At 41.0% G+C, this 71,735-nt stretch overlaps 2 protein-coding genes and 1 long non-coding RNA gene across 5 annotated transcripts; 2 read left to right on the top strand and 1 right to left on the bottom strand.

The window, feature by feature from the left end:
* Positions 1–26,820: 26,820 nt before the first annotated feature.
* Positions 26,821–51,834, top strand: AMN1 (antagonist of mitotic exit network 1 homolog). The gene is made up of 7 exons (XM_032986107.2): positions 26,821–26,977; positions 34,230–34,362; positions 37,998–38,142; positions 40,188–40,405; positions 43,982–44,038; positions 47,866–47,977; positions 48,633–51,834. The coding sequence occupies exons 1-7, from the start codon at positions 26,916–26,918 to the stop codon at positions 48,704–48,706; spliced, it is 801 nt and encodes a 266-aa protein (XP_032841998.2). The 5' UTR covers positions 26,821–26,915; the 3' UTR covers positions 48,707–51,834.
* Positions 51,785–60,758, bottom strand: ETFBKMT (electron transfer flavoprotein subunit beta lysine methyltransferase). 3 transcript variants are annotated; one of them, XM_032986105.2, is made up of 5 exons: positions 60,505–60,758; positions 57,355–57,783; positions 54,025–54,155; positions 52,962–53,372; positions 51,785–52,132 (listed from the first exon to the last, which is right to left on the bottom strand). In XM_032986105.2, exons 2-4 carry the CDS (start codon positions 57,672–57,674, stop codon positions 53,008–53,010), a joined length of 816 nt encoding a protein of 271 aa, XP_032841996.1. In that variant the 5' UTR covers positions 57,675–57,783; positions 60,505–60,758; the 3' UTR covers positions 51,785–52,132; positions 52,962–53,007. The 3 variants fall into 3 exon arrangements, with proteins under 3 accessions (XP_032841996.1, XP_032841995.1, XP_032841994.1); XM_032986104.2 differs by lacking the exon at positions 51,785–52,132 and adding an exon at positions 58,866–59,030 and having other exon boundaries at positions 52,445–53,372; positions 60,505–60,757; XM_032986103.2 differs by lacking the exon at positions 51,785–52,132 and having other exon boundaries at positions 52,445–53,372; positions 60,505–60,757.
* A 487-nt stretch (positions 60,759–61,245) lies between these two features.
* Positions 61,246–71,324, top strand: LOC122153701. The gene is made up of 3 exons (XR_006165567.1): positions 61,246–61,442; positions 65,732–65,838; positions 71,232–71,324. It is a non-coding gene; the product is annotated as an uncharacterized LOC122153701 (long non-coding RNA).
* The last annotated feature ends 411 nt before the right edge of the window (positions 71,325–71,735 follow it).

Here is a 71,735-nt window from a genome sequence, read left to right as displayed (position 1 = left end):
ATAAACCAATTTCCACATGCTCAGAAGAAATACTGTTTATTCAAGGCTGGGTGCTTGGCGGAATTTTCCACAAATCAAGCACTCCAACAGCAGGTTTTGTGCTTTTATACACAAATGTCAGAGGTTAGTACTTTTCCAAACTCACCTAATTAGATACTGATTGGTTAGTGATTAACATGAAATTATAATATGGCTTACATAATGCTTCTACTACTAGGCATGCTCAGGGGAAGGGTCTTAACCTGGGCAGAGGTTTTTCTGACCTGTGGGTGTGTTTTTTAGTATTATAATGAAGGTAATTCACTTTCAGGACTCTTAAAAGTTAGTATTGCCAACTTAATTGAATAGTCACCTTGACAGGTTGTCAAAGAACTCATCCTTAACACAATCAGTCTGGGATCTTCTCATTATGGTCCAGGACATTCTACTTACTTTCTGGGGTTTGGAGATCAAAGTCTCTTCTTTATGAATTTCTTATTGCTAATCAAGGTCATCTTGGCCACACTTCAAAGTCTCATTTGACCAGGCTTCAAAACCTCATTAAGTGCAGTAACTATAGATACTAGCGCAATTATTCTACTAGCAAATGTGAACCATACTGTATCAGTAGCAGGCCATTTTTCTCATGCAGAGCATTTAGTCAGATCACGTGTAACAGAGAAGCAGCCCAAAAATTTAAATGTAGGTTAACTAGCCAATTATTCCATGTTAAACTGCGTTTACCTGTCTATCCATCCATCTAAAGCTTTTTCACCCTGTTAACCAAATGTCATACATTGCCAGAATGCTTGGCACATATGCTAAAATGTATATATAGAGACAGTATTCTCACAGTCCTTTACTATCTCACTTAACTAATAAGCAAAATTACTGGCAGCTGGACAGTCATATTCTCTACACCAAATGAAGAATCTATCCCAAAGGTGCATTACATGTTCTTACAGCAATCTAAGCACTGAACAAAAGGCAGATGAATAGAACTTCCTTTCTGAAGGCTAAACTTTCAAAACATCGAAAAGCTGTGATATGTTTCAAGAGTAAAATCTATGGATCTATATGGGTTCATGCCTTTAGATAAGTAGTAACAGCAAGCCCAGCAATTTATATCTAATTTTGAAAAAAAAAAAAAAAAAAAAAAAAGTGCCATCAATTTCTGTCAGGTGTTTTATCATCTGCCTTTTCAACTCTGATGATGTTGCCTGGTTGGTTTGCCAGAGTTACACTGGCTTGGATTACCTGTTTTAGGTAGATCATACATTTGACTTGTCTTGAACACTCTGGGTTGAATATATACTGATGTCTCCTCTCCTGTAGAGAAACATGTTCAGGTCCTGCTTGCTATTCTCCATGGGAAATGCAAGTAAGACTTCAGTGGAAGCCAGTAAAACATTTTCTGTTAAGAACCTTCCCTTGATTATGTGTAGTGGTAGAAGCATTATGTAAGCTCTATTGTAATTGCATTTTAATCACTAACCAATCAGTATCTAATAGGCGTGTTTGGAAAAGTACTAACCTCTGATTTTTGTGTATAAAAGCATTGAAACTTCCTATTGGTGTGCTTGATTTGTGTAAAAGTTCACTGAGCACTCAGGCCTGAATAAATACAATATCTCTCCTAAGCGTGTTAACATCGGTTTACTGCAGGCAGTATTACACTGGTAACACAAGCACATCTCTGGAAAGCTGTGATTACCTACCTGAACACCACTTCATAATCTTTGGTGACAATCTCTGCTTGGGATTGTGCCTGGGTTTTCCCATGACATGTGGTTAGCCTTTTTCTTTAGGATGATATGAACATACATCATGTCATGTGTTGATCCCATTCAATCATTTTCAAATTTCTGACTGAAAACATTGTGTGAGCACACTCATGTCTGGAGCTGTCATCGATCAGCAAGTGACCAAAACACTGGAGAGTCCTTGTTGTTTGTAGCCCTCTGACACCAGGTGAGATTGCTGCAGCATTGGAGAACTTCAAGGATCTTGTCAGGATGAGACACAAGCAGAGAATGAAGCCCCCACATGTACAGGAAAGGGGATTTCCTTCCTTGAGGATGGAGAGTGGGTCCAAACCCACCTAAATTTTAGAAATCTTATTAAAATTTTCCTCTGTAGTTCTGCCTTAACACATTGGAAAACAGGAAAAAAATGCTATTGCCATACTGAGGACCTTGTAACTTCTCTTAGAGTAGCCCATACAAATGTTTCTCATCAAGCACAAGAACCACTAATCACTGGCTCTATCATGTAAGCCTGATATGATGTAGGCCTTGCTAACTATGCTATTGAAGAGGAGGTCAGAGACTGATAAGAGGTAAACATCCCAGAAGGAGCCAGAGGCTGAATGATTGATGCCTAAGAAGCACAAAGTCAGCAAAAAAATAATCTGTGGTAACTGGGAGAACTTGTCCCCCACACCTGTAAGGATCATGCATGCTAATTTACACAGCAAGCGAGCCTAATTCAAATATAGCTAACCAATAGCAGATGGAATGGTAATTGCTGACCGATGAGTGTAAACTTAGATAGGTTTTTACTAATCCTGTAACAAGATAAATAGGCTGTAGTTTCTTTGTGTGTTGTGCTAGCTTTGTGGAATTACCCCCTAGCACTCATTGTGTCATTTAAGGTGATGAATTAATTTGGTAAGAGATCAATCCTCTTGCATTCTAATTGGTCATCAGAGGAGCTAGTGGCAGCTGGACTTATCTCTTAACAGGCATGCCAATTATTGCCATGACTACAGGCCTGACCCAGCCCCTGCGATGTAGGTCCCATGGCATTCAAGAGAAGCAGTCATGTGCACGAATAGTACAGTTTATTCTTACGCAACATCTACAGATTCTTTGATATTGCCTATGATAAATCCACAAACAGCAGTTTGGCTAGATACAGGCCTGGGTGCTTGGTGATCTTTCTACAGATCAAGCACACCAATAGCAAGTTTCAATGCTTCTTTTATACACAAAAATCAGAGTTTAGTGCTTTTCTACACACATCTATTAAATACCAATTGGTTAGTATTTTACATACAATTGTAATACTGCTGATAATACTTTTGCTGCTGTGCATGCTCAGGGGAAGGGTCTTGACCTGGGCAGGGGTCTTTCTGAACTGTGGGTGTGTTTTTTAGTATTATAATTAAGATAGTTCACTTTCAGGACACACCAAGAGTTAGCTTTATTGCCAAGTTAATTAATTGAATAGTCACTTTGCCAGGTTGTCAAATAACTCATCCTTAACACAATCAATCATGGATATTCTCATTATGATCCAGGATTTCCTGCCTATTTTCCAGGGTTTGAAGATCAAAGTCTATCCTTTATGAATTCCTAATAGCTAATCAAGGTCATCCTGACCACACTTCAAAGTCTTGTGCTTGACCAAGTTTCAAAGCCTCATAATTGTCCTCATATGTGCAGTAACCATGGCTACCAGCAAATGTGAATATACTATATCACTACGTTCCCTGATATATTGTTCCTCCCCATTTTTTCTGTAGGCCCCCTTTAAGTACTGGAAAGCCGATATAAGGTCTCCCTAGAGCCTTCTCCAGGCTGAACAACCCCAACTCTCCCAGCCTATCCTCATAAAGAAGGTGCTCCAGCCTCCGATCATCTTGTGTGGAACTGAAGGAGTCAATACCTCAAACATTAATCAATGTAGAAAGCCTCAAGGAAAAGTTGTGGCCTTTGCAGTTACCCTACAGAATGAACTGTCTGCTCAAGGAAACACAGAGTGTATCAAAGTGTGCACAGATCCACTCCCTTGCGGCTGTTTTGCCAAATTCCCTAGATACGCCTCAAAGCGGGAAGACATAGACGGAGTGAAACCATGTGCTGGGCTAATGCCTACGATTACACCCTTGAAGAAGGGATAAAAGACTGGTAAGAGAGTTAAACACCCGGCACCAGATGGAACTAGAGGCTGGATAATTGCACAGAACCCATGCTCTACCTTTTCATCGTCTCTCATGGAAAAGAGTTTGTGGAATACCTGGTTCTCTTTGCCTAGTATGCAAATCAGCTGATACAATGAACTTAAAAAGCAACAGGAAACTTTGCTCAGTGTGCACCCACCACCCATGAGTACCAGACCTGAGACAACGCTGGAACCTGGAGTGGTGATCCAGATTCTTTGACTTTCTCTCTCCTTTCCTTTATTTTCTTTCTTATATATTTATCAATAAGATACCACATTTCTTACTATCCTTTTCCAAGTCTAAGTTGTTCCTACCACAGGAAAAACATTTAAACTTGTCATTTGGTGTTGTTTCACCTTAATTTAACCTAAGGGGATCACAAAACCTTTACCACTCCCTGGGCTCCCAATCCAGATGACAGCAACAACTAACTTAGGATCCAAAGCTTGGAACGATGGCTCAAAGCATGCAATCAGTCACCTATGAGCGCTGTGATGTAACACATCTTCATGGCTCTCCTTTGGCCTCACTCCAACAGGCCCAGTCCTTCTTATGTTGAGGGCCCCAGAGCTGGACACAGTACTCCAGGTGGGGGCCTCACAATGTTGTAAAAGAATAAAAGAGCAAAAATATAGCAAAAGACAAAAAAAAAAATCAATGTTTCTCATATGTTCTACAGCTCAGAATCTAAGTTTTCTTTTGTAACCAGGATCACTATTACTATAAACAAATTTATGATTGCTTAGTTCTAGGATAGAACTATTGTATTGTTAAGATTTATGACCAACAGAACAGCAATCTGAAACCATGCTGTAGAAAGTACCTATCTTTGTGTCCTTTAGGTGAACTTAGCTCATTATAATATGAAAATCACACCTCTATAGCTTAAGTTACCCATGTCTTCATGAAACCCCTCACCTTTTGAGCACGCTTACATTAATAGGTAGATACCATAACTTTAAATGAAAGCGGGGAATAAAATTAGCCAATAGATGATATTGTGGTAAAACACTAAACAATAGTTATGTAGAGAGGCATGCGTTTGTGTGTTCAGAACCAAATACATATGGTGTGTGTTTGTAACTCAGTGTGTTGGCCACTTTGGATGCCTAGCACCCTTTTCCGCACAGAACTATAATAAATACAAATATCCCCACTCTGTGTGTTAATCGGCTCTTTGCACACTGGGTGAAGAACCCAGGTTTTGGGACAACAACAAGAGTGAAATAAAGGGGGAGAATCATCCACACCCTGGTGCCTGGATTCTGGGCAGACTCCTTGGACACCACACGCACTCTGGGCCATGTAGGGGGGAACGAAAGTAGATTTGTTTCTGTTTGTCTTAAAGTCACCTCCTATAAGGTCTCACAAGGGTATTTTCTACATAGTTCATACAGCATTGCACCAGTAGTTCCTGTGACCAAGACCTCTTGAAGTCAATCCAATCTTTTAACTGTCTTCAATTTCACTGACTTCAGTAGAGCCTTTTTCCATCCAGATGAGACAGCCATTATTCCTATAAATGAAGTTTTATATTTCCCTCGCCAATGTTAGTTTTAGCATATTTCCTGTGTCATCATTGTGCTTTCTCCATCATTATCTCGCAACTTTAAGGTAAAACATTAAGGGAAAACAACTGAAATAAATTAGGGAAGACACTGAAACCCTTTATACTGGACAAAGAAACAATAAAAGAGTACCAAGACTCTTTTTATTTAATTTTTTGGAATATAGGTCATCTTTAACACATTATGCAAAATGTTAATATTAGAGCAGCCATACCACTTTGCTATGACTTACCATGTTTCTTAAGTCTTTGTAAGATCAAACACCTAATTGTCCCTCTCTGTTATTTTTCACTGAAATCCCATTGCAAGCTGATCTCTTATCAGGGACTCTTAGTCCTCATGGTATTCAAGATATCAACATATCAACATTAAATTTTTAAGTCTTATTAAGAGATTGAAACAATCTAGGAAAACATGTTACTGTGCTGTACCATACCTGTGTGCCAGAGTGACATTTCAAAAATATACCTATGTTGATTTCTGTTGTGGATGAAAAAGTAATAGTATACCAGGTCTGTAGAATGTTTGTAGCAGTTCTAAATGTTCACATCCATACTTCTGATTTGCTCCTTAGATCACTATCTTAACCCAGTTTTTTATTACCTTAAATATCTTTGAATGTGTTATCCTTTGCTGTATTTATGCTAAAGCACACAGGAACTGTAATCTCAATTTTTTCCCGTCTGTGCTGAAATACTGTGCTAATAGAACTGACCTGCTCTCAGGCTTGCACTGCATCTTAACTCCTATCATACAGAGCTGTGACCTGAATATTGATTTGCAGTACCTACTAAGGGAGGAAAACTGCAGACCACAGACCAAATACATATCTTTTTATTGCCAGGTCTGTAACAATAAAATAGAAAAGTATATAAATATTTCTGGAGTGCAAAAGAAGAAGAAAGTGTTTGCCAGTTGAAATAATACAATGAAAGTGCCTCTATTTTGTCAGTGAGAGATGTCTGTGGCTTCTGTCACAGCCTTCATGCTCCATTCAACAGCTTTTGTTACCATTCTCTTAAGAGGCTGATACATGGTCATTTGTTTCACTATATATTATAACTGTAATTGATAAATTAATTGAAATAGAGCATTTTAAACAAAGCATCTCTACCCTGGAGATCAGCTCACACCCGAGATGATTTTTCTCAAACTGAAAAATTTGTTAGCCCCAGAACAGTCAGAAAAAGGCTGTGTGCGTAGCATCCAGTAAAAAACAAATAAATAAACAAACCAAATAGTTTTTTATGACTTCATTAGGTCTAGTACATTCTGTATTTTTCTTCATTTACCTGATGAAGATAAAACATTAACATTTGTATCTCAGTTATTAAACAGTTATTTTTCCATTACCTCAATCTCTCTTGGTTGCTAGCTCACTCTAAAGAATGGCAAAGAACCAGAACTAGGAAAAAATACATCAAGCCTAGGCTGCAGGAAGAAAGAGCACATGCACTCAGAGTGGAGGTGAAAAAATGTCAGGCCGTAACTTAAGTAAAAGAGACAATCTCATCAGCACTTCAAAAGTGGCTGCCAAAGGAAGATTTTTATAATTTATTCTTGCCAGTTCCAGAAAGAGATTATGAGCATGCTTACTAAACGTGTGTTTGGTTCGGTGTCGGTATTTTGCTTGGCAAAGTGCTGTCCAGGAATTTCTCACAGTTCATTATAAATGAGAACAGACTAGGCAGTAGAGTGGTTTAATCACCTGGAACTGGCTTTTACATCAGCACAGATTGTTAAATTTTGCTATTATTAATTGGGGGTTTTTTGCAAGGAAATGTGGAGAACTGAACCTTTAAAAGATTTCAGCCTCCTGTTCACAAGAAAGGAAGATACTAGAGTTGCTGCAGAGGCACGTGTTTGACCTGTTCACACCATTAAAAGGCTAGATTTGACCACCATTCTTGGAATTCTGTTTTATGTCAATAGAAGAAATACGCTCTGTCAAATATGTGTTTGAGATCTTTGAAGAAGGCGATTCAGGAGAGCAATTAAAAACATGTTTCATAGGAGCATATAAGCATTATAAGTATGAATAGCTAGGACATTAGCTTGCCTAGTCTACATTAGGCTATTAAAACCAGGCTTGCCAGCAAGCAATACAGGACTAATCCTCTAATGTCCACCCTGTTTGCTTCACTATAGTGACTGGGAAGCTATCTTACATCCATATAAAGCAGAAGGCTCAAAACCAGAAGTATTTAATGGGTTAACAGCAAAACAAAACAAAAACACATTTACAATACAATAGTAAATCCCAGCTACTCAGTAGTAAATGTTTGGTATGGCTACTTGGGAAACAGAAGGGCTATGAGAAAGAACTGGTGTAGTGTTTCAACATAAGACATAGGCATGAGTTTTGGGTTTGTTTTTTGCTGTGTTCACAAGTATGTTTCAATTCTTTTGAGAGATTAGCTGTGAGGTGGAGATGTTGAAGGTTAAATTTTCAGAACAACGTAGCAAGTGCTTAGGTCAAGAAAGATGTCCTTTGCGTATGTGAAAGCCAAAGGCATCCCTAATCAAAAGAACAAGTAGATATCCTTCTTTGAGCAAGGACATCCCAGAGCAGTTAGACCTTGAAGAGGGTACATTGCCAACTTGGCAAGCAAACTCAAGGTCCATATATCCTTAGCTGAACTGCCTCATTATAATACAAAAAAAAAAAAAAAAATAATCACACCTACAGGTCAAGACAACCCTTACCCAGGCAGAGACCCTTCCCCTGAGCATGCGTAGTAGAAGTGTTGCATCAGTAGTAGAATAATTGTATGCAAATTACTAACCCATCATTGTAGAGAAGATGGACGTTGAAAATTACTAACTCCGCAAGTTTTGTGTATAAATATAGTGCAGAAAGTCCCATTGGTGTGCTTGATTCGTAGGATACAACCAAGCATCCAGGCTTGCACAACCCTGCAATAAATTATCAATGTCTCTGAGTATGTGGCAATTGACTTCTTGAACACCGGGCAATGAATCAGCTTTTTGGACAACAAAGACATCTGGAAAAAAGAGGATCTTGTTCTGAATTTCTCATTAAGAATAAAAAAGATGTTCAAACCATATCATTATTAGAATTCTATCAGTTCAGATGGAAATGTTGTTTTACAGTAGTTTTTCATACTATAATGTTTCCTTAATACTTCCGTACCTAAACACTTGATAATACATATTGAGTACTCTGAACAAATACATAAAAGACAGATTTTCCTTGTCTTTTAGATATTTTTTTCTTAGTGTTTAAAAAACACACCCCAAAAGACAGCTGACATTTCCTTTTTATGAATAAGATAGACATTCCCAAAGAAGAATGCCTCCATTTAGGTGACGAATTTCTTGACCTACCACTTTATGTACCCAAAGGCCTCCTTCTGACAGAAGACAACCTGAAGTTGAAAGATAAAAGGAGGTGTGCCTGGTAGGTGCCTCAAGTTACATCAAACAGCGGTAATTGGTGTATTATATATTATTACACTCATTTACTGATTCCCCCAAACTGAACAAGACATTGGCCAAATGCTCCTCTTTTCAATGAGAGATGAAGAATTTTGATGGACGCTTCTGCCACACTGTTAGGGAGATCCTCTTCTCTTACAATTATTAGTGTCCTGATACCTACATGCTAACGTCTGTATTCAAATATACAGTTATTACATGTTCAGTGCTAAAGTTGTCCCAAAACCAGAGATTCTTCACACAGTGTGCAAAGAGCCAATTAACGCACAGAGCTGAAATATTTGTATTTATTACCAATATCATTTATTTATTACAAATATTGGTACAGGCACACATTGGTGCCTGTCCCAAGACACCACACTGTGGTCCCCAAAACTACGATTATACACACAATTTATGTATCAGTGTGTTAAATGTGCATATTTAAGTGATTGGTCATAATCTCTCTATTTAGCATGTAAATTAGCACACATGCCTAGTTTGCCCTCTCTACCTTCTTTTTTTGAGCCTGGGGTGTAGAGTCAGTGGTCATGGTCTCCCCCTGCTGGAATTACCTTTTAACTAGTTTCCTCCTAATTTGGCAGTTGTAGGTAGTTTGTTGCAGTTTGCTGTCCTTACTTCCCATTAAATCTACCTAGGCTTCTGCTTTGTCAGGTATACACAATAATGGATTGTTTCAAGGTTAATCATCTGTTTCTACCATTGTTCTAACAGTTAATCATTTGGTTACTGTAAAGGACTGTGTCTAAAAGATGTTTATACCAATGAATGTCTGTCTCAACATTGCTGGACTGCTTCGAAAACACCAGCGGATGTCTGCCTCAGCACCGGTGGAGCACCCCACCTCCTACTGAGTTTCTAATGCTTTAGCAAACAGTCACAGAAACCACTACACCCCCATAAGCCCAGACATCCATGTAACACTACAAAGAACAATACATCCTTGAAGATAAAGGAAGCAGGTCAACCTTGGAGATAAGACAGAGAGACCCTGAGCATCAACCCTGTTAGACCAGTTTGAACCACTTAAGGATGCAAATCCAATTAAAGTCAAACATTCAGTCAGGAGGAAGACACCGAGCCTTCATCAGCTGACCACTAAAGGACACCCTCCGACCACGACCACCACCACATTTGATAGAGCACATAAATGATTTCTTGGAAATCCCCAAACCTTTCCCAGAAAACCTATGCATATGGATAACCCTACCCTTGTACATGCGCCCAGACCCGGGGACAGAAAAATACCTTGAAACACCTCCCCCCATAGAGACGGTATTGGGCATGTGCAGCACCGCTGAGTGATGGGCGAAGGCGAACAAGCCAGTTTTTAGGATATGCCAATCAATCCTCAGGAGGAGCAATGACACAATACAAGAGCTGTGACGACCAGCATCCAATGGAATTCCCCACCTGACGTGAAGTCGATTCGGACGGATGGGATGCTGCACCTCTGTGGTGGTAGCTATTGCATCTTTACTTTTTTTTTTTCCCCTCTTCTCTCTCTTTCTCTCATCTACATGAATATTGATGTAACTAATAAATTTCTTTTCTTTATGGCATTTGACCTTGTTTGGTCTTAATCCCACTCTGGGAATAACAACGAATCTCCCCTGACTGCATTTTTCCGGGTCAGGACAGTTACATAATACGATCCTGGTTACAGAACAAAACTTAGATTCTGAGCTGCAGATCATATGAGAAACTTTTTTTTTTTTTGTCATTTGGTAAACTTTTGCTATTTTAGCCTTTTACAACACTAAGTTTCTGTATGTAGCCCCATGATCTGATCATAGTAGGAAAACTGGTCATAAGTGAAGTTTAGCATTCTATACCAAGAGCTCCATACCCACCAAGAAGTTGAGGTTTAACATCAGCAAAGCAAAAGCTTAAAAGTTCACAGTATACAAGTGTATGGGCAGCCTGACATTCTGAAATGCTAAGAAAAGTTTTAATGGTGTTTGGATCACATGTTTAAGCCATTTCCCTCCTTTTTCATTTAAAAATGCAGAAATAATCACTGTAAGGATAAATCAGTAGTCCTACTACCACTGCTGCAGAAGTCCAATACCCAGTTGGCAACATCAATTAACAAATACTGCAAGGAAAACAGCCAAATATAGCAAGGTAAAATCAGGCTGCCTAACCCTTTCATTCATGTTTTAAAAGCAGAGGTTTAATATGTTGTCCTTGGTCAGCAAGGCCTCTACCCACCAGGTCACCACTCTTGGCATCTGTGGGGGACAGGCAACCTGGCTGCTCTGTGGCTGGAGCATCTGCCACAATATCACCGGGGATCTGAGCATGGAAAACACCTGAATTGAGCAAGTTCTGGGGACTCCTCAGTATCCCCATAGTGAGGTTCAATTAGTATTCCTGTCTTATGAACATATGACAACACATCCACGAGCCAAGGCCAGAAGGAAACAGAGCAAATAAGAGGTATTCTACAAGTTCATACTAGGTCTGTGCGAGTTCTTGATTTTGAATGATGCAAGGACAATCTGCCTGTACATCACATCCCTCTATATTCAATCAGACAGCTCTACTGATATGGAAAAGTTGATATTTTCTTTTACCCTTTATTTCTATTTTTGTATAGCAGATACCATCTGTTAGTAGTAATGACTCCTGGTGTTATGACTTGTCAGTTATAAACTTAATCTGTATTGACAGAAGGCATCAGAAACCCAGAGCTGACTACTTCCTGATATTCTACATAAAGACTTGTCCATTACACAGCTAGAAGATGGTTTTGCACTAGTTACATTTTCATTCTGTTCCAACTGGTAACCTCCATTCTGCTCATACATGTTTATCCCATGTACACAACTGGAAAACTGCAGATTCCAGTGCTCTGTAGCTCCCTCCCTAAAACCTAATTTTAGGCATTAGCTAACAAGCAGCAAGACTTGGAGAACAGACACAGAAGTATATAGACCTTGCCTATCCATGGATTCTGTGGTTAAGCAAAAGTACAAAGCTCTTGGGGCACATGTGCTGGCCAGCAACGCTGAATGAGAAACTGAAAGAAGCAGACACATTTCTGGGTACTGGATCTAGAAATGGGGGTGGGTCAATGAAACAAGGTAATGTTTAAGCTATCTGTTTAGTTTTATTAATACCTGCTTCAAGCTACAGTGAAAAAAAAATTAATAGGGATGCTCATTGTACAACCTTTCTTTCTCGTACATGACTGTGATGAAATAATATCCTTCTCAGCCAGAGACAGAGTCCGCACCTGAAAGAATCCATCACAGATCTTACAGAGAGCTCAGTATATCAGGAGATGGATTCTTGGCATTAAATTGCTTCAGTGTGCTCATACAATAAAGTTCAGACACAATCAATAAAACTGGTAGTTCTTCCCCACATTACCAGGTGACAGTTGTTTGATTCAGGGTGACCCAAGGCCCTATAGCATATAAATGAAAGGTGTTTCTCCCTTTTTAGCCAATGTTACTATATGTAATAAGCATTAAAAAGCAATTATGATACCTGGAAGAAAAGGACTAATTAAAACACCTAATAAATTCTGCTCTGCAACTCCGTGATTACAGTTCTATTGATTAATCTTGCAAAACATTTTTCAGCAAAGAATAATTTTATTTTAATTGGTGAATAAAATCTCACCTACTACTTCTATTGTGCTCACAGTGTCATGTACATCCATTTAGAAACAGACTGGCTAGCAAATCAGGACCACTTTCCAAGATTAATTTAAACATTTGAAGATTCTCTCATGGAAGATAGATGCACCTCACTCAAAAGAGAAGCAGTAATATGATTTATGGAGGTAAAACAACGATTTGACAAAGTCTGATGGAATTCAACAAAGCCTGATGATGAGGTTCACCTTATTAATTACTGCACGGCAGAAAAATACAAAGAAAAAATTGAGTTAGAGTAGCTATATAGCATGCTGAATTAATACTATGAAGTATTAATAATCTATCAGTCACTTTGAGACACTGTCACAGGTAAGATCTCTCAACTTTGAGAAGTAACTTTGAGGCATCCCAGCTCAAGAGGAGATCACTGCCACGCAGCCTGCTGCTTCAGCAAGGAGAGTTCAAAGCTTTCCTCAGGCTGTCCATGTTTGTAAAGTAGTTGGCTGCTAGTCAATAGGATAGACAAGACGAATGTTCACGATTAGCTCCGATATCTTGTTCTGTACTTTTGGTTATCTTGTACCTTTGGGTTTTGAAACTACCTTTCAAAATAATTTTCAAAACACCTTCACTCCCTTGCATGTGAGCCAGTGGTTTTCCAGCATGCAAGTGCACCCCAAGGATGTGAGGCCTGTTGCTCCTTGGTCAGCCTGAAACAAGGTACAGCTAGGACTCAGGTGTATCCACCACATTCTTACACTGCTGCAAGGTAAACCTGAGGATATCTGAGTATACTATATTTATGCTCTTGTTACTTAATAAAAGTAAAATCAATATTTCTTCTAATTTTTAGCCATGAAGCATTGTAACAGGTAATGTGGCTTTGCACAAGACAGAAACTAGGCAGCAGATAAAGCAAAGTATGAGGAAGTCTGTGGGTGGTTCCGAGTCATAAAACCAGACTTTGCTAAAATGTGGTTGGCCAGATTTACTCTAAAGAAGAAGTAGTCTTTTTCCATTCTTGTCTTTGTGGTTAGTTTTTGGTAAGCTACTTTTTTGTTCAGCTACTTTTTGTTCTTAAATTTTTCATTTGGTTTTGATTTTTTTTTTTTTTCCCCCTCACATCAAAGATGAAGACACTTGAAAAATTATTCTCAACAGTTTCACTGTTGTGTAACTATGTAGTTAACATGAAGTTCCCCCGATTTAAACTCAAATAGATTAGACTAGTTCTTACAGATCTCAGATACCTAAGCAGCCAAAAGCATATCTTCTGACCTTTATCCTCAAGTCTCCAGCTTCTGTGATTTCCTCCCACAACACAGTCTACTGTTGTCTCCTTCCTGGTATACGACATACATGATTGACACACTTGTCCCAACTGCTTTTCCTACAGCAACCATTAATGAAATAACCCATGGAATATGTTTCTACCAGCTTTTATTTTGCTTTAAACAGAATATCCCAGAAAACAGTCAATGCTTAAAAATGTTTGTATTAATACCTTGCACAGAACATATACTTCTGTATGGCATGAATAGGCATGATCATCCATCTCCCTGCCTTGCTGATATATTTTTTCCTCAGCAGCAAGTGTTAAAAATTTAGTGCCAAGTAAATAGAAACAAATGAATCTGGACTTACGATTGATTTTTATGCAGTTTCTCTCAGTTGCATAACACGTGTGGGATAATTGGCTTTTGAAGGGGAGGGCAAGGACACGATAGCTGTGTGCTGGCAACCTCAAAGGGTTAAGCTAAAGCTAAATAAATGTTTTTGTGGCAAAGCAGAGAACAGAAGAGTGAAGCCAAGTGCAGCAACTCCTGATGGATGCCATCCTCACAGAAGCAGTGAAGTTGAAGAGCATGCTTCTTTTCCACATTTGCATCCAGTATCCCTGGCTTTTTCAGCCAACAGAATTTGCCAGCAATCACCCTGCAGTCACGTGTAAATTCCAGCGTGTTTGGTGAAAATTTGGCTTGTGCTGATTTTAAGTTTAAAGAACAGAACTTTATTTGCAGGAATTTTCAAGCTTTGCTTAATTTGGAAACAGTCAAGGATGACAAAGAGCAGAATAAAGAAATTATGTTAAAGACTTTGGTTGCAGGTGAGTTATTTTGATCAATATTAGGTCCTCAAATTGTTCTTAGACATGCTTTTCCACGTTGCTCTACAATTACATCTCTGAAGACCTGCTTTGCTCCAATTACTCTCCACTTCCTTCACAGATATGTGAAGTGTGGGAAAAGGAAAATACCAAAAAAACTGCAAAATACACATTTCTTTAACACCTGGTGCCCAGAACACAGGACAGGGGAAGATCCTGTGATTTGTGTAGCCAAGGCAGCAAGGAGGAATGCAAAGCAAGGTAGAGGCCACAAGGTCCGGTTCTTCTGCTTTTCTCAAATGTTTTACACAACTCTGCAGACATTATTTCCTGTTCTGTTTTTCTCAAGGAATGTTTGGCACAACTATGAGGACTTTATCTCCCCTTCTTCCTCTTTTCACTGCATTCACATCACACCAAGGAATCTGCTGTGTCATTACACAAGAAACAGTGGCTTGACTGCAGTCCCATCACTCATACATACACACCTGGATTCAAACTCTGGGTAGTATTTATGAGTTACATAAATACTACCCTGCGTTTATATCTAACTCAGAGAGATGATAAACTGACACCAAATCAGAGGGACAGATCAACAAGTTTGTGCTTCTCCTCGCTCACCCCCTCAGAAGGGACACCTTTTACTAAGATTTGTGCCCTCAGCTACACTGAGCGATTAGCCGGGTATTAAGTTTGTGACTGAGATCATTTTTGTGTGTAGTGTTATACAGCCAACCTGCAGTTTCTGCATTTACAGTAAGCAATCTCAAAGAACCCGTAGATGTTGCATGTGGAGCTGCCCCTCTTTCCCTCTCCTGGTGACAGGCACTGCCACCCCAGCATTTCCATCATCACACAGATGGAAGGAGATACGTGTCAACCAGATCCAAGCCCTCACTGGACACCACAGATCTTCTAACATTCATAGTTGCTCATCATTCCACTTCTCACCTCCATCCCATTTACACCATTTTACCTCAGATTTGTTCTCCTTTTACATTACAGGCAATTAAATTGTTATTCTTAGTGATAAAGCCTTATTTCCTACCCCCTTGCTATAATTCACAAGCTTTATGAGTGGTTGCACAGATCAACCCTCAACAGACAGGTTCAAATAAAATCTAAACATGTACAATGCAGAACACCCCTGAGATAATGATAAGTGTCATCTTACATACCATCATTTGCTAGACACAAAACAATCAGTGAGCTTTTGAATTAGCTGGTGCTCATGGAAATGAAATAATTACTTATTTCTATCTAGACAAAGCAACTGAGCACTTCTATCTATTTTTTTGTGAGTGAACTTAACACAGGTGTTCAAGGAAGACAGAGCATTTTAAACGAGGGCTACAGCGTAAGAAGTCAAATGCCTGTAAAATAACAGGAAACAGAAACAGCTGGGAAAGTGTCTGTTAAAAGATGATGCACAAGGACGATAAATTTTGATTGGACCATTTTAAGGAGATTATGCAAAATCCAGCATGTGTGCAGGACCATTGGGGTAAGCACAAAAGTGCAGAAAGGTGTCCAAGTGCAGCACATCTCCCAGGCAGCACTGGGAAAATGAGCAAAAAGGAAACAAGAGAGAAAAGCTACTCCAGGAGCCTCAGCTCTACCTCCTCTGAAGCATTTTGCTGCAGTGACATAATTTGCTGTCTTAGTATGGCTGATCAGCTTCTGCCCCAGCAAAGCCTTCACTTGCTCTGCTTGAGCCCTGCTCAAGATCCATCTCAGTGCCACCCTTCTCTGCTGTGCTGCTGGTCTCATCCCAGCACCTTCTCCAGGTCAGCCTCAGCACTTTGGCTCCCTGAACTATTCTTGCCCTAACTTCAAACCTCAACTTTTATCACTGTAAGCAATCCAGTGTTAAGCAACTCATTAGTGCTTGGGTTTTTATTGTCTGCTATGTACTAGTCAATGATGTTGGCATAACTCCTTCTACATGAAGCTGCTTTAACGCAGTACACTTGCAAAGCAAGCATGAACCATACCATTAGGCTAAGGGAAGCTTACAAGCACACATGGCTTGAAATTCACAATACTCATCAACCAGAACTTTCAAAACTGCAGCCTTCTGCAGGTTTTTAAACCTTGTATAACTCGAGTCCTAGTGGCTTTATAACAAGATTGCAAACCAAATGTTATTTACTCAATCTGATTGCAAATTCTTGCCAGCATATTGAGTGAGTCTCTTAAGTGAAATCTTCTAAACAGACCTACACAACATCTTGTCAAATTGCAAGCTCTTCCCTTAAAGCCTTAGGCCTCTGGTAAAGCATCTCAGATACTTGCTAGTTAGCAAACTGCTCATACTCATCCTTCCTGATTCTGAGTTTCTGCCTCCAAGTATCCAATCTACATCTTGCCAGTCTTGTGCAGAACCACCACTTTAGCCAACACATTGCTTCACTGTCTTTCATGTTCTAGGAGCCTCCTGACATTTATCAACAGCTCTCAACCTCTTAAAGGCTTATTCAAATTACAGTTTGCAGCTGAGCATTTTTTCTGATGCAGATAGCCAGTAACTATGCTACTAGAAAGTAGACAGACTTCAGTAACACAGTGACTAGTCATTCAAACCTACAATCTACAGTGAGGAAATACACACAAACACAACCTGCCTTCAACAGTTATCTTTCACTTCAAATTCCACATCACACTTACCTTCTCCACACTTCCCTCTCATGTGAAATAATGAGGTTCTCATATGCTGACTGACAGTTCTGCCTACTTTATCTCTTTATGTAAGACCATTTGCTGGAGACAAAGAATATGAAATGTTTTTACTTCATCCACTGTGGAATTCACTGTACCCTAGCACTGCTTGTGGTCTCCTACACAAATACCAACTCATTTCCAGCTCTGAAAGAAGGGCTGTGTACAAACTATTTTCCCCCTCACCTGCTCATTATCTGCAATTTGACCCCACCATCACTCAAATGGGGAGATAAATTTATTAATAGCTTATAACGACCCTTTAATGGGACAAAAGCAGGACACAGGTCTGCTCTCTTACTGACATGCATCAAGTCCAGTTTCAGTAATGACAGAGTCCACCCATCAGACAGAAGCTACACTGACTAACAATATCAGATACTGTGTCTTAAGAGAAATACTATGCTTGTTAGCATGGAAAGAGGATCTTATAATTCAGACCGGCTAGCAAACCAGAAAGCAGGAACAGTTAGTGACTACTGGGCAAAGCAACCTTCAGCCAGAGGTAAGGCATATGCCATACCCTTTAACTATCAGCAATTGGGAGTCAGTACAAGTCAGTCTAAGGGAGCTCACCCAGCAGTAAATGTTCAAGAATTAATTGCTTAATTATGGTACACATTGATGCCTTATTCTTAACTTAAGAAAGTATCCAGGAATGGAGATGATTTACCGAACACATTCTCTAACTGCTATAAGCTATTACTACAGGAAATAAATGTAACTAAACTCACTGTGAGATATTATGGAAGAGAACAGTGCTTTTACTTTAAAAGTTATTTCACTTCTACTCATTCTCTCATACTTCAGGAACCAAAGATGTATGTATCAGAGTGGACTTAACAGGATCAATCACCTGCACGTCATCTAGAAGACACAAAACATCTACTGAGTCTTCTGTGTATCACTTGAGCTCCTCTTGATTGATTATGGCAGGAGTTTTAATGACTTTTTGGACAGATCCTGTAGGAGTCAGCAGTAACTGCAGCATCCTTAGGCCTTCAGTAAAGTTGCTGCCTATCACATTTTTTTTCCCATTTTGCCAGGTCTATGATGAAAAAAAAAAAAAAAACAAGAATATCATCAGGGCTATAGTTTGTCCTTGTATCAGTCTAAAAGGAAGAGAAAGACTGTAACGTAGCATGCCATAAACTCAATGCTATCCTCCTGCTACCAGACAGCATATTAGGAAACAGCAAGAGCAAGGTTGCTCCCTAGGGGACAGGCATCCAGGAGATCCTAGGGCCAGCAGCTCACAGCCCTCATCAGTCAGGGCCCAGGCCCACTGTGTCTGAGAAAGGAAAGCAAGCCAGACCTGCAGATGCCAGCCAACTCCAACCAAGAGTCCAGAGTGTGAGACAACATTATTGCAATGATAAAAATTCAGGGTTAAGCCATTAGGTTGAAAGCTAGATCAAGGAGCTCCATAGGTAGGCATAGCCATAGGAAGCACTGAGCCAAAAATCACCACCCCCTCCAACACAGCTCAGGCAAAAAGTAAAGACCCAGAGCTCTGCTTAAACAGAGCTCCAAGCCCATGCTGTGGGGAGGAGTCCTCAGGTGAGGCTGGTCAGGTCTATTAATGCTTATTAGTGTCCTCAGGGCCCTTACATTGCAGGTCTTCTGCTGATAAGTCTTATGTGTGGTGGCCATGTCGCAGTGCAGGTCTTTGGGTGGGATACAAACAGCAGGCTCCTCAGTGCTTATCAGTTTTATTGCTATTAGTCACCTGCTTAGTTAGAGACCAACACAGGGCATTCTTTTAACCCTTCATTTACTGTTTTATCTGCTGCTTTCACATGCAAATGCTTCCACTCATAATCCACTCATAGTAATCTTAATACTTTTACAAATCTGTATGTTAGGAAGTCAAATCAATAAACTTTCATCTGTGTTTAGCTTCTCTAAGCAAATGTAAAGTGGAGTGTCTTCTAAAATGCCTATGAACTGTTATTGTCTCAGGGGTAAATATCTATTATTCTAGCGGACTAATGCTATAGCTGTATCTTTGTATATTGCAATAATAAAGAAGCAGGTGCTTTCGGAAAGGACTTGATATTTTTAGATTGCCTTCTTATACTTTTCATATCATACCACCTTTCCTGGAGATTACAGGGAACTGTAATCAATGTTTTTCTTTTTTCTAAAGGGAAAAGGCCTTATTATAGTTCTTGCTTTTTGAAATCTCTTTCTAGCTGAGTAACACCTTTCTCAAAGCCTGAGTCATCAGTATGGATTCAGTGGTTGTAGTATAATCAGGACAAATGTAGTTTTGCCTGGACCAGAGAACATGGAGCTAAGAAGATACTAGAAGTGATAATGGATCAAATTAAGACTCTGATACTAAGAGAGCAATTGTAGGCTCATAGGAAGTAATTAGGCATAGGGTGACCTGTTTATATTTTATATTACAAAAATAGAACTAAGCTGCCTACTCCAACTAGTTCTTCAAGCACTGCCTTACAATGATGTTTCTAAGGATCATGAGGATATTATTGATTCATCAGGCCAACACAGCTGCAGCCATGTGATTTACATTAAAAAGAACTGTGATGAACTATCCATGGAAGTATCATAAACATTATTTTCAAAATGAAATTATGCAGCGAGACCTCTCTGCTTCACCTCAAAGCACACAATTGAACATGTTAAATTGGCTGCATCATTCTGAAGAACTCAGGGTGGTTTTATGTGTGATAGTTCACAGAAAAATCTGAAATTCCATGGGAAATTAGAAATTCCTTAATACATGTTTTGGGCTAAATGGCACTGTGCAAGACAAATACTGTAATATGTAGGTAGTGAACAGTCACAAGATCTGTGGTATAAAAAAATGGAAGCTATTCTGAAGGTTTCAAGCTGAGTATGAATAAAATATAATCTGTGGTGTAACAAAAGTCTACCAGTTGATAAATAATCAAATAAATATTCAATTGAAAATTACTTCGGGATATCTAAATGCATCTTCTTTTCTATAAGGCTATTTAGCCAGATGTGCTTATTTGTGTGTCTTATTCCAAGACAGGAAAAAATTTCATCCTTTACAATGAAGTATTCAAGGCACGCTGTATACGTGATGCATTAACTATGTCTGAAAACTGCAGTGTCCCACACAGAGATGTCTGTATGGGTCCCTCAACATGTCTGTCATTCTGAAGCACTGCAGCTGCACTGGGGTTGCTACACCTCACTTCTCAAGAGCCCTCACTTGCTTAACAGACTCAGAAGAGAACTAAAACTGTAGCTGCTTTTAAGAATCCAGGTAATCACTGCAATCTTGCTATCTTTCTCACCTTCACAGCCCTACTCTGGTAGTTGGATACCCTGGCTAAATATCTGCACCATAACATAGAATATCTGCTCTACAAACCATAGCTCCTTCCTTCATGCTCCTCCTCTCCATAGAAGGATTGACAGAAAGCAGACACTTGAAGGTGGGATGAGAAAACTAAGGGAAACACTGTGTGTTCCTCATAATTATTGGGAAACAGAGACTCAGCTGGTGCTTCCATAAGTTTAAAGCCATGCCACCTCTTAAAAAGACAGTCATAAGACAGGGAGAAAGGAGTAAGGGTTTTCTGTGTATGGAATGGGAAGGGTCCCAGGCAACTTGCAGATGGAACGTTCAGTTCTTGTTACAGTAAGCACCCCTCAGCACCTAACAAACTGCGGCACCAGTGTGCATGGATACATGCACAATACCATAAGAATTATGGTAAATCCTTTCCTCAGATGAAACAATGAATTGTAGGTGAAGATATATATGGTCAGTTGTTGGAGGCTGTCAAATTTCATCAAGTTAAAATTGCAACTCTGAAAGATATTACTCATCGTTACTCCTAAGCACTTCTAAACTCAATCAGGCATTTTTTTATGATTAAGGCAGTCTCCCTTCCTTTTCTGCTTCTTAGGTTTAGACAAGAGAGATGAAATAGTAGCTGTGTACGCAGTTTTGAGAAAGAAAAAACAAAGGGAATTTTTAATTGTTTACTAAGTTACACAAGACTCTGCTAGAGTTGTTCGTGTAGAGAACATACTTTTGGAAACATACTCTGGTGTGTTCTTCAACACAGCATGCATGTTCATAATCACTGAAAATAAAGTCCTCACTGAGAGAATCCCATCATCTCTTGTGCCTGGAAAACCAAGCCATAATGCTGTGATACTAAGTGAAAAAGAACAACTGCTGTCAAACAAGACACAGTAGAAACTATAAAATTGTTTTACTGATATTTAAACTCATCAGACAACCTCCTTTTTTACAATTCTGTGACACTCTGGCTCCTTAAGTACTAAACAGAATTCTAAAGCGTAAGTGAAGTAAGATCTATGATTACTCACTTCAACATAGTCATCATACTCATTCAACATAGACATTTGGTATCATAACCTGAAGGTAATCAAATACATTTAAGTAAAGCTGATAGATCAGTGTGACAATAACACTGCCAAAATTAGACAAATAGTAATAACAAGTATGATGCAAAAGCTTTGTGTATATATATTTTTTTCTTAATGAACCACTATTTGTTGAAAAAAATGTTAATGAACCTTGGACAAGAATGTGTGCACAACCTATTCACTGACCCTAGAACAAGAATGTATGCTATGTGTAAGCAGCACGTACAAAGTTTGTCAAGATGCCACATCTGGAAAACACTGTTTATGTTATCAGAAAAGCATATCCTGAAGGACATCTAATAAAAAAGGAACTGTCTGTTGGAAAATCAGCCAACCACTGCACAAGAGTCACGTAACTTTTGAACAAGAATAATAGTATAAAAACCAATGGAAACAGCATGATGAAATACTGGGGCCTGAACAATAGGCCAGAACTGAAGCTGACCTCTAGATGAATTTCAACACCCCACAATATAGTACTAATCATATATAGTATTAACCATATATATAATGTATTATTAGTCTGTCTTAGTATATTTATGTATAGAAGTTTTGTGGTAATTTCATTATGTAGCAATAGTCAATCAACTAATCTTTCTATATTTAAAAGCATGTGATAAGGCTGCAAGGCCAGACATCTGAGCCTATTAAGAAATATGTGGTTTCGGCCCCTCTTGCATCATCACCAGACACCTGACTGTGTTAAGAAATATATGGTTATGTGGTTAAAGCCCAAATAGATACAAACGCTCCTTTGGGTTCCTCCTTAAACCCTGGCCGGGCTTTGGGCGAAATCCAACAGGGAGGGGACACCAGATGTTTCCGCACTCAAAGTTCTGAATCCTGTTTATTCAACCGTATAAAAGATGGACCCTCTTGCAGCTACTTTGGAGACCCCACCTACAAGTGGACGCACTGCGTAGGACCTCCCAATTGCTGGGAAAGGTTCTCCAAATCCTCTCTGCCATCGGGGCCCCCTAACGACTGCACATCTGGATGATGGTAAAGCATGAGGGTAATTGGTGATGTATCTTTCTTAATCACTGTAGCTGACCTTATATAGTAATGATTAGGTGCATTACCTTGTTTTGGTTTATTTTTTGTCATATTATTTTAAGACTATGGAGCATTATCATGTTTATTCTCTTTGCTGCTTATCACTCGAGTATAATAAGCTTACCATTTTGACTAAACACATTATCTTATGTTTTGTATTATTTTGCAATAACTAGTAAAATAAGTCTATTCTTTCTGTTGATATCTGAGTCCTTTCTGTTAATCCCCTCAATCGGCAAAACACATGATCATTAGATTGTGTACAAGGCTGCAACAAAATGAATTAGTTATGTGTGTGTCAGTTTCAGAACCAGGTATGCAGAATCAATCACTCTGGCATTGTTGAATGCTTCACTTGCAAGTATTATCTTGTTATCATTAAAGAAAACAAACCAAAAATGCTTGTGTAGGATCTAGTAACCAGCTCTTGAGGGCTTGTTGCAAAGTGGGTGCAACACTGGATTATGATACACTGGGACTATTGTATAGCTTCACAATGAATTAAAATGTTGTCTTACAAATGCAGTTCTGATCTCTTCAGTTTTAACTAAGGAAGTCGTCCAGAATCATGACCTCAGTCTTAAAAAATGAAATTTAGCAATGATTTTGGAAAACAGTTTTTAATCAAATAATCTTGATCTTACAAAAGCTAGACACAAATATCTGAATAATAGAGCAGGGAAGCCTGGCAATTGTTGATAACTCTGTCAAACACAATACTGAGTGTGATTCTGATGAGAAATCAGTCTGAGTAAAATAAGAAAGTAAAAAGATCACAGGTCACAGAAACTAAAGGGGATAAAAAGTCAACTCACAAACTACGGAGTCAGAGAAGCAGCAGCAGATCAGCATTGAAGACCCCGGTATCTCAGGACCAACTGTTATGGAAGCAAAGCAATCCAGCAGGGCACAAGCAATCCAGCAGACTTCTGAGTGCTTTGACAACTTCTTAACAGAGGAGATTGAGGAGCTGATGAGGGGAGATGCTCTGCTAGCATTACAAGCAAGTTGGAGTCCCTGTCATGGATGTGGAGGTTCGGGCAACCTTGAAATGGAGTGCAGGATCACGAAAAGAAGGAAGAAGGCAAAAATCAGCATCATGGTCCTGGACTTCAAGAGGCCAGACTTTAGCCTGTTCAGGGATCTACTTGGATTAATCTATTTGATATGATCCTGAAGAGAGGTCCAGGAGACCTGACTGTGGTGGTGTTTTCCCCTGAGGAATCACTTTTTGCAAGCTCAAGAATGGTCCATCCTGGTGTGGAGGAAAGCCTGCAAAGTTGGCAGGAGAGCCTGCATAGATGAACAAGGAGATCCTGACTGAACTCAAGCATGAACAGGAAGCGTACAGGATGTCCTCATCTTCTTACAAGCCCCCTTTAAGTATTGAGAGGCTGCAATAAGGTGTCCCCAGAGTTCTCTTCTCTGGGCTGAACAACCCCAGCTCTCTCAGCCTTTCCTCATAGGTTCCATCCCTCTGATCATTTTTGTGGCCCTCTTCTATACCTGCTCCAACAGGCCCATATCTTTCTTATACTGAGGACTCCAGAGCTGGATACAGAACTCCAGGTGAGGTCTCACCAGAGCAGAGGGACAGAATCACTTCCCTTGCCCTGTTGGCCACTCTTTGGATGCAGTCCATGATACAGTTGGCCTTTTGGGCTGCGAGCATACATTTCCAGCTCATGTCCATGGTTTTAGTGAAGTACAGTTTCATCTTCAGAACTTCATAGACTTCTGTGATGACTGGCTTGGCAGATGAGTGTAGAGCAGTGGATACATTTGTTTCAGTATGACTTTTGACAGTCTCTGATAACATCATAGGTAATCTGATGAAGTTTAGAATCATAGAATAGCTTGGGTTGGAAGGAAGCTTTAAAGGTCATCTAGTCCTGCAATAAGCGGGTGCATCTTCAACTAGATAAAGATTGCTATCCAGCCCAGTATGGTCATACCACTTAACATCTTCATTAATGACCTTGACAATGGGGCAAAGTGCATGCTCGCTCACAAGTTTACAGCTGATCCAAAACTGGGAACAACAGTTGATGTACCTGATGATGCCCCTCTCAACAGAGACTGGTCTGAGGAAACACTAACCGGATAGCCCCCCCCCTTCAGGGGATGCTCACACTAACCAGATAGCGCCCCCCCTTCAGGGGATGCTCACCAGATGGCCTCCATCAAAGGATGGTAACTCCTTTGCAATGGAATGAGAAAGAACAAGACGGGCCATTGATGGTCCATATCAAAGGACAGTAACTCCCTTATGATTGAATGGAAGGAAGACAGGACAGGCCATCTCTGGTATCTCTTGTCCTTGAGATAAGAGAGGAACTAAAACCACTGAGCCATTAGGACAAAGAAGCTGCAAATTAGCCCAGACTTGAAGGACAGGGTGTACATGACTACAGGACTGAGTTTGTGCAGAAGTAAGGGTCCACTAGCAAACACAGCGAAGAAGACTAGGAGCCTTCATCTGAAGACCCCTGCCCACGACCACCAGGGAGCACTGCACAAGCACGATGGGAGGAATTTGGGGTGGGGGGGTATGTTAATGAATTCTCAGAACTAATTGTAATATTCCCTCCCTGTCCACAGAGTAGTGATGCATATGTATTAGAATTAGTGAATATGTAACGCTTTTAAGCAATAAAAAGGGGCTGTTTTCTGCTCCATGTGGCACACGCTTGTGGAGTTATCCCCCATGTGCCCAGCGCTGAATAAACATACCTACTTTATGACCTTACTGGTTGTAAAGTCGTGATTCCAGGCCTCAGTAGCAACTGACAGGTTGGAGAAATGGGCAGAGAAGAACCTCATGAAGCTCAGCAAAGGAAAGTGGTGTCCTGTACCTGGGGAGGAATAACCCCATGTACCAATGAAAGCTGAGGCCTGGCTTACTAAAAGCGGGTTTGCAGGGAGTCTATATTCAAGCACTTCCTGAATCACTGGTTACAGCCTGTTGTTTTACCAGTACAGTGTCTCTCCACGTTTAAGCTGATGTGGCTGAAGTTGTTACTGCAGCTGCCTGCAGTCAAATCAGTGTAAGAACAGCGTGTAACTGCTCTCTGAGACAGCCTGGTGCCCGTTTCAGTTTGAGATACAGCATGGGTGTGTGAAGTTTGGTAGTTCATGAGCTGCTTCAGAAGCAACTCTTGAGGTTAAATAGTAAAGGCTGTTACTGGACTGGTAATTATTTCTAGTCCACAAGTTGAGGAGTAGCAAACCTACCTTCAGTACAACCCGTCTCATTGCTACCCACTAGCCTTTACCTGCTGCCAGACTAGCTAATGGGAGAAGCAAATGTGGTAAACAATCTTGTGAAAAATTTGCTTGTCAGCCAGGGGTGTCTGCTGGTCAGATTCATCATGCAGGCACAAAGAATTTGCTAGTACCACACGGTTTCCTGAAGATTTATCATGTCTCCTGACCCCATGAAAAGGATCTTGAGGGAGGCCTGCTAGCACTCCCTGCTCAACCCAGCACCTCCCACCACTATGGGGATTTCTGCCTTCCCAATGCTAAAATAAATATTTTTAAAATGTGTTTATTTGAAAACGTGTTTTGTTGGAAAAATCTCTTTCTAAACTGTCAAGAATCTCATGAATTATTTTGATGTAATAGAGTAAAAAGCCATAGCCTGCACACATGCTCTATTAAACCTCTTCCTGTCACAAGCATCCTGTTTCCTTCACTGATGGCAGCAATGGGGGAAACAGTGGTTAAACCAACTGTGCCCCTTGCCTGAAGGCTCCTAACTTCCCCAAGCTCCCCTGTACTGCTTCCAGGCTTGGGAAGATACTCTGTCCTAAATACTAAGCGGTGGAAGTGGGGAGAGACAGCCCCTTTGTGCGAGATTTGGCGTTTTTCACAGTAATTCAGGCTGCTTCGTGAGGCGCTCCCGCCCCTTCTCGCCACAGCCCCCGGGGCGATCCCATGGCGGCCCGGGAGCAGGACTACATCTCCCGTCATGCCCGCCAAACGGCGGGAGCCGCCGCCATTTCGGCACCGTCCCCCGGAGCCGTCGGGCCGCGGCGGCGCCGCTTTCCCCGCTCCTCGCCGCCGCCATGAGCCGCCTCAGCGGCGGTTGGGACGGCGCCGGCGAGGAAGTCCAGCTCCTCCTGGACCTGTGAGTGCCGCCCCGACACCCTCCCCCTGCACCCGCCGGCCCCTTTCCCTCCGGGGGGCTCAGGGCCGGCCGGGCGGGCCGGGCCGCTGCGCTCCTGGCGAGGCCTTGAGTGAACGCGGCGCTGCCGAGGCGGCCCTCGGGGCCCTCCCGTGGGGAGCCCGGGGAAGGGTTTGGCAGGCTTTTGGCGGGGGTGGGAGAGTAGGTGGCAGCGTTTGGTACTGGTGGCAGGGTTTAACAGGTAGATAACGGGATGATCCCTGACAGATCTGGATATGGAGGGATGGTTGAGGATCCCTGGCTTCAGCAGGCCCCAGTGAATCCACTGAATGGTGTTTTGCTCTGAGTTTTTCGTTATGTCAAAGTCCTTTGTCTTTAGGAGGGAGCTAGAGATAACAGGGATAAAATATTTTATTTGATAAAAGAAAAATAGCAAGCAAAGAATACGGTTAGTCTTTGACTGTAATTCTTCTTTTAAAACACTGAAGATAAGATTATAGTTGCCCTGGTGTAGCCAATAAGTGTTTTATTGCTTCCTGTGAAGTATAATAACATTGAAAACATTTATAATTGAAATGATTAATTGTTTAAGCTTCAGATCTGTAATGTACTCTGAGAATGTCAACTAGCTTTTTGAAAAGAATGTGATTAATGTTAATATTTTCTCAAGCTAAAGTTAAAATTCTGTGACAATAGGCAGTTAAATCTAACTAGAAGATTTGGCATAACTCACATTAATTTCTATGTATCTCTATTGGTTTTGGAGTATTTTCTGCAAATTTGAACTAAGTGGTTGGTCTAGATTTGCAGGTCCCTGTTCAAGCATGGCTGCATTAGCCACTTAGTATTTTCCAGAGAAAAAAGTAATACTATGTTGCTACTGAGCTTTTAGATACAAGTAGCTTTATGTACTACAGTATATGCTGACAATCTGCCTCCTTCAGGATGAATTTCCAGAAAAGTTCATTTACCCAGTGGCCAAAATGTACGTGTCGTATGATAAATAGGTGTTTATAAAGTAACTGAAGTGTGTGCCCTTGTATGGGAAAGGACTGCTTGCCCATTCACATGACTCAATAGGCATCCATCAGAGAAGAGGGAACAGTCACAGGGTGGGTGCACACATGCCCCCACAAAGGCTCAGAAAGTTTGTTGTGTCTTACCCTAGCCAAAGGTAGGGTGTTGTTTTGCAGCAAAGAGGTGCTGGTTCATTTGGGATCTCAGTAGGAAAGGCATGGGCTCTCAAGGCTAGTTAACTGGTTTGCTGCATAAAGAATAGTAGTCGTAGGAAACGTGATAGCAGTCATATGTCACTTCTGATGCTGAGGACCCTAGCTATTGCAGCATGAGACAAGCCCCTTCACATTGATCAGCGTGCTGCATGGAGTCTGTCTGTGGTGAGGTTCATGCTTGTAGTCTTTAGAGCTTTGATAAGATTTTTTCTTTTTAGAAATAAAACTATTCATTCCTACAGTCAAGGAAAGGAATGTTGCGTATAGATACGCTGTTTAATCTCAAAACAAGACAAAGAATGTGGGTAGTGTAATCTACTTGCACTGAGTTGGAGCCATGCACAGGCTTCTGTTACAATCAGTCAGCCAAATTCATCCAGCAGTCACTGAGGGTTGGTGAAGGCATTGCATTCTTACACATCTCCAGAGGAACAAGTTAAAGGCGATCATGGTGTATGCTCAGGTTATGTCGTGGTCATTCATGCTGACATACGGGTCTCTGCAAGCGAGGCCTGTGGTTGAACTCTGCCCACATTCTGCTTGAAATTGCTGTCTTCTGTAGTGATCTGCTGCAGGTGCTCTTATTACACTGTGCTAAAATTAGTGGGTTTTTTAATGTGCTCCCACACTGGAAATCTTGCTTCTTTCCTTTCTTAGATCTGTGGTACAATTTCGATTATAGAGCCTTAGTATTTTGACCTTTCTAGAGTTTTGAATTGGTATGGCTTTAATTTGCTGTGATTTGATGGTGTTCTGGTGCCAGACAAGGTTCTGTTGCAAAAAAATTGCCTACAGGGACTCCAGAGTTGTGACTGTGTGCAAAATCTAATTTGACTTAACTCTAGGCTGCTGCCCTCCCCTGCCACTTGTTCTGGCAGTATTATTTCTGTTACTTCACAGTTTGGTCAGGGGAATTTTCATTCAGATCAGATGCTGAACAGCTCATGCTGCAACTGTGAATTTCAGGGCGAGCATGAGGAAGGTGCAGTAAAAAGTGGTTGAGGAGACAAGAGGGTGTGGAACTAGCCTTCTCAACCTCTGCTTGGACTTTCCATTTGGTTAGAGTGGTGTGTAATGATAGCTGGCCTGCTAATAGAAATTAATTACAAAGGTTCTGTCTTGCTAATAACTTTTCTCTTTTTGCAAAGTGAAAACAGTGCCCATACTTTTTTTGTTGTGCGTGATTCATCTGTTAAAATTATACAAGATGAATATTACACTGTACGATTATGTTCTCATGATTGACCTCAGATGTTAGACCTAGTAATTTCTCTTTACGTATAAAGAATTTCTACTTTTGATTGGTTACTAATATTTTTATACTACTTTATTAGTACTGTTGCAGCGATTTTTCTATGTTAATACAACAATATAATTATTATACCGGTAAGACTAATACTTGAAACTAATAATTACACAACTTTTTAACAAGTGTGTGTAATTTTAGTGTATTGTTTGGGTGATGGCTATCTATTTATGCAATTCAAGCTTCTTTCTTATGCTAACCCTTAGGCTTATTGTTTAACTAGCAGAATTTAACAGCAGAAACTAAACTGAAACAAATCTGTTAGTGTGTGGAGTAGTCCTTTTAATGAGGTTATTATTTTTAAGATCTCCAAACCTAACAGAAAGTGCATTTATTAAGTTGTTTCTGCTGGTTGATGGTATCTGCTGCTTGTCAGCCTTGGCCCCCTGCCCCAAAAGAGAAGTTTGTACTCCGAAGGTCGCATGCACAAGAACATCATATTGGAAATATTTAGAAACGTTCTACTTTTTTTTTTTTTTTCCTCGAGTTATAGCTTATATTAGCTTCTGTTTCCTGCAGTTATTGGTCCCAAGATGAGAAATGACCAACTCACACATGCACTCCTAGCTGATGCAGTTTTAAGGCCAGCGTATTGAGGCATGCCAAATTTGTAGCTGTTTTACATAATTATGCTTGATTGAAAACTGACAGTATAGGAGTTGCAGGGCCTGACAAACAGAGTGGCTGCCTGGCAGCAGCAATGCTCGCTGGGGAGGTGGGGAAGGCAGATGGCAGCTTTAGCTGTCATACTCCTAGGAGGCTGCTGCTACAAATTTCTCAGAGCCCTGGCAGCTGTTTTAAGCTGTCTTGTTCATGCCCAGACATGAGCTCAGAACCAAGAGAGTTTCTGCCATCAAAAATGAGACTCTTAGAACAACACAAATGAAACATCAGATGTAAAGGTGTTTTAAGATTGTCTCTACATGATAAAGAGGTGTGCTGCACATGTAAGTCGTCACAAGAGTATGTAGTTAGGTATTGCTCAGGTTTGATTGTTCCACGTGTCGTTGATAGAGTGCTCCTGTGTAACAGGTAGCATTAGCACAGCGGTAGCCTACTGCAGACCAATGTATTACCTAACCTGTGTCTTGGAAAAGTAAGGTCTTACAAAGGCATCGGTACACCTGCATGAATGAAAACTGAAAGCAGAAGTAGAGCATCAGTTTCAAAACAGAGCTTCCTTTTACAGTCTTACTGTGAATATAAATTATCCAACCCTAAATGCAGGAAGGTATATCTATTTTGTTATTTGCCATGAAACCTATTCTAGTATCTGTTCTGGTTCATTTCACCTGATGTGTCCCACCTGTAACATCTGTTCTGCTATTCTATTTCATGTAACATAACTTAGTATAAGCTGCACCTTGATGTGTTAGACTATTTGTAGACTAGTTAGTCATAAAGACCTTATTTCTGTTTCATGTATTGGAAATATACACATTTGTCCTGTTACAAGGCCTTAGTCCTGTCGTAAAGCTTAAGGTTAAAGATCATAGGCCTTTTCTGGTCTGCACCTCTTGATACGTTTGGAACAAGTGAGTTATGGTGGCATTTGACAGTTTGTAGACAACTCGGAACTACAAACAGCTGGTGTAAGAGGTGTGATAATGTGGAGCAGGGGAAAACAGTTGAGTCTTTTATCAGGTCATTACAAGAGTAAAGCACTATTTCGTTTTCCCTGTCCATGAAAAGCAGGATTTATGGCTTCTTTCATTAAGTTAGACTGGGACAAAATCTATCTGCCAGGTGAATGCATTATAGTCTTTACTTACCAATCTTAGTTATTGCTGTGTGTATCCAGATCACATGAAAGTGTAGATGCCAGATACAGTAGAGAGAGTTACTATGCAGTTACAGTAGCTGCTCTGAGTTTAATAGTAGGGTGAGTTAATGCAAAAATGTTGATTCTACAAAAGCAAAATGTTTTGCAGGATGGTAATGTTTTCTTTCAACAATTTGGATAGGATTTAAAAAGAAAAGTTGGCCCAGGGAATCTAATTTGGGTAGCCATGATCAATAGATAATATAGCCTCCAATTCAAAGTACTCAGTTGTTTACGTGGACTTCTGTTAGGTTTCTAAGCAAGAGGAGGGACAGTGAGGAGTTAGCCTTCCTCCCCTGTTTTAACTCTCCATTTTAGTTTTGCTGTAGTGTAATGGTTTTTAAAGTCTTGGCATTTCCTCGACAACAAAATGTTATCTTTTCACTTACCTCTGGATGTTGGTTAGTTTCACTCTAGTTTGTGTTCCTCTTTACCTAGGGACTTTGTTTTTCAATAACAAAATCTCCCTTCAGATGGTTTAAATACCTTCCTTAAGGACCAGCAGTTGTTTTTTAGCATATTAACTAACAACTGGTGATTGCTCTGAAGGTCAACTTGCTCAGGATGCTTAGAAGCTATTCATAAACTCTTCCTGGAGTTGCCTTTGGTGTTTCAGTAAACCTATGATTGTGATTTAAAGTTGCAGAGGCTGGGCCATTAACATTTTATGTATCCTGTGATACATTAAAGTGCCTTAGGAATCTTAAAAAAATAGGATTACATTATCAGTGGCCTTCTTTAGTACTTCATATTGCATAAGTGAACACTCATGTATATTTGACCTTGAAAAGCATTATTTCATGTGTTCCACTTGGGTACTATTCCACATAGATCTGGATAATATTGATCTCTCTGTTTTATTTTGCTTAAGTAAAGTTCTTAATGTTTTCTTCCAAAAAGCTCTGTTCCCTCTGGAGTCTCTTAAGGTATTCTGACTGAAATGGTCCCTTTTCCTTGCATTCACACAGATAAAATTCTAGGATTTTGAGTCCTGTCTTAAAGCATCACCCAGCATTCTCTGGTTCTAGTAGGCCTATTAATATTTATTTTTGCTTAGTCCTTCCTTTTCTGATGAATGCTTAAGACCTGTGTGTCTTCAAGATTTGTTTGCAATTTCTCATGCAGTAGTATCTCATGGTGGAAGCTTTGTGTAAGTCAAATTTCAGTATCTGGCCAAGGGAACAGATTGCTTGGAGAAGGGAAACAATCTTGACCCTAATACAAAAGGTGCCCAGAGAGCAGGGTGTTTATGATGCCTAGAAAATGCAGTATGTGTTGGCATTATTGTTAGTTCAAAATCTCTAGTCTGGTGTGTGTGATAATCAGGCTGTTTCCTTCAGGCTGATAAATAATTCTGATGAATAAATGTGGGGGGACGGAGGCCTAAAATACTGCTGTTTAAAAAAGGAATTACTATACCGAGTCAAACCAGTCAATGTTTCTGATTGTGACAGGATTTCAGCCAGCTTTGTGAGAACCTTCTCTCTCATCCCAGGGCAGCTTAATTTCTGGAACCATTGCTGATGAGGCTTTTTGAATACCATGTTAAAATCTGAGTGGCTTCACTTTCCCCTATATATTTTCTGTGTGTCCACTTGTTTTTTTACTTGCCTAATCTACTTTGAATGACCACAAATTTGTTGATCTGAGATTTCCTGGACCCCACGAAGAAAAATGTCTGTCTGAAGTGACAGTCTGTGGTCAATTCTAGTTTTAAGCATAGTGTTAAAAGAGTTGAGCACAGGGTTACACAGCACGATTCATATTAAAGGAACACTACAAACTAGAGAGTGAACAAAGTGCTATATCTGAAAATATCTCTGTGCTTTTAACCGAGGTGAAAGGGAGATGTCCCTTCTCTGGAACTAGCTGTCCAAAGTAAAGATTTTACTGTCTACTGAGTGAAGGCTTAGCTGGTGAAAAGGCTTTTCTTAGAGCTTGTGAATATACCACCAGCAAACTCATTTTGTGAGCTGGGTTGGTGATCACAGTGAATGAGGCTACAATTTTTGCCTGCAGTTGATTGGGGAACACTTGCACAGAAAGCTCAGCTGATTGACCCCAAAGGGCAACAACTGAATTGGTGGTAGTGATCTGAGGAACCACTAACCGGATAGCCCCCCCCCCCTTCAGGGGATGCTCACCAGATGGCCTCCATCAAAGGATGGTAACTCCTTTGCAATGGAATGAGAAAGAACAAGACGGGCCATTGATGGTCCATATCAAAGGACAGTAACTCCCTTATGATTGAATGGAAGGAAGACAGGACAGGCCATCTCTGGTATCTCTTGTCCTTGAGATAAGAGAGGAACTAAAACCACTGAGCCATTAGGACAAAGAAGCTGCAAATTAGCCCAGACTTGAAGGACAGGGTGTACATGACTACAGGACTGAGTTTGTGCAGAAGTAAGGGTCAACTAGCAAACACAACGAAGAAGACTAGGAGCCTTCATCTGAAGACCCCTGCCCACGACCACCAGGGAGCACTGCACAAGCACGATGGGAGGAATTTGGGGTGGGGGGGTATGTTAATGATTTCTCAGAACTAATTGTAATATTCCCTCCCTGTCCACAGAGTAGCGATGCATATGTATTAGAATTAGTGAATATGTAACATTTTTAAGCAATAAAAAGGGGCTGTTTTCTGCTCCAAGTGGCACCCACCTGTGGTGGAGTTATCCCCCATGTGCCCAGCGCTGAATAAACATACCTACTTTATAACCTTACTGGTTGTAAAGTTGTGATTCCAGGCCTCAGTAGCATGGAACAGCTGGAACTGATCAGGTTTGAAGGCAGCAAAGCTGGATGCAGAAGATGACATTTTACAGCTTGATTGTTCTAGTTCTAATATGTAATGCCTATTTTTGACTGTACTGTAACTTTCCTTTATTTCAGATGCCTTCAGTGTTTGACAAAGAATCTTTCCAGACATGCTGCAGATATTAAATCATTGCCACCCAACATAAAGGATAAACTGATTAAATTAATGAGTAGGCAAGGGCAAATAACTGATTCAAATATCAGTGAGGTAAGAACTCATTCAAAACTATTCTGTCTGTGATGCTTAATACACAAGGATGAACATGAGACAACAGATAGATCCAGGCCTGCTTACTCTGTCTATGTCTACAGGTTTTTTTCTTAAACTTCATATTGTTAATAGTGCTGTATTAGCAGTAATAAGATTATGCTTGTAGTAACACGTACACTAAAAAAATTCTCCCTTCAGTGATAATTGACCTCTGTGTAATCAGCTGACATATATTACCCCTTTTCAGTGCAGGGAAACTAGATCCTATTGCAAACCAGTCTCTGTTCCTGAATGTAGTATGTTTCAAGAAGCTAGTGCATGATTTAGTAATGAAAAGATTTAAGGAACTTGTTAGGTTTCTTTTATTTTCTGTTGACATGCACATGATCTCCATATAATTTATTTAAATCTTGATTCTTTGAAGTATGATGATAGTAGGGCTAGAAACTGATAGTTCAAATTGTCTCATCCCTTTTGCTCGCTGATGTGTGTCAGTGTTTAAAAACAAAACCAGTTAATTACTTTAGCTGTAAATTCAGAGACACACCTGTTTTGATATCTATCTACTGTTATCTTGTTTTGTCTCAAAGGGAGGCGTGAGAATTGCGGAGAGCTAAAGGCTGGCCTTGGTGCAACAGAAAATTAATGACTCCCTGTTCGTTCTGCTTTGACCTGTAGCTTGGAAGAGACAAATAGTGTCATTTTCTCAGAATCAGAATAGTGAAGCCAAGACTAGAGGCAGAATCAGAAGTACTGGGGAAAACATGAACAAAAAATTCTATCTTTAGTATGCACCACTTTTTGATTGTACAAAGTAAGTCTTTGAGTAAAAATCAGAGTCTTATTTATCTTACTTTGGAAAATTTGAGTTGACAAAATTTGGTTTAGGCTATCTTTTCAGTAAGTAATCCTGTCTAAGCATCCTATGAGACGTATACAATTAAAATCACGTGATTGTGTGTATATAAATGCACAAAACCTTTTAGGATATCTTTAGTCTGGAAATAAACTAGAGAGTTTAAGTTACAATCTTTAACTCTGTCTCTTTGTAAAATCTCATCTGTTGTCTTCATTCAGCAGTTGATCAGTGCCTTCTCTTGAAGCCTGTTTCTGTCTGACACTAGGATATTCTGTTCTGGTTCTTTTTCTCATGTGTTTTTCTTTTCTCTGTTCCTGACACTTCCTGCAATTCTGTCCTGCTGCCATCACTTTTCTTGGGCATGTTATACCTTAGCTTTCTTTGCTGATAGTTTCCAGGTTTATCTCACTTGTATTTTAAAATGCTAGACACCTCTTGGATTCTGAATTCATAGTTTCTCCATACCATTTCACTCTTCAGTTTTCCTGTTCTTTCAGCTTTCAGATATTGTTGTTGATCAGCCTAGCAAAAATAGCTTTTGTTTTTTAGCTCCTCTTATTATTTCTTGCTCACATCATGTATGGCCAAAGTACTCTACATGTGACACATTTACAGTGTCTCTATTAGTCTTCCATATGGATAAGGAATTTTTTTTTCTTTGTTATTGCTTCCATCCTGCCCTTTTCTTTCATAGTCTCCATAGTATTGTGGCTAGATCTATTCTTTTGGAACTTCATAGGCTATGCTATCTCATTTGTTTTTATGCATGTCCTTTCTTTGGTGGTGTTTAAGCATTTTGCTTAAAGTTAATTTTTTTTCTGGTTGAAATTATGTTAACCTGCACTTATGTATAAACCTCTATTTCATCTCTTACTTTCCTGTTCTTGCCCATATTTGTGTTGCTGTGCTTTTTTTTTATTTTTTCCTTACTCTACTTTTTGCTTGGAGCAGCCTTCTATGACATGCATGCTAAACTTCTTATTCCAACTCACTGTGCCATAAAGATCTATAAAGCCGTTCATCATGTGTCCACAGGATATGAATCTGTACTTTAATCTCCTGTCCTCTGCATCCAAACAATCCTCGCTCTATCTAAAATTCCATCTTCTTTCAGAGAGATTAGATTTTAGAATATGTATTCAATGGATACGAATCTGTGAATAACAACAGAAAGCAAACCTCTGAGTATTACCTGAGCATGTGAAGAGTCATGGGCTAGGGAAGCTTAGTACTCTAGCTACTTTAAATAGGCACTATTCTGATATATTGTTGTTTCTCATTTAGACTTCCTTGCATCTCATGGTTCGTTGTCTTGTAAGATTTCTCAGTTGGCTTCAAAACCATCAGTTTGCTCGCTTTTGTTGTGTCCTAGTCAATTTGGAATTGTGAAAGAGAGCCAGCAGTCAGGGAAAGCATCTTGAATAAATGTTGATGGTCACTTTGGCTTTAAGCATGTCATATGTGGGTTTGGCTGTTTTAGTTCCTTAGGTACGAATTCAGAAATATGCATGAAATAAGAGCTGAATGTTACCTTGTGAAAGCTACTCACAAATGTACTGTGAGATATGTTGGTGGCATTATGTCATAGAGAGACATATTTGAGGTTTTTAGCATTTGGGAAGAAAAAGCTGTCAAAGCTGTCCAAGTTGTCCTGAGGTCTGTCATTCATTTTGCAGAAAGGTTGCAATTATAATCTACTAGAAGGTTTTACTTTTTTCCCAAAGTTTGTTTGACTCTGTTGGTAAAGATTTTAGCATTTTATATATTTGCAAAACAGAAAAATGGTATTCCTTGTAATAGCTTTAAAGTACCTGTTAGAATGGTGAGCCTGAGAAAAGGATAGACTTTTAACAAGCCCGTCAGATATGCTGTTATCTTTGCTTGTGTATGGAAATTTACGCTTTTATCCTGGTGAGTTAAGTAAGTGAATCACAAGCTGAAGGGAGTAATACAAGGTAATGTGAAAACCTGATCTAACTCTTGCCTATTATTCTGAAGGACAGCTCAGCAAAGGTATAGCTTGTTTGCACAAGAGAGGGCTATAAACAGTGTTTATTAAAAAGTAGTGAGAATCCTTGAAAATTAAATTAGAGGTAAGATATATGGCTACTGTTACTAAAATCTGAAGCCTTCCTTCCGTTGCTTAGGGTCTAAATTTCATAAATGTACTCTTGGGGAAGATTTCATAAAAACTCCAACCTATGGTCTTGTAGGAGTGAAAGAGCCTGTTTAATGAGGATTTGGTACCTCCTCATGGTATGATAATGAGATTGCTGGTTTATGAGAAGAAAGAGTGTGTGTGTGTAGGTGAGAAAAATACTCCAGGGCAGAATATCTTTCAAATATTACCCTTATCTGTTCAGCAGATTTGAGTTTTGATGATGGTATGTTTTTACACTTCGGATTTCTGCCATCAAAGTTGTGCTACTAAGTTTGAGAGTTTTATCCTTGGTAAATGTATCTGTGCTGGCAGAAGCACTAGTGTTAACAACTGTACAGTCAAAATAGGACTTTCACTGTTTAAATAATGGTGTTAATGTGCACCTACTCTAGATGTCATCACAGAAACTGAACATTCATGCTGTAGGAGATGAACTGTTGCAGCAAATGTACCATACTTTCTTTTTAGTTCCTAGGACTGGTAACGCCATTCTCTAATGAATATTTTTTAAAAGTTCTATGGTGATGTCTAACATTACAAGTATTTTAGAAAAAAACATGCATGTTTTGTGACATAGGAGAGTTTGACTGAAATGATAGGTTTTCTTTACAGGTATTGCACCCTGGTGTAGAGTCTCTAGACCTCCGAGACTGCAATATTTCAGATAATGCACTGTTACAGCTTTATAACTGCAAGCAACTGAAAAAAATCAACTTAAATTCTTGCAAAGAAACCAGACTGGGAATCACTTCCGAAGGTATGTTATCTGTGCACAGATAACTGGGATCTTATTTCTGTTTTATTCTTGTTAGAGTGGAGTAAATTGCAAAAAATATCTAGGGTTAAAATTGTTTATAAAAATCCTCAATTCCACACCAATAGTAATTAAAAGTCATTTCAGTGGTGTAAGTTACAGGCCTAGAGCACTGATTGTCTTCTGAAAGAGAGCTATGAGGTTACTCTCATGGTAGGTTTCTGGTAAAACTATGCTACATTTAATCGTATTTTCCACTTCATCTGAATTATTCCTTCCTCAAAACTTTTTCCAGAGCCTTAACAGTACCATTGGAGTTGAAGGCTTGTGATTTCCTAAATTACTTTTTTCCCCTTTTAAAATTAAATGTATTTGTTATTAAATAAGCTTATAGCATCTTCTCTGACCTAAAAGACTTGCTTTAGGATTTCATGTGTTAATTTTAACCTTCAGTTTCAAATTCTATCAGGAGCTATTAGCTTAAAAGAATTAAGCTTGCTGAGTTTTATTTCACACAAGTTTTGTTTTGTCTTTTGATTACATTTACTCCTTTGCTCCATCATTAATTCATCCTTATTGAAAATTGTGGCAAAATATTAATTCAGTGTTGAACTAATGTATACCATACTTTAGATCAGTCTTGGTTTGTATTTTCTTACCACTGCATAGTGATACTTACCTTTTTACTTAAGTAATTGATTTTATTTATTTTCAAGGTCACCTCATGGTTATACTTTTTGACCCCTAAGTTACAGTTTGCAATGGTCTTCCCTCCCTGCCTTCATCTGTCCACTGATTTCTAGTACAGTTCTTAAGGTACCATCTAAGCCTATAACTCTTTATGTATACTTCATCTATTTGGATAGAGATTCCTGATTGCTTTGCAATTAAAACTGAGAAGTCTAGTCCTTTATTGGCAAGTTCCTAGTCCATCCAACTTTGCTAACTTTCCTACTTACAAACTGAGTCCTTTTTAAACTGCTAATCAGTTACGGAGCCTTTGATTTAAGTTGGAACAGTTCTTTATCACTCATCTCAATTACATACAGAAAAAAAAGACGCCAAACCACTCCATTTTAAAGCAGTGTTACCTTTTACTACTTCATTAACAGGTGGGGGTTTTTTGATTGGTTTATTTGGGTGGCGGGATGTTTTTTGGTTTTTTTGAGAGGTGTTTTTAAGGAACCTGCTGGCTACAATATCCAGAACTACCGGAGCCTTGTCATTCCTAGTAAACATTTGGTCAGTGATTCTGACCCAAACAAGTACTATTTATCCATGTTTCTTTGAAGGTCTTACATAGTAAGACATTCAGCTTTTTATTTCTATCTATCCAGAAGTGATGTAATTTTCTGTACCACTCTGATGATCATATTTCCATCATCCTTGAAATAAACTTCTTTCATGAATGGCATCAGTAGTTCATGTACCTTTATTTTCTTGACTACCTCCTGACACTTCTGTGCAAATATTTTGGTTATTAGTAACTGTGAGGGCTCTGAGGGCACCCCCAGACCTTAATGGCTGTGACCGGCCTCACCTCTACCAGCTGCCCATGGACCTTCAGTTGTGAGCTGAGCTGTGTCATAGATGTACCTGGTTCCTCTCCTGCTTTGGAACTACTGTTTTGATTTCTTGAATTGACCTCAGACATGACCTCTTACCTTGCTTTTGGCCTGATACTCACTGCACTGTCAGTGGGAACCAGCACTATTGTCAGTCTGCTTTCAAACCATTGATATTTTTTAATGAACTCGCTGAGGTGATAATTCATGTATATACTATCCCTCAGGTATCCCTCTGCAGTATGGAGGAGAATTCAGCATTTAGAAATTTTTATAAACTCTAACATTGTTCACTGTCATTTTCTTTTTCTCATCCTTAAATTAAAAGAAACCAACCACAGAAGTATTTCCTTGTACAGTCTTGCTGCCATGGCATGAGATGCAAGTTGAACAGTCAATGACTAGGGGACAGCATATTGGGTTCAGCATGGTACTTATGTTAAAAAATGAATAATTCTTTAAATTGCTCTGTTTCTTTGACAGGTGTCATAGCACTGGCCTTATCCTGTCCTTACTTGCGTGAAGCATCTTTTAAAAGGTGCTGTGATATAACTGACAGTGGAGTTCTCGCTCTTGCGCTCAACTGCCAGTTCCTACAAATTGTGAACTTGGGCAGCTGTTCAGGCATCATGGATGCATCTCTACAGGCACTAGGAGAAAACTGCAAATTTCTTCACAGTGTGGACTTTTCATCTACTCAGGTAACCGTGGTGGCAATTGGCTAATTGATTTTTGTTTATTTTTTAAGATTGTAAATTGAAAGGCGATTTTTTTAGCTTTACTTTTGACAAGATTTAGGACCACAGTTCACTTCCAATTTGCTCCTCCCAAGGAAAAGGGAAGATATATTTTGCATTTTAGTAACCAGAAAAATACACGTTTTGGTATTACAGCATGTATCGTGAACCAAAGGTAACCTTTTATTAGAATCTACCTAATATTGGAGATTTTTTTTCAGTATCTTTAGTGCAATAATTTTCTTCAAGTTGTAAAGTAATAAAAAATTTTTCATTTAAAGAAAGTAGAATCCTGGACAGATTATTGTCTGCTTTCAGTTAGAACAAACTGGGCTGAACAATAATAATATATGATGTCAAACAATATAAGCCCCTAGTAGAGGTAAACGCTACATAATTAGTTCTAGTTCAAGAGTGACTGTACTTTCTGAATGGCTTGTCAGAGTTATGTTATGGAGTCAACATGGAAGGAATGATCTTTAAAATGTCAGAAAGTGCAGGTAAGAGGATTTAACAACAGTTAGTGTTTAGCCTGAGAAGGGGGAAGTCAGCTGCAACAGCACTACTGTAACATACTTAATAATTACAGTAAGATAATGCAGTGAGGGAAGGGATTTTTTTGCAGTAACTGTAGCTTTCAGTTGACTGTGATGGTGAGTGATTGTTGAATGTAAGTCAAGCACAGAGCATTCGTAATGAACTGTCAAATCTGGAAAACACATAGCAAGTTCTTATTTTAGATGCTGTTCTTATTTCAGTTTTTCCAGAAGTAGGGCATCAGAAGTAATTTTAATCTTTTCCTTGGTAATTTTTATTATCATCACTTAACTATTTCTTCAAACTTATTTCATTACTTTTTATTCCCTTGCCTCTCTCTTCCTTTGTAGGAAATAGCTAAGTTTCCCTGTATATGTTTTAAATGAGATGAAAGCTTCTTGAGTAACTAAACATTTCCACATTTCTTTATTCATTTCTGATAATCATATGGTGATAATACACTGGAATTCTGAATTTCAGTTGACTAAAAATAAATGGAAACATATACTAGATATAAACTAAGTAAGTTTAAGACGAAGCAGAGAAACTATGGATGGCTCATGGCTGTAGAGATTGTAGGGCCTAACCATATTACTGTGTTTGAGCTTCAGAATGCATAGTAAAAATATCAGGTGGAACTGATAAAGCTGTGTAGAAGAGTAAACAGTGAGAACATTGGAAATAAATGAATAGGCAAAGGGCACAGCGCGTTTGCAGGAACAAGGAATCGGATGTGGCCAAACGCCTCAAGGTGGTGTAGCCATTTTAAAAATAGGCTCATCCAGTGACTCAGGGGATGAAGTACAATAAATAGAAGGTGTAGAAGTGGTGCAAAGTAACAAGAAATGGGGCAGGTGAGGGCAGGGAAGGATTGAACTAAGAAGGAGCTATACCTCTGTGTCCCCTTTATGCACACAGTGCAAGTGGAAGCTTGGCCTGAAGAACAGGACCACATAAAGAAACCTGTTTCTGTTTAGTTATCAATATGTGTATGTTGCCATTCTGAGGAGGTAGGTTTTATACATAAGCCCTGTACTTACTGCTCAACTTCCAGTGTGCTCTAAACCCCAGCAGTGTTAACAGGTAGAAACACGGGCTAAAGAGTCCAAATCCTTGCACTAATTAAACAGTACTTTTCCTCTTTAATGTTCATTGACTTGGTGTACGGCAAATAATCATGGGAAGAATCTTGCCTGAAAGGGCTGTGCAGACTGCAATAATTTTCTGTGTAGAGTGCGGGACAGTTTAGTTCTCTGAAAAATGTGTTGGCAGAAGCAGGAGTGTTGCAGGTTAGCTGTTGTATCTGTCCAGACACTTCTCATGTAGGACAAACCTGAGGTGCTTGATGTACTTAATTGCTGGTACTGGGCTATGTAAGCCTTTGCTAGAGATGCTCACAGAGTTTGGTGACAACTGGTCTGTACCAAGCAGCTGATGTATTTGTGGCTGGGTACTAACTGCAGGTGGTTTATCCCCAATATAAGAGTGTGTCCCTTGATGAGGATGGGCAGATGTGGCATCACAGGCAATGCACACAGATATTCAATAGAGTAGGAAACAATACTGCAACGCTATAATATAATACTATAATACTATAGCGGTGGTTACTGTGAACTTATACAGAGAAGTGGGGGGACTCTGTTTTAAGATAGAACTGATTTCATGCTCTCATGCTGTCATAATCATACACCAGGAAGGCAGTCTGGTCCAGGTGTGTATTTATGCCATGGAGGGTAAGGGACACAGGCTATCAAATCTTCATCACTTTACTCGGGTTGGTCTAAGGTTGGTGATCATACACTGGTTTTGGATGTGCTGGTTTATACCGTTTAGGAACTGACAGTGATTACTCTCTCCATTCTGTCCCACCTATGTGAGTTATTAGAATTTATTCATTTACTGCCCTTTGTCACCTGGTCTGGTTGTCTTGCAGAGCTAAATGTGCTGTCATCTTGGTGACCTGCTAAGCTAGGTACTGACAATACCTGCCATTCTTACAGGCCTTTATGTGTCTCCATGCTGGGACGTTCCTGTCCATTCTTCATTCACACTGATCTGACCCTTTCTATTACAGTTCTGTACACTAGACTTGCAGTGGGGGGGCCAGAAGGCAGTAAGACAATATGTGCAATGGGAAGAATCAAATCTTTAAACAGAAATGGAGCTTGTGGTCTCTGGATTCTAGCTGTCAAATCTGGCTAAGCCTTACTGTGTATATTTGATGACTAATATTCCTGCCATTTAATACAAGCTCTGTTGAAAAAAGTGTGATGGGTCTAATATCCAGTTCAGCTTATGAAGCGAGGAGGAAGTTTAATGAATTTGATTCCTGGAAACAAACAAATAAATTGGCCTTTCTTGCCTTTCTAAGGTAAGGAGTGTCTTTTGTTTCTCTCCTCTCTCTTCCAGGTAATCATTGCTTTGTGGCTGTCTGTAGCAAATCACTTCGATAAATATTTCAGTGTGAGTGTATGATGACTGATGTAAGACTGCTTGTTTGAGGGATTTTTGTCTTATGTAACTGGTTTGCTTCAAAATAAGTGAAAGTAAGAGAGCAGATAAAAGACTGCTATGATTACTTTTTTTTTTCTTCACAATCCAAGAAACTTCCTTCAGGAATATCTCCAGCAGTCCTGAAAACAGAGGAAAAATTGGTCTAGGTAGAGCAGAAGTGCTTTAAACCTTGACCGTAGTAGGATACCCACCATTAAATGAGGCAAGGGAGCTGCAGAAATAGCAGTTACACACGGTTGGAAACACTTGGGTAGAAAGCCAGGCTGGATCACACAGTAGTAAAATGCAACAGTGTTTATTAGACTGATAAAAACATACATGGATAATTTTCTCTACAAGCTTAGCTGGGGAAGAAAATACTGTAATATTAAATTTATTCAGTGACTACAGGGAGTGAATAAATTAATATATTTTTTTTCTCCTCCAAATAGCTGTGTTTGAAAAGAGCATTAATCCGTTGTGTTGAAAACAGTATGTTTTTTTCTCTAGGTAACAGATGATGGCGTTGTAGCACTAGTGAGTGGAACATGTTCAAAGAATTTAAAGGTAACTTACTTAACCTAATAAGAAAGAAATGAACAAAAGCAAATACCGGCAATTTTAAATTATTATTATCAGTATTACTTCTGAGGGATGGTTTTTATTGACTGACCTTTGTCTTTGTTTGTGTACACACTTGCTCTGATTTTGGTTATGAATTTAATATTTTCTGTCTCTCTGCAGCAGTATCCCTGACCAGCTTTTTGAGAACCTCAGTCTTTTCAAAATGAGTTTTACTCTGTTGAATGTAGTATGCTTATTTTAACTCATGTTGCTTTGGAGAGATGTATAATAAATGCAAATGAATGCTTAACTTTTTCCCTTGATTTCTTTGGAGTTATTTCTTGATTCCATTGATCACTGAGGCAGAATTTTTAATGTGAGTAATTTCATGGATTTAAGAAACCAGTTAGCATCTCTAAATAGGTAAATATCTAACTCATGAAAGCAACTGTAAATATTAGGTTGTCTTTGCATAAAGACTCTGTAGGCACTGAGACAGTGATAAAATGATGGAGAAGAGGCATCTCATACCTCTTACCATAAACGATCATCTACTTGTCTATATCATACCTTTTCTATCTCTTTGTGTATTTTTGTTTTCGTAAAGGCTGGTTCTGAATCCAAGCCGTTCATCTAGAAACTGAGATGGGAAACAAGTCATACTTTTGGTAGTTTCTAGTTTTTAATTAAAAAAAAAAAAAAAAAAAAAAAAACCAAACAAAACCCTAAGCAAAATACCAAGTCTGGGTCAGCTGACAGTATTAATAACCTAGAAAAAACAGAAGGGTGAGCAGTTAGATTTGGTTTTGTGTTTTTCCAGCTGATTCTGTCTATTCTGCCAATTGATGGGATCAACACAAAGGACACAGACACCAAGTTAAGGACATAGGCTTACTTTACTTTAGTTTATAGCAGCAGAAAGGATAAACAAGGTAGTGTACCTGATCATTACTACATAAAGTTAACTATAGTGATTAAGAAAGATCCATCACCAATTGCCCTCCTACTTTACCCTCATCCAGACCCGTGCATCAGCTGGGGAGCCCCGTCACAGCGAAGGGTCGCAGAGCCTTTCCCGGCAATTGGGAAGTCCCACGCAGGGCGTCCGCTCGTAGGTGAGGTCTCTGTCTTCGCTGTGAGAGGGTCCGGCTTTTATACAGATTAAATCTATATGACAAAATGCACAGGAGACATCTGGTGGCTTGGCTCACCTCACTCAGGCGCGTCCAGATCTGGCCAGGATCCAGGCATGTCCGAGGAGTTCCTGCTTTCCTCCCTAATTCCTGGCTTGTGTATTCGGCCTTGATAGCATGTTTCTAAACTAGGAAAGGTCAATATATTCTCATATCATTTTATCTAGGATACCTATCTTGCTAATGAGATATTTCATCCAAGCTACATATTTCACTAATGACCAGAGATATTTTGCTAATGATTGGATACCTGTTATTTATAGTTTTCAGGGCTTGTTCCCATGGGCATATTTCATGCTGATATGATGCTGGTCGGGAGGTTCACTCAGAAGTCAACTTCAGTTCAAGGCGTATGAGTTAGGCCTTTTTATTTCATCAATTTTGGACAGTCTTTTTAGTCATGATAAGTCTTGTGGTACAAGACAAATTATTATTTTTTTCGGACCATAGCAATGAGAGATCTTTTTGTATACTAGAAGTGACTTGAAAATATCTTTGTATTTTGGCTGGTTATACCTTTAGCTGTAGCAAAGCAATGATTACAGATTTGATAAACAACCTTGAGACCATGCAGATGGTCTTCATAATACACCTCTCATATCCAGCCCACAAATGTGAAGCAGTGTGTTTCACTGTGATCTGGATTGGGTCATTCAGACTAGGTTACTCTCAGAAGTCTTCAGTACATATGTTTTAAATCACGAATACTGTGACAAGATTTCATAAGTTTATTGTAGTAAGTTTTGGGTTTGCTATTGAGTAGAGTGGGGTTCTGTAAAGTTCCTAGAGGGTTTCTAGCGGGTCTTGAACTATTTTCCAGCAATGTTGATATAATTACTCTGTCAGTATTATCTTTCCCCTTCTGTGTTACTACTGCTTACAGTTCATAGAGAGCTATATTCTCGTATGTAAGCCCATTTCCTTCAAACCATAGCAATGCAGTTCCATTTATTTTTAATAAATTTCCAGCTTACAAAATGCGGCTTTTGGTGTTTCCAGGTCACACTGCTGTAGTTACTGTTTCTCTGAAAGTGCACAGGCTTTCTTTTGTGTGTGCTGCATATGGACACCTGTGGCAGCTGTACTAGATCAGGAAGAACAAGGTAGATAGCTTACATAAGATCTGCTTCATCTATAAGAGTTCAAGAAAGTAACCCTGAGGTACTGGGCTTTGATTTTGGAGGAACTAATGGGAAATTTCAGTCATGCCAGACTGAATAGTGGTATGGATTTTGCTTGTTTGTTTTCCTGCACTAAATACTTGTTTCTAGTTTCTTAAAAGCCAGGTACTTAAGTACATTTATATTTGTTTTTTTAAGTGGTGGGGGTTTTTTGGTGGTGGTTTTTTTTTTTTTTTTTGGATGTGAGGAGGGCAGTCTATGCAGTTTTAATAAGGCAAAATTTAATGGTTTGTGTGGAATGACAATTTTAAAAAACAAATGTTGTGTCCTATCAGTATAAACAGAATGGTTTAGGTCTCTTGGTTTACAAGCAGTAAGAAAAAGAAATGTAGCAGAGAATATGGAATTACTTGCTACAATCTCTTCTTCAATGTAACTCTTTCCCTTGTCTGTGTCACAGTCCTCATACCTCTGTTTCATATCATCAAAGTGCAAATTTGTAGACAGTAATCCAGTGTCAGGTACATGGTGAAAAAAGTAGGTTCTTCAATTTCTCCAACTGTAACTAGCAGGCAGATTTATAAATCTTTTTACTTCATTCAGAGCCATTCAGATTCCACATTTCACTTATGAACTAAAAGCTGTACGTGTAACAGCTTTTGTGTATCTTGCTTCTCTGAATACAGTTCTTGTTTTCTGTGTCATCATTCTGTACAAAGTTGCATTTATTACAAAAGGTCCTTGGAGTTTATCATGTGGAAAGATGCTCTTTCACAATAAAACAATAGGGGTTTTTCATTTTTACCCAAGGATCCTCAAAGTATATTTTTCCAAATCCTGTTTTCATTAGATTTGATAGTCTCTTTTCTGTATTTCTTCTTGTAGGTTATGTTTATTAATATGTAAAGCACTTTAAAGGGGAAAAAAATGTTGGTAATAATCTGTTAATTTATTCTGAGTTTATTTTTTCACTAATACATGCAACAGCTACTAGTTTTACAGCTACACAGAAATGAAGAAAGCAGGTTTTAGTCTAGTCTTGGAAGAAGTTCTTGGACTTCTTTTAGGAACTATGTAGACATGTAGATAGATATTAGGAACTTCAGCAGAGACTCATGTATCCTGCCTGTTTTGGGAAACCCCAGAATTCAGTTTGGTTTCTGTTTTCCTGGACAACAAATTGCTAGGAGAATGTGTGTCATAGGAAAACTGATGGGTCTCATACAGCATAGAATCTCATTGAAGAGTTTTCTCGGTTGTCTTGGATGATATATGTATTTGGGGAAAGCTCAGTTTTATGTTTTTAGTTTTGGCACTTCATAGAAAAGCTGTCTTATTTTCCTGAGGATATTTTTCTGGTCTGTGCAGGACCACATCTGGGGTCAATGCATGGAGGAGTACTAGATCATAATTTCTTCTGGGTGAGGATGTCTGAAAATGGTTGGGCAAATGAAAGCTCTGCCTCCAAAACTATGGGTGCTCTGACAAGCTTTTGTTACTACTATTTTCGTAACAGGAGATCCACATGGAGCGCTGTGTGAACCTGACTGATGTTGCTGTGGAAGCAGTCCTTACTTGCTGTCCGAAGATACACATTTTTCTGTTCCATGGTTGCCCACTGATAACAGGTAGGTCAAATCATGAAGGGAGTAAGAGTAATTACTTCCTGATAGTGTCATCTCGCTCTCTGGAAAAGCACATTGTACTTTGTAAATAATCCCAAACAAATAATAGCTTGCTAGATAAAATTATAATCATACACTGAGATTTTTCGAAGCAAGGTGAGAGTTTTGCTTTGAAACATGGCATCCTTCAGAGAGGGATTTTTTTTTTCTTGCCTTTTTTTTTCCCATCAGTATGCTGATGAAGACCCAGAGTTGATGATAAGACTTCAGAAAGCTACGTTAGCATATTAAACCCCTACTCTATTCCAAAAGTATGAAACAGCATCCATTCAAGAAACAATGGAATGGAGTAGGACTGGTCAGCCTCGGGGGGGAAAAAAAAAAAAAAACAAAAAAAAAAAACAAAACTGAAGAGATGTTACGATTTATCTTGGGTTTTTAAAGTTCTGTTGGTTGGTGATGCTTTACAGTTATGTGATTGAAGAAAGAACTGAGTGGTTTTTAATTACTACAGGTATATCTGAAATGTGATATTGTAATAGCAAGCTAAGCATAAATGCAGATACGTAATTGAATAATTTTGCCATTTACCTAATTTCTAAACACCACCTATATATATTCTGAATGAATAACAAGATATTCCTTGGTTCTTTTGCAGATCGTTCCCGAGATGTTTTAGAGCAGCTAGTCATATCAAACAAAATCAAGCAAGTAACATGGACTGTTTATTGATTATTTATTGTGTACGTATGAGTGTAAAGTTTACAGATGGGAGAGTTCTTTCAGAAGACAAGCACCTTGGAGAAATAGCTGGTGACTTTTGTACCACCAGATTGCTTCCCTCCTTGTTCCCACCAGAGGTCTCTGTCGCCATTCCAGTCCTTGCCTGTGAGTCTGGGTTTCCCCACTGTCTCTACTTCAAGCCCTGTCTTTGCATGGCTGATCATACTTCATTAAGAGGAGTGTTAAACTGTAATTAATATTACACTGTCATCGCTCAGCCACCTTGAAGTATTAGATTTGGCTACTACTTAGCATCTTTTAGCATCTTAAATACATACACTAACCAAATTTAAGTAAGTCTGTGTTCTGAGTTTGTAGCTTGAGAAGGTAGTTGCAACTAAAAGTACCAAGCCCAAACATAGTATTAACACTTAAGCAAAAGTTTCTGTAAAGTTGGGGATTTAATCTGACAAAAGTCAGCAGATAGAACCGGTGAATGGAGTGGCATTAACAGCAATGCGAATGTATTTTAAGTAGTAACAAAACAATGTGTTTTCACCATGTACTTCTGCTAGGTCTGGAAGAAAACTGTAGGTACCTTTCTGCTGATGTTACTGATGCTGCAGGTTTCTGGTTTTACTTACCATCAAATATTTGTTGAATTTTTATACATCCCAAACAACAGCCTGTGAACACGTAAACATAAACTTGCTTTGAAATCGGTGTGGTAACTTAAAAAATTTCAGGATGGTAGCAATGACCGATAAAAGAATCTTGTATAGGGAAAAATTCTTATTTGCTCTAGCTTTTGCCTCTGTTTCTGCATGAAAATCCTTTTAGGGAACAACATTAGTCCTCAGAAGCACAGCTGTGAGTAAAATAGGACCAAATTTAGTGTCTGAGTACATGAATTTCAGGATGATAGAGTTCAGCAGAATGTGTTGTGCTGTATGCAGTTTATTACATGTCCAGTGGCCTCCAGAAGCTGAAAATAGCTACCATTTATGTATTGTTCAATTGTAGTCATGTTAAAGAAAAAGAAAAATAATTTAGAAGTATAGAATTAGTTTATTACATGATGGAGCCGTGGCCTCATCATAATTGTAAGTCATGTTCATTGGCTTTCTTGAAACAGCATAACCTCTTGTGATGGTTCTGTGATTTCTACATTAAACTTTTTAAAATGCTAGCAGTTTTGTCATTATATAGGGCAGGTGGCACACCGTGTTGATACTCTGCATCTGGAAGTAGCAGGGTTTATCTGGGGTGGTCTTAATGGATCTGGTGACACTTAGAAACCCATGAGTTTAGGCAACCATAAGGAATGTGTTTATTTTACAATTTAACACTTGTCATAGCCACGTTCATTTGAAGTGTTGCAGAAATAAACCAGTCTTCTACTCAGCTGTTTAAAGTTCCAAGTCAGATTGCATGGAAGGTAATATATGTTGCATCCAGTAATATTAAGGGATATTACGATGTCTAACAGTCATGTCTGTTCTTCTGTGATTGTAGGGTTTATGGAAGAGCAAGTCCATTTAGAAATCTTGTTCAAGTGTAACTGAAAGCATAGTTTTCAAACTCCTGTGCCTAAATCCCTAATTCTTGTTGCATGCAGTACCATGGCTCAGACCAGTGATGAAGTGATGAATGTGTTCCTATGATACCTATAGGTATAGCTGCACCAGTACAAACCATTCCTGCAAGCAGGAGAGGTTGGGTTTGCTACATTAGCCACTAGCATCTGAAGGCTGTAATTGCAGCAAATCCTTGGACCGGATAGAGGCCCGAGAACCTAGTCTGCCATGGTTTATTCCCTTTTTTTTGCTAAACAGTTTATTGTTTTGTTCTGTGGAATCCCTGGTATCAATCAGGGCCCATCATTCCTTTGACGTTATTGGCAGCGTATCTTGGATGCGATTAGGCAGCAGCAATGACACCTCATTAATTGTGTCAAGTAAGTAAAGCATAAGGATCAGGCTGCCAGCTCTGGTTTCAGGAAGGGTGCCACAAGAAGGTAGAATTGTAAGTTACCCCAAGTGGGAAGGGGCCTCGGGAGGTTTCTGGTCTTAACTTCCTGCCCAAAATGGGGTCAGCTGAGACCAGCTTAGTCAGGGCTTTTTCCAGCCAAGTCTTGAAAACTGAAGATGACAACACCTTCACAACGTTTTGAGGCAACTTGTTCCACTGCTTGACTGTATTAATGGTAGAAAAACTTTTCCTCCTATCCTGTTCGACCCTGTTTTGTTTCAGTTTAAACCGTTTCTCGCTGGAAGAGCCCAGCTGTCATCCATATGTCCCTTGAAGCCTTCTCTGTTCCAGGCTGAACAAGCCCAGTTCCCTCAGTTTGTTATTGTAAGACATTTAACTATAACTTAGTGTGGTGATGGTCACCAGACTCTCATCTGAAGTGCTACATCCAGAAAGAAAATTATAAATTAAGATTATACAAAGCAACTAAAGGTGGAAGACCACCAAAATCTGTAACGGCAAAGGACGCTTAAAAAAAATTAATCTGTGGGACAGTGCTACTGCTAACCTTGCTGGCAAGGTTGTCCTTTTTCCTCTTGCTAATGTAACCTTGGATTTGTCATGAAGGCAAAGGCAGCTTACACTGTGTCCTTAAATGTGCATGTGTATTTACTGTCTTCTATAGCCTCTTCTAAATGTGTAACTTAGTGGTCTATCCTTACCTTGTGCTTAAAACTCTGTGTAACGCTGCAATGAATTAATAACGTATTTTCAGGTTTGGAAGTTTACTGTAAGTCACATTAAGTCCTTCACTGTCAGAGCTTGAGTCTTACTAGCGTAACTACTGGAATATTTTTTGATTCAGGTTAGATCGCAGTCATTTTCAACAAATGTTTACAAGCACTGGGTGAAGTGGGAGAAGAACATCATGTATATACTTAACTGCTTCATAATCTGTATTGCTTGGATATTGTTATTGTTGTAAATTGTTGGGTGAGCATTGCAGAATATTTACATTTTGTTCTGAAGATTAAAGTTTGTAAGCCTTCTGGTTGGATAGTTCTGAAAAATTGTTAAATTATATTTTATGATATGAAATACATGTGCAGCTGAATGTGCTCTTAAAACTCCCATTTAATAAACACCATGGTTTTCTGAGTACCACATACTTTTTCACATTTATAAGCTTCCACACATCACCTGGTATTTGGCAGGTGCATTAGGTTCCATTCTGTAGTTTTTAGTTCCCCATTGCTGCTTGTTCAACAGTTAACTGCTAACAGTGACAGTCCCTGCAAGACTATTCTGAAAATGTTAGTTTCTTCTTCAAATGATTACTGCATTTACAACCTCTTACCTCTGCATCAAATTTTCGTTGTGTTTTTTTTTTTTTTAACCCCACAGACAGTTCTTCCTTGACAGATGTAGCTGAGAATGATTCTAGAGCTTGTTATCCAGCACGTCCTCAAGAGAAAAAAAAAAACAATTATATCCAGCTTTTATTCCCTGTTTCTAGTTAGTTACCTTCTGTTCAGAAACATCACAGAAGGAAAGATTTCTTCATCCCTCACAAGCCTCCCATGGTGACAGATTGCCTTTTTTACCCCTGCAAAGTTAGAGAATGTAGAGCACTTGACCTTACTCTCTCAGGAATAAAGTTACCCTATTGCTATTACTATTTGGTCTCTTTCCACTTACTAAAAACTTTTACTTTGGCTAGAGTTCAAGAAGCCATATTTTAGATTTTTGTACAACTCCTAAATAATCACTGGCAGCTTCAAGGAAGAGTAAATTTTTATTATAGAGAGGAAGGGGGAGATTTAAATTAGTTACTTTGACATTCAGAAGAGAGATCCAGAAAAAGAGCAAGGCACTTCAAGTTGAGCATAGTGTGAGCTGATAATCTAGCAGAGTTTTATGAAGGACAGCAATAATTTTCTATGTAAATAAGCTGCAGAAGTCTGAAAGCAATGCAGTAATCTTCAAGCCACTGCCTTCTCCCCGCAGCAGTATGTTGGATGTCCAAAACCATTTCACAATAGTGTCAGAGAGCAAGACGTGAATATACATGAAAAACATCAAGCATGCAAACTCTCACATGTGACTTGTCTTTGGATTTGCACTGCAGTGCAGGCCCCTTTGAATACAGTTTGCATGTAGTTTTTACCTCAGATGGAGCAAAAGCCTCACTGAGTATGACTGAAATCAATACTGTGAAGGTACACTAATCTACTTTGCAGCAAGAGATATGTTCTGTGTTTAATTCCTGTTTTCATTTTACATACATACTTACAAAAGCAGCCAACCAAGCGAGACAAAAATTCATTGGAAAGCCAGCTTCAACAGTTTTCCAAGCTACTTGAGGGCTGATAACTCCAGACAATACTTGATGTTAATCCATTGTTTTCTTGTCTAGTATACTCAGGAAGTGAATATTCTATAACTTTGTGCAACTGACTGCGAATGCTGTGGCTTAAAAACTGATGCCTGCCGGGGTCACCAATCAGCACTTCAGTTTGCTGTATCCTGATGCATTTCCTCAGCCAGTGATGTAGACCATCAGCAAGTTGTTCATCATAAAACATATCTCCTAGAACAATAAGGTCCCAGTTGCCACCCTCTGAATTAATGATGTTCTTAATGGTGATGGGGAAGGGATTCAGGTGGTTCAGTTCACAGTTCAAGATCATTGCCGTTCCTGCAACTGAAGAATAGTCAAAGTAAAATGAAAGTTACGTTTTAGGATTCTGCCATTCAGCCCCCTTATAAATTCCCTTGACACATTCAATTTCATCTCTTAAATATTTTTGCTTATACTATCTAGGGACTTCCATGGTTTTCATTATGGGTCAAAACCTGGCATAAAGTGATGGAATTTCATCCTCATTGTACCATGACACAGGAAAAAACTGTTCCTGGAATGGATACCAATGGAAACCAATCAGAGAGTCAAACCAGAATATTCAACTACTTTAATCTATGGATATACTTCCTAACCAATGAGAAATTATTAATAAACTGAATTCATAAGTCAATTATGGGAAAACAAAGTCTGGGGGGAAAAGGCAAAACCTAGGCCCCAACATATGAAAGTGCAAGAAAACGCTATGGTCCTACAGAGAAGAACTTGTCATCGTTGCTGTATGTTCATTCTGGGGAGCTATGGAGATCATCTCAGGGCAGGAGAGGATGGTACAACCCTGCTTCTAATACTGGCAAAAACCATTCCTCTTTTTAGCATTCTTAGAACTCTGTTTGGAACCTGAATTGCTTCCAGATGGAGCAAAGAAAAGTCAGTGTTGAATGTGCTTTAAAAATAATATCTTTGCACGGAGATGACAAAAAAAAGGCCTTACTAGGGTCGATGTCATTAGCAAGGACTTGTGATGCACCGCTCATCACAGCAGCTATTGCTGTTGCTCCACATCCACTTCCAAGATCCAAAACCGATCGTCCTTTAACAACACGTGGATTATCTAAAATATACCTGAAAAGAAAAACTGTTAAAGCAATGAACAAGATTATGCACATTTCTCAGTTTTGCATTACACTGCATAAGAGTTCTTGTTGTACGTGCAATGAAGCATGGTCTTAAAAACACTATTCCATGTGTGCAGCTGGTACATATCTCCTTATGTTTGTGCTGATACAAAAATCAAGAACTACAGTCTTTCTTACTTCTCCCCTACCCCCAAACAAAAAGAAATCCAGCCAAGTATGCAACATTTTATTTCAGTTGGCTCCTTCCCTGACAGGTGAGCTTACCTAATAAATGGACACAAAACTGCAAGGTGAATAAAATGCTTGGCACTAGAAACAGGAAAGTAAGGATTTGCAGAAATTAAAAGTAATCTGACTCAAGAAACATGAAGATGTATTCACAGTGAATATTGCTCTCATCGAAAGACAAGGCCTACCCATTGCCCTAAAATACTGCTTATGCAACTGCTTGGAAGAAGAGGAATTTCTCCTCTTCCTTTTCCTGAGCTGTGCAGACACAGATACATGTTGTCTTCAGGCACGAGGGTGATGGCTGCCTCTTCACGCAGGGCTACTGGCAAGCACAGCTTTTGCGGGTGGGTTCCAAGGCAGAGAACTGTAATGGAAATGTAAGATTGGCATAAAGAGCAAATGGATGGATGGGAGTGTCTGGGCCTAGAAGCAGCAGCAGGAATGGCAGAAGGAGGCCTAATATGAGTGTCAAGTGCTGATGGCACCTAGATCCCAGCACATCTATATGCAGATTCTCAGGCGCCCAGACTGGGAGAACAAAATACAACCTACCCTCAAACCTCAACAGTTCAAGCCATTAAGAGATGACAGCAGGAAGGTCGAGACCAGGACTGAAGGTACAGAATACCCAGATCAGAAACCCAGGAGACATGAGGAGGGCCTGACATCCCATGCCTATTGTCCTACACATCATCACAAGGAATCCTACCAGACAGCTTGGACATGCACAGCTTGGCGCTTTTGAGCAGGTGGTCATGAATCCAGAGAGTGAAACTGGCTCACTTTTCATGAAAAATCACTTTCTCCTGTGAGGTCTGGCACCTAGATCTGTTACATTGTTACCACAACGTTGCAGCATTATTTGTTTCAAGAGACCTACAGATGCTCTCTTTTCTGAGGGCACCCAGGCAGGACCTTGGTGCAGAGGCTCAGCAACTCGGCTGTTTGGCAACTCCCCCGGGGGCCATCCAGGCCCTTAGTTTGCCAACAGCTGGGAGGACAGTGCTGGCACCTCCACACAAAGTTCTCCTTTTCCCCTTTCTAGGGGCTACGCTTGGATTTGCAGTGCCTTTCCAGCAGTAACTCGCGTAGAGCCCGATCTGGCCTAAGGCTGCAGGTGCCTTGTTGCCACCTGAGTGGTTCTCAAGTTACCGCTAATGACTGTGGTGCCTTCGGACAGCTGGAACCCACTGTGTCCCCTGGCACGGCCACAGCACGTTATGCTGCTGTTGGAGGCTGCTCTCTGCCATGCTGGGGTGATGAGGTGTCTTAGGTTACACCAAGAGGAATAACTTGAAAGAGGAGACTCCTGATCTTGTGGAAATGCCAACTGTGAAACAAAGCACAGTTACGGAAGCAGCATGTTTTCATGCTCCCTTTTTCTTTTTACTTTTCCAGATTATGCAGCTAATTTCTGATATTCCCAATACATCAAAAAAGTGCATCAACAATAAGTCAATAAAGTGGTGAAATGCCAGATTATTACTGCTACCCAAATATCTTGGCATATGAATCATATGATAACAAAATGTAGAAATTACTGTACTAATTTAATCACACAATGTTTAGGAACACTGTAGTCCATCTAAATGGCAGGCTCATCAGCTCACAATTTTACTGTAAGACTCATCTTTTTCCTGGTCCAAAATGCCTTCCTATTTATGCTTTCTTGTAGATAAACAGCAAAGCCCCATTTCCGACACTTTCCCTTCATCTATGTGGGGAATGTCTGACAGATTGTTCTTTGCGGTAACAATTATGAACTTTTTCTGCTGTTCCAAGTGAGAGATCTGATTCTACAGAATAAAAGAACTCTTAACTAGTTCCTGGGAATCAGGAACATTTTGACAGTAAGCAACCAAAATCAAAACGTGGCTTCTGATGTGACTAAAAAGACAGCCACAATAAGGCTTGAAAATAAGATTGCTGAAATCCCTAAATGAGGAGAGTGATTCAGGCTAACCAGCACTCCAAGTGCATCAGCATAAACCTACTTTTTTCAACAGACCAGACCCACATCCACACTCCTGTCTGTCTCCTACAAAAGAAAAAAACAACCCATGTTTTATAACAAAATAGAAATCCTCCAGTTTGGAGTGACGTTGAGTGACAAACACCTCACTAGGTTTTGATGGCAACTGCCCAGCCCTTCCACAAATCCAAATTCAGCCCCATTATCAACACATGCATTGCCACTGAAGACAACAGATTTCAGTTTAAGAGCCTGTCCTGATTTTGGCTGGAATAAATTTTCTTCCTAGTAGCTGGTACAGTGTTGTGTTTTGGATTTAGTGTGAGAATCATGTTGATAACACACTGATGTTTTAGTTGTTGCTGAGTAGTGCTTACTCTAAGTCAAGGATTTCTCAGTTTCCCATGCTCTGCCAGCGAGCAGGTACACAAGGAGCTGGGAGGGAGCCTGGCCAGGACAGCTGACCCCAACTAGCCAAAGGGATATTCCAAAGGGGAACTGGCCAGGAGGGGCAGATCACTGCTCAGGCATCAGTCACTGGGTGGTGAGCAATTGCATTGTGCATCACTTGGCTTTCCTTGGGTTTTATTTCTCTCTATTTTTGTTATATTTCTTTTCATTATTATTACTGTTGTTATTATTTAATTTAGTTATTAAACTGTTCTTATCTCAATGCGTGAGTTTTACTTTTCTTCGATTCTCCTCCCCATACCCCTGGGAGGGGGAGGAGTAAGCGAGCAGCTGCATGGTGCTGAGTTGCTGGCTGGGGTTAAACCACGACAGAGCCAGAAGTTTTTCTATATACAGCAGGTGCTGAAACTTCACTGCCAGCCAGTAGCTATTGTGTCTCTCCCATATAAGCAGAGAGGAATATGGATAAGGCAAATACACATCACTAGGAATCGCTACAAACAGAGCCAGGTCTGACATTCTGGCCCACGGCAAACTGCACTTGTCAACTTTGGTGATGCGTGCTGCGTACCTGGAGAGGGCTTGGCCTCCTGGCCAGTAAATTGCCCAGAATGGGTCCCCGTAAGGCCACAGGTCAGGCTTTTCCCTCCAGAACCTGCAGCGAGGGGTGAGGAGGCGCAGCCGTATCTCTGGCGTGAGGTGCCCGCTGCTGGTGACCTCCGTGTTCTCCTCTAAAAATGCTCTCACCTCGGGGTCCAGAGGCTTGCCGGCGCTCCAATGGCAGCAGCGCTTCCAGCGCGGAGCGGGGCCTCCCCTCCTGCTCCTCCAAGCCTTGGCAAAGGTGTTCTGCCTGCCCAAGAGGAGGAGCCGCTTCCAGCCACGGAAGGCCATGTCTCCCCAAGGAAAGCTCGGAGCACAGCTGACCTGAAGCAGGTGATGAGGCAGAGAGTTTGAAACAAACTCACAGGATGTTGTTTTTCATAGTGCTGGATGACAATTCCTGAAAGGAGAACAATGCTAAGTACTGTTTCTTCAGTGACTTCAAGGCTAGGTACCACCAGGGCTTTAGGAAGTTGACGTGCTGTTGTGTGACCAGGAATGCATGCCTTGCCCCTGCCCAAAGAGCCTCTGAAGTCTGAAAGAAGTGGCATTTAAGGAAGAAGCTATCAAGAGACCCATTCAGGAGAACACTATAAACATATCCAGTGAGAAACAACCAGCTAGCAGGACAGCTGATAGAGCTAAAAATGAAACATGCGGCCTTTTAACATTTCCCTCCCTCTGCCTTGAAGATATACACACAGCAATCTACTCCCATTTAAGGTTCTTCCATCGAATCTTAAGATTTTGCAGTACAGCTCTGGCATTGCAGGGCCTATGGACATAACAAAGGTTATCAGTAGGTTGTCTGAGAGACACCATTAATTACAAGTTTTATAATGGTGATGAGTTTTTTATATGAAAACATCTTTTTAAAGGCAAGCAATTATATTTCCTCAAAAGACTTTCCTCTTTGTCCCTCAGATTTGTCAGGCTGCCAGCTCCAAAACGAAAAAAAAAAAAAATCCCCAAGTATTGATCTTAATCAGAATATTCCCAATTTGTTGCATTTCAGTCTGTATTTTAGAGGATCAGTTAGTCTTATGGTTCAATAGTATCACATGGATGATCTCAGCTGTAAAAGAAAGTAGACCTCCATCACTGTAGCCCACTTCCTGTGAGTCTATATAAACATGCTCCAAGATATCCAAAGAGAGAGAAACTGAATCCAACACATTTTTTAAAATTTTTTAAAAGGTGAAACATTCAGACGGGATGAGCTCACACCCAAAGGCCTTCTGACACTACTCGAGGCCAGTTTTCAGCTCACAAGCAGTGAAGAAAAGGAGAAGGGAAGACTAGTATGTCAGAGTTTAGACTCAAATATTTAAGAATCAGGAGAATGGAGAGTGGAGAGCCAGGGCACTCAGCTGAGAGGCGAAGGAGGAACAGCCTCTCAGCACTTCAGCACCATCCTCTCCTCACCCACCATCTCTCGCAGCCCTTGGGTCTTCCCCACACCGATCCTGCAAGTACACTTACCACGCAGTGGCCCGAAGAGAAAGCAGCTGTTTTCCTGCCTTCCTGCTCAGATCTCCTCCTTCATCCATCCTTTAATACATATCTTTTTTCCTTCCTCATCTTGCTCTCTCATTCCTTTTCAATAATTCAGACTCACTTGATTCAGTTTTTGAACCTCCCCCTAAACTGATGACCAGAGAAGCATTTAGTGCCTGTGCTTCCACAACAGCAAGATGGCAAGTACAAAGAGACACAAGAGAAACTGCACCCTCTTATTTTGTGATTGTTTTCTCTCTTCTGCAGTGATTTTCATGAAAAAGCAGAACGATGCATGAAGAAAATCAACCTCAGCCCACCCCTGCCAATTTTCCACAACAGAACAGTTGTGGCCAGCTTCACCATCTATAGCTGTGCAGGTTGTCCTTAAAAAAAAAAAAAACTAGACAAAGGGACAACAGGAAAAATATGCTAATAAAACAAAGTCTTAACACTTCATATTTCATTACTTCAGTTTTTCTTTTTTTTTTGTCTGTATTTTTAGTAAAAGTTCCTAAGTGTTTAGCGACTTTTTTGTTGTGTGCTGACCTCTGCTTCAAGTACTGGGTTTAGTTTGGTCACTTACTAAAATGTTAAGCTGTGAACTTCCTTCCCGTAACACTTTTGATATTAAGGTTGATAGTCCAAATAAGTCTTTGTTTAAAGCATTGGCTAAAGGCTTTGTATTTTTATTACAAATAAGGACATACAACTGAACGTTTTGCATTTTTCCACATTTGAGAATGCCATTCAGCAGAGTCTATGTAATTAATGAATGTAATTAAAGAATGCCTTCCTTTTTGAAGGCAGAGCTATATAATCCTCATCTGCCTGAGGGAAGCATGAAGTTAACTGAAATCAATCAGATAGAAATCTTGTCAGCTAACGCTGTATGCTGTTTTTTTCCCCACGAATTGCTGCAAATTAGCAGGGCTGAGATTCGATAGCATATATTTTTGCATTGCCTGTCATGATGATTACTCTTTTTAACTCAATTGTTGGCAGAGAAATATCTGCCAAGAGCTCTGCGCTCAAGAAGCCGAACTGAGCTTAAGCATCTAGTGCGGGGAAGGCGCCAGGATAGATACCCTTGTGCTTGACACCCCTGTCCTTCCCATCTTATCGGCAATAAAATCAGTGGGCCAGCAGAACTTGGAAAAGAGGACAAGACAAAGCCAAACGCACCAAAAAAAAAAAAAAAAAAAAAAAAAAAAATATTCCTGTGCAATTTAAGTGTTGTTTTGTTTTGCTTTTTTTTTTTTGAAAGCAGCAGGTGCCTCTCAAAGCACAACCCCAGGGGCCCCAGGGACCGCCCGCCTCAGCCAGCCCCGCGGCCCGCAGCCACCGGGAGCAGCCGCCGCTTCCACCCCGGCGTCCCAGCTCGCCACCCCGGGCTGGGCACCCCTCTGCAGAGCGGCCGCCGGCCTCGGGCAGCCCCAGCGGCGCGGCGGCGGAGGCCAGGGGAAGGCCGACAGCGGGGCCGCTGCCTGGGCCGGGCCAGGCCAGGCCAGGGCGGGCCGGGCCCCTCCAGCCGCCGCTCCGCCGGGCCGGGCCGGGCCTCCCACCTCACCCCCGCCGGGGCGGGACCGGGGCCGGTGCCACGGAGCGCCCGGCCCACACCTACCTGCTGCCGGCCGCCGCTCAGCTCCGCTCCGCCCCGCGGCGCCGGGGCCGGGGCCTGCAGGGCCGCAGAGCGCCGGGCTCCCCGCCCGCCCTTAAAGCGGCAGCGCGGCCGAGCCGCCGCTGCCGGCCGCGGCCGCTGGGCTCCCCGGGGCTTCGCTGGGCCGCAGCGCCTCGGGGCAGCGGCCTGGGGCTGCCCCTCTCTAAAGCCCGGCCGCTGATCTTGTGCTTGCCCTGGTCCTGCTTCGCGTAAAAGGCTTTTTCAAACCCTTGCGTCAGTGTAAACTCTGTATTTTAAAATGTTAATGAAAATCCACGTGGGAAAAGGAGTAATAAATAACACATATCCAAATTTGACAGCAGTGAAAATGAGGGTGTGGGGGTTGGTTGGTTGGTTTGTTTGTTTATTTGTTTCCTTTGCACATCAGATCAAGGCCACTACAAAATCTGGCACGGCCTAACCAAGGTTTCCCAATCTCTTTGAAACAGCAATGGCTATTGAAGATACCGGCCACCAAAGGACCAGCCAGGCAGCGCTCCAGTGCCGGGTCTGTTCCTCAGGCAAGCTGAATCTCTGCTTTCCCCTTTGCAAACTTCTCTTCCCAGTGTTCCATCCACCCGCCCATATTTCTGCTGTAATAAAGATCCCTTTGCTTCTCTCCTCCTCAAACCCTCTCCAGCATGGAGAGGAGGGAGGAGATCTTCCCTTAAAGCACTATCTTCTTGTTACTCAGGAGGGCACAGCTCTGACGCAGGGAAGCATCCAACAACCTGCAAACGGTGGCATTTCCTCTGAGGCCACAAACTGCGTTTTCACTAGGCAGCGACTGCGACTCACCCGTGGCTGGACAAGGAACCAAACCCTGCCGCGTCTTCCCCCCTTCCCCAGCCGCTGTCCTCCACAGAGGGACCCCCCCGGCCAGGGGATTGCCTCCCACCCAGGTGAGCCCAGGGCCAAGCCCAAGCCCCTCCTGAGGGTGCAGCAAGACCAGGCCTGGGCTGGACATGGTTCCTGGGTTTCCTGCCGGCTGTTCCGCTGCAGTGATCCCATGGCCGTCCTTCTACAGGGGCTGGTTTTGCTCCGTTGATTAGCTGGCTCCAGCCAAGGGAGCCTGGAGAGATGCTTGTGGCTCTCCAGCAGCTCTCACTGGGTCTCTGCCCCATCTCCAGTCCCATCTGCTGGGATTTAGGGAACGGGAGCAGCTTCTGAAAACACGAGTGAGAAACGTGGTTTTCTCTAGCTTCTCTATGGGACAAAGTGACCCATATTTCACATGCTGTGCTTTGAAAAGGCTCTTGTGCATTGCCTGAGGTGACAATCATTAAATCCTGCAGCCCTTAGAGTGCCAGGTTTTTGAAAATAAATCTGGCCATTACACAGCCTAAACCTGGATCTGCCCAAATCTCTGGGATTATGAGGCCATCTAGTGATTTGATGGTTTAATACAATTAAAATGTGCTCTCCAGGTTATAAAACCGGATCTTTTATTTAAACGTGGGTGATCCCTAGTGTCCCGAGAGAAGGTGGCCCCTCCATGCTGGGCTGCAGAGAGGCCAGGATGGAGGCAGTGCACTGGGAGGAGGCCACGACCCAAGCAGCAGCTGGCGAGCACCTATCACATGAAGGACCCTGGAGTCCACAGACATGTTAAGCTATAGGAATACTTGCATGCCTTTTACTCTTGTAAAGCAGGAGTCACTCTCAGACTTTTTAGAAATTATCCCCCAAATTTATATAAAGGTGTGGACCTTTGTGTTTTCGGCTCAGGAAGGCCATTATTTCTTGGAGCCCTTATGGGAACCATGAAGTTTCAAAGGTCTTTAGTCTTTCAGCAGCTTTTGCTGGTCTTCTCCAAGGAGAGAGACATTGTAAACACCCATAATACCCCAAACTGTGCATAAAATGTGTAATTCAGGACACAGGTCTTTGTGCCCTCTAGATACTCACCATCATTCTAGGAATAAAGAACTTGGTAATGTAAAAGGAAAATTATTATCAACATCAGCTCCGGATGCCATGTAAAATGTGTTAACAGCTCTAAGCATACTGACAGGTGATAATACACACCTATCTTGCACATTTTAATTTATGCCTGAGAAGGTTCTCAGAAATCTGACAGGAAAGCTTTTTCACTTGAATCTTCAGACTCTTGGATTGGGTATTTTAACCAATAACTTCTCAGGTTAGTTTTTCTGAGCTCCCAAGATATGATATTACTTGGTAGCTATGTGAACCTCAGTGAAGTCACTGCTGTCTAATACAGACCAACAGCATGCTGAGGCAGTTAAAAAATATATTCCCTTTCTGCTCCCAGTTTAGGGATTTCTTAGGTGAACAAGGAGGGGTGGAGTCCTTTCTTCCCACTAATGTTGGCTAGGATGTTAAAACCAGAAATCCACTCTTTCTTATTTAACTACAAATAGTTAGTTACTACTGTACAGACCCCTAGCAAGACATAAGAAAGCTCTGATACCAATGATAGCTGCCATCCCTCTTGTGAAAGTCTATGTGAACCACTTAGACTTTCAGGACATGCTTTGTGCTGATTACTTCAGCAAAGTATCAAAGAAAAAAATGCTTCACTTCCAAAGGCTTTTTGCTTCAGATGGTGACATCTTCAGAATTTCTGCTGCTCAAATGTATGGTATACTGTGCAGCCAACTACCATAACTGTGCTGGAATTTGCTCTGAGGACAAGGACGTCTTTGATCACAACATAACATCGATTTGGTGTACTATGGAGGAGCGCAACACTTGCAAAATGCAGTTGTAGAGGAGCACACGAGGGACTCCTGCATGTCCAAGGGAATTAGCGGATTACTGGCTGATGATACAACTGCCCAGGTCTCAGGGGAAATCTTGTTTGAGCCAATTAACAACAAAGAAACGGAACTGCACAATGGCAGAGAGAAGGGGAAGGCAAAGAGGAGGGGAAGGCAAAGAGGTGCTACCTGCACATTAACCAGCCCACAACTCATGAATTTTCATAGGTACAAAGGTTATACTCAAAGGCAGGCAGGCCTGTGGTTCGGCAGCCAGGTGATCACCTCAGTTCATTCCTTCTCGCTGTTACAGCCCCAATTTCCAGACCTTATTTTGCAAGGCCAGCTGCCACAGTTTGCTGCAGTGATAGGACCTCACTGCAATTTGACATGAGGAAAGATGGATGGATTCAGAGCACTGTTGATTTGTAAAAAGCATTCCAACTACTCAATATCACAGTCAGGGTTTTTGCACATCAGGATCAATTTGTAGTTGCCCAGAAGCTGTGTAGGTAAGTCATTATCAAAATGTAGCTGGCACATTAGCTGGTAGCTAAGGTAAAATTGAAGATGAGAGCTCTGGCTAGGTAAGGGAGGGGCAATTCAATTATTCTGTCGTGCCTTCAGCTATAATCCACACCTACTCATTTCAGAATCACAGTACATCTTTTGAGGTTGAAGAATAGATATCCTAACATAACAAAAATCACACATTGCCTGTAATATGTCCCAAAAGCATTAGATGTGTTTTTCATAGGATTACCTTTCCCTGCTGCCTTGCCAGCTGCATTAGGTTAGGAGCACAAAGGAGCAGCAGCTGGCAGAGATGAAGGCATCTGGCAGTGGATACAAGAAGGGGAATCTGCAAGGTGCAGCTTTTTTTTCAAGGTGGAGGTGGGTTGATGAAATGAGGAGAAGCTGTGTAATCTGGCCCTCGTGCCACTGCAGGTTCAGTCTTCCTGACATGGAGTCCCTGCAAGAGCCTTAATAGTAACACCAAGCACTTGAAAACTATTATCTTTGAACTTTTCCCTGGTTTTTGTCTTTTGTCCACATGAGCAATTGAAGCATGCTTGGCCTTAGCTGGCTGCTTGTGTTCATGCACAGTCAGACATAGCAGCATTTTTGTAGCATAGGTGAAGACTGGGAAGACACAGATTCAGATGGTTTGTGCTTCTCTGTTTGGGTAGTTGTTTTGATGTTAAAACTAGAGAGTGCGTATTTTCAAGCTCTGTTTTGGAATAGCTGAAGTCTCCTTGAATTAATGGGATTCCCATATATCTCTTACAGTAATGGCACTTGGGCTCCTAAGTTTTAGGTGCTAGCAATATTTTATGGCAGTCAGCTAGCATGAGTGAAGCCTCACTGTGGAGGAAAATTAGACAGAGAGCAGTCCAGCCTGATGAACGTTTCTGCAGTTAATGAACGTGTTCAGGGATGTGTCCTATAAAAACAGATGCTCTGGTGGGTTTAGTTGCACAGCAAGAAGATTGCAGCAGTGGCAGCAGCAAAGAGGAATCAGCCACCACAGTGGCATAGCCACTTCTGGTGTTACACTACATGTATTAATACACTGAAAGAGGTGTGGGGGTGGTGGTGGGCAGTTTGCAGTGGACTTTGTATCTCCCTTTGGTCTTCCACAAACTGAACTATTCTGTTGTACTCCTTGTACTGGTGTGATGCTACTGTGGTCATCTGTAATAGCTTTCTGGAAGCCAGTGTCCTATCTTGGGTGGCCAGGGGCCTGGGGTCACAGCATTCTGCAGGAAGCTTCTGGGTATCCCCATGGTCCTGGCCAGCTCTGGAGCCAGCCCAAGGTGGGACAGAGCTGCAGAGAGGAAAAAGGAGAGACTGTAAATAGAGCAGAGCAATGGCTGTGCCTAGTGTCACTGCATTTGTTTAGGGTTTTTTGTTGTTGTTTTGTTGTGTGTTTTGTTTGTTTGTTTACTTGTTTTTTTTTTTTTTTTTCCTGTGCTTTCCTGCAAAGCCCTGAGAGAGGAAGTCAATGGAATCTGGGTGAAAATAGGCAGCCAGGGAAAGGGGCTGCTTAGGCACTATGGAGCCTCTCCAGTCTTATCTCCAGACAATCTGTAGCTGTCTAAGTTTTCCTAAATGAAACTGAGACATTCTCCATGTCCCCATCCCTCCTGACTTCCTATGACAGGAAAATCCATCCTGTCTGATTTCACCACATGACTTTGTCCCACATCCCTACCACGTGTGATGTACCAAGGGCAATACACAAGTCTCGTGACTCAGCATATTTGTTAGACCTTAGCTTTTCCCAGGCAGGCAGAAACAATGTCAAACAGAGCTAAGCCAACATTTAGTCTGGGGCATGAGACTACAACCACAGGTTGAGGCCTTAATGTAAGTAATGTTTCACAAGTTTAGCTCTCTTTGTTGTTAGATAGTTTGGATTCACTACTGTGTTTAAACCTATGACTAATTCCTTCTCTTCTCTCCAGACAGAACAATTGCTCCAGCTTGCTCCAGAAATAAAGCCTGAAGCCATAGTCTGTTTGGTCATCTGATCTGAAGGATCATGCTAGCAGTCATTGGTGCCAGAGTTAAGGTAAGCAAGTCAAGTTTTCAAGGAGTTGCATCAGTTCATAGCAGCCAGTTGATTTTGTAATTCAAATTTCTTAGTTTCCCCTCTGGTGCTCAGAGCCTGGCACCAGCTGAACTCTTCCTTTCACCTTCCACATGGTAGTCTGCCAAGCATTTGGACTCTTCCAGGGGCCTAGGGACAGAGGAATTAATGGACATTTGAGACAGACAAGACTGACAGGTGGTGCTTATTCTCTAGAGTTCCTAGAGGAAGCTGTTTGCCAAGGACCTGATACAATATGCCTCCTCTTTTGGCTCATGTTTGCTATTGCATCTTGAGAGGGTTTCAGGGTCCTCAAGCAACTCAGTTGTGAGTCAGGGTCATGCTATGTCAGGACGTCTGCTCTTCATTATCTTGCACTAGTATCCAGAGGACATGGAACCACAGCCAATACGACTGCAAGGATGCCCAGAGAAATGGAAACACAGCTCCCCTGCAACACCAGCCAGCTCCCTCACATGATGAACAGGCTGGGGCTTAAGTTCAATGTGACCAAGGACAAAATAGCTACTATTTATGCACATGGAGGCATGGGAAGGTCACAAGGGGCTGAAAGAGGACTTAGTCTTTGGACCTCTTATCAGTTTTCAGTGGTATCCTACAAAGTGTTAGTTGCACTGGGTTTCTAATCCATAGTTATGCAGTATAGTCTCCAAGGGGGTGCTTGGCACACCTCTTTGGGATACAGGCAACTCTGTCACTTCTGTATCAACAGGTTTCAAATGCATGCATGACCAGATCCATGGTTGGATTCAATGATCTTAAAGGTCTTTTCCAACCTCAAATGATTCTGTGATTCTATGGAGTTTGCTTACAGAACAACATACAGACATTAGCCCATAAATAGTGTCTTCGTGCATTTCAAGATTTTCCAAGCTTGGTGTGTTGGCAATACCCTGCAATTTCCTTCACTGCAGCAGAGGACACAGTGCAGCGACACCTGAATGGCTCCTTGGGAGCTGGCTTACTTCCAGCCAGACCTGTTACCTGCAGAGCTGAGCAGGCTGCACATGGAGCTGCCTGGATGCCTCCTTGTCACAGCCCCAGAGCTCCTGATAATTAAGGCAGCCCCAGAAACTCCCAACCTCACACTGCGTGATCTTGCATCTTGGATTTTATCAACTGAGGTGTCAAACTTCATGCAAGCAGCTGCATCCCATTCAAATGGAAGCAGCAGTGTTGCTGTGACCCTGCAGCACAGTTCTTTGGCTGTGGCACCATGAACTGGCACTGAGGGAGCCGGGGCAGGAGCATCTGCAGGCAGCCTAATCCTCAATCTAAATAAATGGCCCAAGGATAACAGAGCAGACAGGCTCTGTCATCTTCCAAACAAGAAAGTAAATACTTCCACAACTGAAATCAGCACATCTTGGCTATATGTGCTGGTGTCAGGGCCTTGAGGGTACTAATGGGTCTTACTGGCCCTGCTTACCCCCCGGGGCTCCCCACACCCTGCCCACAGCCCAGCACCCTACTTCAGCACCCCTGGGGCTGTCGGTCCATGCCCCAGTGATGGCACAGCAGGGCTGCTCTCCAGCTTCCCCTCAGTCCTGCCTTGCCTGTCTATGAGCCCCACCAAGCTGCCTCCCCCACGGCCACCCCAGGGCTGTGTTCCCAGCCTGGTTCCCTGCACTGGGCCTGATCCTGGCCCCCATCCATGGGCTGACATCAGAGTCAGAGCAGCCGGACACGCTGACATTACAGAGCACTGAAGACTGCTCTCTTGCCTTCATCCCCGCCTGGTAGTGCTGAGCACCAGGAAGTCAATGTCCCTGATTTAGCCTGGGAGATACTTTTTACTGGGATTTCCCAATAATAGTCGCATTCAGTCTGGAGAGAGGTGCTGAGATAGCCCATCGCCACCTCAGACAGCATCAAATGCTCCCACCCCCAAAGGATGTGCTTGATGGGAACGGCTGGAATTGCTCAGCATGGATCCGAGCTTAAATAAGTTGTGACTATTGGTTTGCAAGGAAGTCGCTAAGAACCATGATCCTCAGGGAGCAGCGAACTGCTTTGATCTCTGTCCTTCTGTTCAGTGTGAGCTCAGAGCTGATTTCCAGTAAAGCACGAGTGCAGTAAGCCAACACAGAAAAGCTACAGTCTAGCTGTTGTCAGTAGCAAGTCTTCTAAGCATCAAGTACTTCGTGGCAATGTGCTGTTATCGGGCATGAAGAATAAGTGACAGAGAGATATGGCTGAACCTATGGACATAAATGTTTAGACTTCTGCTGAAAACACTGGTAGGGAAATTGAAACAGACCCTTTAGTGCTTTGATTAGCAAGAACTGCTTTTAGATTCCTAGCGTAACATCGCTGCAATGATGTGAACATGCATTATAACAGAGCATTCAGCAAAGCAGCAGTTCTTGCTAAATGACAAAACAATTCACAATGCATATTCATTGCAGGAAATACTTTTCATCTGTCCTTGATCTCATGTTGTATATTGGCTATGGATTCGGTGGATTTGGATTTCTTTAGCATGCCCTTGGGCTTTCAAGTGTGTTAGGATGCATTGTAATGTAGATGCGGGGTGTCTGGCACTTCTTACTGAATAAGGCTTCAAAGGGCAGCTGGGAAATTGAAATCAGGGAAGTTGAAATCAGACTCTAATTACACTTGTACAGGGGCCAAAGGCTTTTTGACAAAGACCTTACCTGCTGTTCATAGACAGATTTTGTCCAGAGCGCGTGAAAACATACAGTTGGTTCACATTCCCACTGTTATCAACAGACATGGGACTGCCTGATTTTTGGAAACTAAGGTAAAGGAAAACACTATTTGTGACTAGGCTCTGAACACAATGCTGTTACTTAAGTAGATGTGACAGCTTGAGTGCATCTTCTCTGGAAGCTTTCCCAGTGCCGGAGATCAGCTAACTGGGAGCAGGGACCACTGGCACAGCTGTGCCTGAGCCCCTGCCACCACAGACAACATTGTTGTGGGCATGTGGCCTGAGCAGCTCACCAGGATCTTCTCCCGCCTTTCTCCATGCCACAATATGTACTTATGAAGCTCTAGTGCCTCTTTTTTTTTTTTTTTAAAAAAAAAAAAAGTCCACAGCCTTTTCCTTATGCTTTATATGGACAAGTATAGTATGTTACAAGACTCTTTAACCTCCTTGGGTCTTTCCTGAACAGACAAATTGTAAGGTACCAGGATTCTGGAGCACTCAAAACAGAAGAATTGGAGTTTAGTGACAGGGAAGCAAGCACCCTCACCAGAGAGCAAAAATTATTTGAAAATGAAGAACAGAGGTTTGCTGTCCACACCAAATACCCACCTTGTCTCAGGCCTGGTGTGGAAGGCATCTGTCAGCAGCCGAGGGCGTTGGGACACACGGGCTGGAAGGACTCTGTGTCGGGGCTGCTGCCTGCATAGAGGTGCATCTGCTTCCCAGGGCAACATCACTGGGACCAGCTTTGGGAACAATAGAGCTTTGTGCCTGGCAGATGTTCGGGCAGGGGAGAAACAGTATTTGCTTTCTTTTCCTGAGGGTAGTTGAAGCACAGGGAGTGCACTGACCTGATTTCCAGGAGGCTGGTGCTTCTGCAAGTCAGGCTATGAGCAATTTGTCCAAGGTCATGCAGTGAGTGAGTGATGCTGTCAGAGATGGATGGAAATCTCTGTGTGGGTGCTTTAGCTTGATGGTCGCAGCACAACACCTCCATTAGTGCGTGACATGCTAGTGATTTATCCAAGCAGCGTACTTTGCTGATTAGGTTTTATCTCAGTAGCGGCTGGAACAGTCTGTGTTTTCTCCTACATGCAAAGAACAGAAGGTGCACATCACTCTGAGCAAAATATGGTCTTTGATCTCATGGTCTTGGCACTGAATCATACAAAAGATAATGATTGCATATGATCCTTCTCCTGACTTTGGGGCGGGGGGAAGGAAAGCTCATCTAAACAGTTCCTCATCAGGAGGAGGCGCATTTCTCAAGCTCAGTGTGAAATCACAGGCAGAAGTGGAGTGTGATGCCAGGAGTCACCCCAGATTTTTGCTATTCTGTGCCACTGAACACATGGAGAGGGAAGGGCAGGGTGGTGAAGGACACAAACATCCAGAGACCAGGCATGGCAGCTGTGGGACTTGCCTGGGAGTTGTTTCTGAGGTGATGTTCAAAGTCCATGTGCCCTATCTACCTGGGTTGTTATTGCCAATTTCCCCCCAAGATCTGAACCCCTGAGAAGGCTGATTCAGGCTGCGGGGAGGTTTGAAACAGAGGAGATGAGGCCAGCCCTGAAGAGGAGTTGCCCGCTGAGCAGAGGGCTGAGCTGCGTGCTGTGAAGCCTGGCTTGCCGCAGGACGACCACACGAATGAAGATAGGCAGCACAGTTTCATCCTTGCCCATGTTTCAGGATCTGTTTTCTGATGGTGAACTGGATGTGCTCACCAAGGAGGCAAATGAGACTACAGATTTTTTTTTTTTTTTTTTTGTGAAAGAAGCAGTAGGAGTATAGGGCCAGTCCTGGGAGGGTGGGAGGAAGAAGGTGCAATTAACTATTAAATCATTTCAATTGCATCCTGAAACCTCTCCCTCAAGGATCCTCTCTGAAAGCAGATAAGAGTAGAATATGTCTATATGTGTTTGCAATGCAAAGGCATATGTATGATGGATATACATAAAATAAATCAAATGCAATGAGCTACAATAGGGAATTAGAGATTTTAAGCCTTTAAATTTTAAATCACGGAAGGTTCAGAGATCCTATGGCAGAGATGTAGGAAAGTAGTCATCTTTTACTTTGTTATCTATAATTCTGCTGTATGAATAATAATTATACAATGTGACAGAGGAAAGCTGTGTGCTTTTATTCAAGCTTAATCTCTACAGATATGAAGCCAGTGTAGAAGATGAGCTACTTGCTTTAATGGCATTATAATTTGATTTAATATTAGAATATGTGCCTGCAGTATCTGCTTTCTAAGCAACAATGAATTATGCTGGAGGAAATATTCTTTGCTTTATGCCTTATGGCTAGTGATCTGGTTTATTTGTTTTTTAACGCCAAGGCAGCCAATACCTTTCCAATGCTTTAAGTAGTCCTCTTGCATAAACTCAGAGAATAAAAATCACTTTCTTTATGAGCCTTGCTATAAAATCTTCTGCTGTTGTTTTTCTTCCCACTTCTACTATATACTCTTCTCCGCTTTGTGCCAGAATTACTTCAATTTCATTCTTACAGTCCATTCTTATCTTTCAGCTGACTATTCACACTTAGCTTCTCGTGAAGTAGCTCACAGCACTGAACTCAGCTGAAAGTCAGGCAAAAGTAGAAAACTGTTCTTCCGAGCATTACAAACATTCGTATTGCATCTCAGTTTTTTTCCCTCTCTTCCACCCTACAGGATCTCATGACCCCATAGATATTAGAGAGAAACAGGAGAGGCTTTCAATGGAAAATCAATGTGGCTTGGCAGACGGTGAAAGATTTTTTTACAGGGAACTGTAGAGCTGTGTGAAGGAACTGAGCAATCCATCACCAGTAACATGATTTCCAACTCATTGAAGAACACTGAAGAAAATAAAAAGTGAAGCAACAGCATCACAGGAAGGAGAAGAGATGTAACCTTTAAATAGCAGATTTTTTCTACCTCTCTGAAGCATTGGGCACTGGCTCTGTGCAGAAATAGGGCAAAGAGCTTGACAGGCCTGTATTCTTATCTTTTATGGCAGATCCTAAGGGTGGGGGTGCTGACATGTATGTTAGTGTTTGACCTGGTTTAAACTAACAGGTTCTGAGAAACAAAGACTCACTGAGAGATTAATGAGAGAGAAAGCTGAACCAACTTGATATTGAGAGAAATATTCACTGCAACTGAAGAGACGAGTACCTAAGGAAGAAGAACAAA

The sequence above is a fragment of the Tyto alba genome, unplaced genomic scaffold, assembly GCF_018691265.1.
Source record: "Tyto alba isolate M040663 unplaced genomic scaffold, T.alba_DEE_v4.0 Super-Scaffold_21, whole genome shotgun sequence".
Lineage (NCBI taxonomy): Eukaryota > Metazoa > Chordata > Aves > Strigiformes > Tytonidae > Tyto > Tyto alba.
This window is presented reverse-complemented; position numbering and strand designations above follow the sequence as displayed.

Excerpts from the sequence above, each read along its gene's own strand:
- AMN1 (XM_032986107.2), top strand. The coding sequence starts at position 26,916 with ATGAGCCGCCTCAGCGGCGGTTGGGACGGCGCCGGCGAGGAAGTCCAG. Across the intron at positions 34,363-37,997 it reads CTGATTCAAATATCAGTGAG|GTATTGCACCCTGGTGTAGA; the intron begins GTAAGAACTCAT and ends TTTTCTTTACAG. Across the intron at positions 40,406-43,981 it reads TGGACTTTTCATCTACTCAG|GTAACAGATGATGGCGTTGT; the intron begins GTAACCGTGGTG and ends TTTTTTCTCTAG.
- ETFBKMT (XM_032986105.2), bottom strand. The coding sequence starts at position 57,674 with ATGGCCTTCCGTGGCTGGAAGCGGCTCCTCCTCTTGGGCAGGCAGAAC. Across the intron at positions 54,156-57,354 it reads GGAGGCCAAGCCCTCTCCAG|GTATATTTTAGATAATCCAC; the intron begins GTACGCAGCACG and ends TTTTCTTTTCAG. Across the intron at positions 53,373-54,024 it reads TGCTAATGACATCGACCCTA|TTGCAGGAACGGCAATGATC; the intron begins GTAAGGCCTTTT and ends ACTATTCTTCAG.